Raw genomic sequence first — 51,659 nt, 5'->3', positions numbered from 1 at the left:
ACCTGCCGCTCAGCAATCAATCCCTACAAGGATTTGCCACGATAAACGTCCCTTTTTGTTACACAGCACCTCAGTTGTATTTCTAAAAAAGCTGTCCCTTGTACACAGCCTTGGGGCATCTTTTAACATAAGGGTCATCTTGAGGTGGTCACAAACATGCTGAGATGCCAGTCAGAGTGGCTGGATGTTTGGGATCGACAATACTGATCCTATACAGTGTCTGAGTACACTTTTTCTTAGGCTGGCCTGCCAGGGCTGACACAATGTTGGAGCTCTTAGCTATGTCTGTCAGGACAGAAGGGAGTGGGCACTTCTGGCTTTCCTTAAGCCATTGGAAAGCAGCTGGCTCCCAGACAGAGCCTCGACTGGGCCTACAGGGCAACATTACCAGGAAATTGGGTCTGACTCTCGGAACAATGCCTTGACCTAGGAGTGGCACCGTGGACAAGGGTGATAAGACGGGTCTGTTTATACTTCGGCACCAAGATGGGAGAGATTGAGCCAACGACAGAGTATTGTGTGCCATTGTACTCCTAGTCCAGGATGGGGTGAGGGGGAAGTGCTGGGAGATCTCTTTTCTGCCTGTGATATTGCCTTGGTGGGTTTGGGGCAGATTTATTGTGCATGGTATTTACCCAAATCAGAAAGCAGGTACTAAGCCATCTATAGACTGCAAGTGGAAAGCTCCCCTGCCCCATATCCCCATGCCCCATGGAAAGCTTATATCAAGGAAGGCTGTACTAGAGTCCTCCCTGGCAGGCTAGTTTTCTATATGCAGGGTACATTTTGTATGGAAGAGTATGGCACAATCCCAGCTACTTCATTAGCTGTTTGTGAAAAACAGGCTGCTGACATCGTTTGGACGGAAAACTAGCAGAGTTGCAGGACAGAAGGGGAGTGTGGGGTGAGTGACCTCAGAAGTGGTACTTTAAGTGACATGGAAAGGTGGGGGGGGGAACTGGGCCATTAAAATAGACCAGGAGCAAGCTGGGCTGAATGGCCCCCAGAGGGGTAGACTGACTCATAGCCAGGTTGTGTCGATTAAAGCAGTTGTCGAATTCCTCCTTGCCCATGATGCCAGGTCTAAGCATCAATGGGACTTGGATTCTAGGTTCCTGCCACGCTAAAGGGCCAATCCACTATGGAGGGCAGGGAGCTTGACTCTGGGATGAGACTCACAGATCCCCTCCCCCCCCCGGGAAAGTCATTTCCTTTATTCTGGATGAGATGTTACTTTTATCACTTTCTCCTCTGCTGCTGCCCGCTTACCCTGTTCACTGATGCTAGCCCTGCCCCCTAATATCAATATGGGGGCTACGCATTTAAATATGCACCTAACATACATATCGCCAAGTTGATTTCTGGGTTTTATTAGGAAATTTTCCATGCAGTCTTTGTGTGTATACATCTGATTTGGACATTAAATCCTTGCTTGGATGCTCAGACACAAAGGCTACCATACTGGCAGAGAGTGGGCTAGGGCGCTTGCCATTCCCACTGCTCACGGGGGAACAACTGGCAAAAATATTGTCTAATCTAGCCCAGGATTGCACTTAGAAAAATGAGGCCTCTGTTACTGAGTATTTTAATACGGTGCACAAAACTTCCTACTAAGACTTGTCCCTAAATCAGACACTTCTTGCGGTCTGATTGTGCCAGGTCAAGCAGATACACCCATCTAGACAGATAAACCATTACTGATTCAGTCCTGACTAGAATGAAAAGCAACATTAAAAGTGGTCCAGCGTTTAGCATCCTGAGGTTGGCTCATGGTGGACAGTAGGAACCAGCTGGCTGTAAATCCTGGAATGGATGCCCTTTAGTTTCAATTGAAATCTGAGAATTGATTCTGGAATCTGGCATCAGTTTGCTATGGGTCTTTGCTTAGACACAGCCTTCTGGGACGCATTCGCACTCGATACAGAAACAGTTTCTAGTGGGCAGACAACTTGGGGATTTGAATCTTCACACAATGGGTTTTTTTGCTTGTGTATCCCCCACCAGCACGGACCAGCTGCCGTCCCACTCTCTCTTCCTCCTCCGGTAACGCCGGCACCAGCAGCTAGTGGCCATCCCCAGCACGCCAACCCCAAGCAAGGTGAACCCAATTATAGCCAATACAGAGCCTGGAGGATCGTGGGCACACGCTACACTGGTGGCTGCCAGCCCAATGACGCCCAGCACCAGTCCGAAGGGCAGCAGGCAGTCCTGCCACGAAGCCTCTGTGCCTCCTGTGGTGGTGCTCAGGAGACGGGGATCAAGGCGTGGCAGGCAAACCTCTTCCCTCTCCATGTTCACTGTCACAATATCGTAAGACATGGTGGCCAGGAGGGTCAAGCCAGTTTTCAATCTGGAAAGACAGGAAATAGGAGCAGAGTAAGTGTAAGGTAAATGAAGTCAATGGTGTGGTGGGAACAGCAGACATGGCTTGAAGCACAACTGCCCATGATTAAGGAGCTGTGTGTTTACAAAAAGTATTGGGAAGATCCACTTTGCTTTGTGCAATTCAACAACAAACACACTGGTCTTACCCCTGCTCGTCTTTTGGACCTCCTGTGTCCTTTCGATGACAAAGCAGCAACTGGTTACTCGTTCTGAAAACAGTGTATTTTGCTGACTCTCAGTGCTGCCAAAAAAGCAGAAAGACATAGCACAAGAACCCAATCTAGGACCCATTATATTTGATAAATAGGGATCAAAAAACAAGGTACATATAAGTCAACCTTGTTTTTTTATTCCTATTTATCAAATATAATTGGGCTGCAAATATATTTTGCAGCCCAAGGTGGGACAGTACACCAGCAAAGCAAGGACAATACCTATCTGTGCATACTCTGGACGGGCTCATACACATGAATATTTATCATTTGTTGAGTATAACACCAAGTGCTAAGTAGCACATGTGAATGAGTTACTGCAAATTAATCATCCCATCTTAATTTTGCCTGATGTCATTTTAAGCATAACTTCTTGATGGAAGGAGGTCACTGATTTGGCCATCCATCATCAGTGGCTAAGTAAGCTAGTATTGTACATGCATGTGTGAACAGATGCTGAGAGTGCACCCCAGAACCTGGGGCAATTCTAGGACAGAGTTTCAGTTTGCAGAAGAACTGACTTCAAGGCACCCCTTTAATCATGCCTCCCAACTTGGGACTCCCTGCCCTTAATCTGACACTCTAACCATTACACCACCCAAAATGGTATTTTGAAGGGAAGGGCATAGAATGCTAAGGAGTGTGAGAAAGGCTTTTAAATCCTTTCTTCCTATTCCATTTTCCAGATGGAAAATGCCACTACTAAACCATTCTTATTTTTAATTTATATCCTACTTTTCTCCCTAATCAGAACCCAAGGTGGCCTGTCACATTGTTCTTTCTTCCTCCATTTTATCCCTACAACCACCACCTTGTGAGGTAGGTTAGGCTGAGAGATTGTGACAGGTCACCCAGTGGGCTTCCGTGGCAGAGTGAGGAGTCACACTTGATTGTCTCAGGTCATAGAGCAGAACCACAAGTGACAAAAGGCACAGATTGGACACTTGTCTGCTTCCCTCAAGTTTTGATGGGAAATGTAGGCAGCTTGGCGGAATGTTGGACAAGTGACAGTTGAAAAGTCCATTGGACAGCAGTCGGAGAGCCAAGCTGCAAGACTAGGATGCCTACATTTCCCATCAAAACTTGAGGGAAGCTGACAAGTGTCCAATCTGTGCCTTTTGTCACTTGTGGTTCTGCTCATAGTCTGACATTCTAATCACTACGCCACACTAGCTCTTTAATTTCATTGGGTGGGGGGTGGGGAACATTAGTATCTGGCACAATACAGGTACCTGCCTTTGTTTCTCTTCCAGGATGTTTCTGATCAGGGAAAAGCCACAGGAAGGGAGGAAGAGTTAACCTTGCTCAGGGATGTGTACCTTTAAAAAAAAACAACTTTGAGCTGTGTGCACGTTTTTGCAACTTTGCTACATGTCTGAACATAAACCTCATGTGCTCTGTCTGGTCTGGCTTTTACCCAATGCTGCCTAGGGCATTTTGTCTTTGCCAAAAGGCATGTAGGACATTTCCTAACAAGCCAAGGTGATACAGACCATCTTTAAGGCCCAAGTCTGCTTGAAAAAGAAGAGGGAGAATAACTATTCTCGGAGACGGAAAGGAGGGGAGTGGATCAAAGAGGGTGTAATTATTGCCTCACCAGGAAGGGAGCATTAGATTACATACAGAGATAATCTTTTGAGCAGAGGGAATAGTTGAGTAGGGGAAGCTTGTTCCCAGGGGAAAGTGTGGATTCCCTGAGCCCTTGTTTGAAAAAGGAAGAGAAGGAAAGTGAGCTTGGGTTGGGTTACTTCAGCAGCTGTGGGAGAAGGGGGAGGGGGAATCCTTGAGGAGACTTAAAAGAGTCAAGACTGGGATTGCTGGTTGCCAACTTTTCAGCCAGCTTCGTCTTGATGCTCAGGCCTCACCAGGTAAGAATGCTGATGTCCATGTCTTAGAAAGTGTCACCTGTTGACTTCTCAACATCAAGTTTCTATTAAAGGTATAAGAGCAGGCCTGGACTTTTTTTTTTTTAACCTGGTGCCTTAATTGTGTAGACAAGTTCATAGATGACAGGTTGATCAATGATTATCAGCCATGATGGCTAAGTGGAACCTCCATATCCAGAGACAGTATACCCCTGAATAGCTGTCGCTGGGGTGTTTTGGCCTCCATGCCTTGTGTTTAGGTTTTCTGGAGACATTTGGTTGGCCACTGAAGGAAACAAAGAGGCTGGACCTTTGGTCTGATCCAGCAGGGCTCTTTTTATGTCAAGATGTCCACCTTTTCCAAGTACAATACCCAGATGCCTTTAGCAAGCAAATTGAGTCAATAGGTGACACTTTTTCCAGCAAGGAGATGAAGTGATTGGAAATATTACTTCTGTCAAATGTATGCCTGCATGAGGAAGGTTGCAGGTTGAATCCATGATAGTTTGTTAAAGGACCTCATGATGAAGCCGGGCAGGGACAGACTTCCACCTGAGGGTCAAAGTATATGCTAAGTGGGAGGTCCACAACTGGATCTTCCAACCCTTTGAACATATGAAGTTATCTTCTACAGAGCCAGACCATCGGTCTATCAAGGTCTACACTGTCAACTCTGGCGGGCAGCAACTCTCCGTTTTCTTTAGTTAGAGATCTGAGCACTGATTTCCCACCTAACACATCCCTTGACTCTGGAGCATTGCTGCTAGTTGAAATAGACAGGTTTGGACCAAGAGACAGCAATCACCTGACTCAGTATATGGCAGCATTGTATAAACACACCAAACAAGCAAAGTCCCCAAGAGTACTGCCATACGTGAGTGGGGGGTAGAGAATAGTTCTGCTTCATAGTGTAGCAGGAGTTACTTGTGTTGATTCTTTCCTTAATATGTTAGTGGGACAACAACCTGTATCAAGAAAAACTGAATCCCACCTTTCTTTGCACAAAATTGACAAGTCAAACATATACAAATTAACACCTTGAATGTGCACAATCACACACTTTTGTGTGATGTACACAGCTTCCATGAACGGGACCTCAAAAACAAGGTCTCTTCTATGTCATATCAATCTGTCTGATCTATCAATCTCCCTCTAGTCTGTATAGATCAGTTTTACTACACTGATGGCCCAACTACTGCCAAAAAACTCAAGAAGAGAGTTTTCATAAGTCCCCTATAACATTAAAATACGTTAACAGATTACTAGCTGTAACACTGACCAAGAATAAGGGGATAAACGCGCAGATAAAATAACAAAACTCTTTAACAACAGGATCATAAAAAGTAATTAAAGGCACGATGAAACTTAAGTACCTCTTTCTACAAACAAATCGGAGTGGGGCATGGGCAGACGTATGATTGCCAACTGACCAGAAAAGCAGAACCGCCTGGCCTGTTCTTGTGGCTCAGACAGTAGCTTGCAGAAATGAACAGGCAAAGTGTAGAAACTTATTACTATAACCAGTTAATATCTGTACTCCAAACTGTTAAAGATGACAGCAAGTGGGATGGTTCAAAAGCCCGCAACCTGAGGTGGACTTCTTTGCGCTGCCCCATTTTGAACTGGGAATTGTAACTGGGCGTTCAGTGCAAAATTGGTGAAAAAATAACTAAATAACTGGAAAATACTGCTCTCGGTCACCCACCCACATTTTCCCCAGCAGGGCAAACAGGAGATTCAGGGAACCATTTGAGGTCTAAAAATTGGCATGAGGGTGTTAACCCCTCCACCCCTTGTTGTGCCACGGCCACGATCCAAATCTGATCGAGACACACATGCACTATGGGTGCTATTTACCAAGAAAATACACATCAGAGATTTGCAGTGTCATCCCAAGCAGAGTTAATAGCAGACTTAATATCCTTCTAAGTTTGTTGAAGTCCATAGAGGTGAATCTTTTTTCGGATGGCTCAGTCATTCACAGACATTCAGACACCTTGTCTAGTTTAACACGCACACACAATCATGTTAACAGTGAGTTGTTAACAGCTCACTTCCAAATGTACAATTTATACTTCTCCAGTCCAACATCCCTTACAAAACCCTCTCCAGTCAAGGTGTCTTGACTGAACCATCCATTCTGACCCTCATGAGGCAAGTTGCCCTCTACTTACCTCAAAAGAAGGTCCTGAGGTGAGGTGTTTTTTATTAGTTTATTCCTTCTGGGCCCCTGGCCATGTCAAAATTCTGGTTTCGGTCTTGCTCCTTCAGCACCGCTCAAGGTCTGTGATCTTGGGCTTATAGTGTCTCTCGTTCACTGCCAGTCTGGCTGGAGATCTTGACTTTGGTTTCCCCCACCCCACTTCAGTGTCAATCACTGCTAGGACACGGATGATGAAATGATAAGGAGGTCATTAGAGAGTTCCTGTGCCTTAGGAGGCACCAGAGAAACTTGGACACAATATATGGTGCGTGTGTGCACACACACACATTGTGTACCCTAGGTACACACCCAGCCAAACTGAAAGGGCTGTGAATAAACAGGCAGCCCCGACTCAATGCCTTGTAATGCACACAATATATGCATTTCTTGGTGTGCACACAATGCACATTGTCTCTCAATATGTGCAAGCCAGCTTGGAGCCCAAAGCTGGACTTAGCCCAGGAAACACTATTTTCAAATCCCCACTCAGCAATGAAGTTTGCTGGGCGACCTTGGGCTATGCACAGTTTCTCTCCGCTTCATCTCCTCACAGGGTTGCTGTGAGGGTAATAGGGGAAAGGATATTATTATGCCCTTGAGGGAAGATGGGATAAAATATTATAAATAAATGTTACATATGTACATACATAAAGTGTGTACATCCCACACAATATGCTGTCTGCTCATCTATTCCCCAAGACTTCATATGTAAGTTACATTGCAAAGAATTATAGTGATGACCTCTAGCTGAGTTGGCTTTTGTAGAGATAAAATTGGAAATTTTGACATTCCCTTATTTTTTACAATGATAAAGAACTGGTAATTGGTGGACTTGCCCTAACATCATAACCTTTGTTCTAGAGCAAGGCTTAACGACTACTGTACAAGATGGTTGTTGTGGGTTTTCCGGGCTGTATTGCTGTGGTCTTGGCATTGTAGTTCCTGACGTTTCGCCAGCAGCTGTGGCTGGCATCTTCAGAGGTGTAGCACCAAAAGACAGAGATCTCTCAGTGTCACAGTGTGGAAAGGATGTTGGCAGGTCATTTATATCTACTCAGGAGGGGTGGGGTTGAGCTGAGTCATCCTGTAAGAGTTTCCCAGGGTGTGGAATGCTAATGGCGGGAGGCTTCACTGTATCCTGAGGAGGTTCTTTTGCATATGGATTGGTGCTTGATGTGCTAATCTTCTCTGCAGGGTTATTGTCGGGTGTAGAGTGTTTTGTTAGCCTGGTGTTTTTCAGAACTGGAAACCATGCTCTGTTCATTCTTAAGGTTTCTTCTTTCCTGTTGAAGTTTTGCTTATGCTTGTGAATTTCAATGGCTTCCCTGTGCAGTCTGACAAAGTAGTTGGAAGTGTTGTCCAGTATTTTGGTGTCCTGGAATAAGATACTGTGCCCTGTTTGAGTTAGGCTATGTTCAGCCACTGCTGATTTTTCAGGTTGTCCAAGTCTGCAGTGTCTTTCATGTTCTTTTATTCTTGTCTGGGTGCTACGCTTTGTGGTCCCGATGTAAACTTGTCCACAGCTGCAGGGTATATGGTATACTCCTGCAGAGGTGAGGGGGTCTCTACTGTCTTTTGCTGATCGTAACATCTGTTGTATTTTTCGGGTGGGTCTGAATACTGCTTGAAGGTTATGCTTTTTCATAAGCTTTCCCATCTGATCAGTAATTCCTTTGATATATGGCAAAAACACTTTTCCTGTAGGAGACTGTTTTTCCTTGGTTGTTTGATTCATCCTGGGTTTGATTGCTCTTCGGATTTCATTTCTGGAGTAGCCATTTGCCTGAAGTGCATGGTTTAGATGATTAATTTCCTCATTGAGAAAGTGCGGCTCACATATCCGTCTTGCACGATCCACTAATGTTTTCATTATGCCTCTTTTCTGTCGGGAGTGGTGATTGGAGTTTTTGTGTAAGTACCGATCAGTGTGAGTTGGTTTCCTGTAGACCTTGTGACCTAACTGAAAGTTTGCTTTGCGGATGACCAAGGTATCCAGAAATGGGAGTTTTCCCTGTTTACCAAGGTTCCAGTAAAAGACACTATTGCACTTATTAATCAGATTTTCCCAGAGGATGTAACAGCCTTATTCCATCATTGTCTGACAAACAGTTACTTCCAATGGGATAACGAATTCTATGAACAGATGGATGGGGTGGCCATGGGGGGCCTTCTCAGCCCAGTTATAGCAAACTTCTACATGGAACATTTTGAAAAAACAGCTCTAGAATCAGCACCCCACAAACCTAGTGTATGGTTCCGGTTTGTGGATGATACATTTATCATTTGGAGCCATGGGGAGGAAGAATTGATGGGGTTCTTGAATCATCTCAACAACATCCACCTGAACATACAATTCACAATGGAGAAAGAAATCGAGGGAATAGATATAAATGACCTGCCAACATCCTTTCCACACTGTGACACTGAGAGATCTCTGTCTTTTGGTGCTACACCTCTGAATATGCCAGCCACAGCTGCTGGCGAAACATCAGGAGCTACAATGCCAAGACCACGGCAATACAGCCCGGAAAACCCACAACAAACATCGTTCTCCGGCCATGAAAGCCTTCGACAATACACTGTACAAGATGTTTGCTATACAAGATGTTTTTGTTGTGCTTCATATTAGAGTTGTTTTAAACCAGTCCTCATTCTGGTACTCCTTCATCTGTGGACCCAGATGTTTTACAGGTTTAAAAGGGGATTAGACACAATCAAGGTCCTTTAATGGCTATTAGCTATATTGACTAAATGGAACTGCCAAGTTCAAAGGCAGTATATCTCTGAATAACACTTCCCACAGTGCAGTAATAAGAAGAGTAGATCACTCAGGGCAGCTGGCTTGGTCACAGTGAGAAATGGGATTCTGGATTAAATAAAATCCTGGTCTGATCCCACAGGGCTCTTACATAATTAATTCCATAAATGATGCTAGTCCTACAGATACTTGCTACTAGCCTTCTGCCGCAACATTCCTGCGCTTGTCATCTGTGTCATATTGACAGCCTACAGTGGGACAGAGGGAGGGCTGACTCACTTCCCATTGAGAAGAGCTTCCTCACCTGTTTGCCTAGAAGTGGTTCTGCTCAGGCAGTCAGGCAGGCAGCTGCTACCAAGTCTGTTCACTACCATTTGCTTTTGCACCAGCACAGAGTTTCTTAAAAAATAAAATGCCCTGGGGGGGCCCAGGCCTACTTGGAAGCTATGCCATGTCTTCTAATCTGGGAGTCCACCTTTTTAAATCTACATTTCTGGAGCATGGTCACAGCTACACAATTATGTGTATTTTCTACCAGAATGAGGGCTACTACCACCGCAGGCCCCCATATGAAGTCTCCAACTGGGCCTCACCTCACACACCTCAGATTCAACCTCGCCATCCTATGAAAAAGCTCATGCCTTGTTTTTAGAATGAATGAGCTGATGATCGGTTCTCTGTACAGGTGCTGTACATACTTTTTTTTAAAGGCAGTTCCTCACATTTATATTCCATTCATTCTCCAAGGAGTTCAGGACAGTGGATATGATATCCTCCCCCTCCCCCCTCCCCCCACATTTTATCCCCATAGGTAGGTCTGACAGGTCTGGCTGAGAGTGATCGGCCTAAGCTGACGTGGCTTCCTTCCCACTCCCTCAGTAAAGGGGCCATGGAATTTATTGTTGCAAGCTCCACGAGCCTGCCAGGTTACTTGTCCTTCAAAATCTTGTCCCTCCTTCTTAGGGTTGCCAGCTCTAAGTTGGGAAATTCCTGGAGATCTAGGGGGTGAAACCTGGAGAAAGTGGGGTTTGGAGAGGGGAAGGATCTTGGCATGGCATAATTCCATAGAGTTCACCCCCAAAAGTTGCCATTTTCTCCAGGTGGACTGATCACTGTGGCCTGGAGACCAGTTGTAATTCCGGGAGATCTCCAGCTGCTACCTGGAGGCTGGCAACCCTACTCCTCCTTGATGGTCCTGATCAGAACATGTCCCAGAGTCCTCTACAACAGGCAGAGGCGCCATCCTCAGCAGACTGGTTTGAAAAGTCACCATTGTAGAGTCAAGGATACAGGGTTCTACTAATCACAGCAAGTCTTTACTAGTCTTAGAGAAGTTCCAGTCACTGCTGTTTGGCAGGAGAGTTGTCAGCCATGGAATCCTTTCATGTCATGCTGCATTCCTTTAACCTCCTCCCCCCACATATACACACCATTCACTGGGGGTAAAATTTGGGGTGGTTATCTCTTATACACACACACACACATCCAGAGAACAAGTGAATCCTGATAGATTGCTTTTGACACTAATACTGCTTTACTGACAGATCTGGCTGGACAAAGCGGATTGAGCATATGGCCAAGGGCAGCAGGGGACAGCCAAATTAGCAGTAGCCCATTGCCATTAGCTATCAGACCAGGGGTTATGGGGCACTGGATGCTGGTATCAGAAAGGTAGTACTTTCTGCTGGTCAGGTAAAAAGTAGGAAAAACTGGAAACCAGAATTCCTGGGTCCTCTGGAGAAGTAAATAATTGAAATTAGGGAAATAAACATGAGTGAGTCAGGATTCCTCTAGAAGAAGGGATAGGAGGATAGGACAGAGAGTAGGCCAGTCTCCCAGGAGGGACACTTTGTGATTCAGTGCAAGAAGAGGCTGGAGTAAGCCATTGTGCGCTGCTAGTTTTTCCTGGAGATTTTAATTTTGCTGCCCAAGCTTTCTGGATATAGTCTCTCTTTCACTCATTTTATTCTCATCATGACAGCCTACTAAAACAGATTAGCTCCATGCAAGCCAGGGCAGCATGATGGGCTAGACAGGCCTGGGTTCAAGTTCCTCCTCGGCCATACTGGTAACATGGTACCCTTGGGCCATTTACTGAGAGCCAGTGTGGTGTAGTGGTTAAGAGCATGGGACTCTAATCTGGAGAACTGTGTTTGATTCCTCACTTGAAGCCAGCTGGGTGACCTTGGGTCAGTCACAGCTTCTAGGAGCTCTCTCAGCCCCACCCATCTCACGGGGTGATGGTTGTGGGGATAACAACATATTTGTAAACCACTCCGAGTGGGCATTAAGTTGTCCTGAAGGGCAGTATATAAATTGAATGTTATTATTGTTGTTATTATATTACTGTCAGTCTAATCCTACCTCATTGATTTGTCCTGAGGTCCTCAAATGAAAGGCAAGAAACAGCAAAGAACTAGTGGCTGGTGTGGTCTAAAATCTCCCCAGAGCATTTTTTTGGCAAAGCATGGCGTCCATCTTGATTCTTTCATGGCCACACCTAATAGTTTGTCTTTTGCACTGGCATCTGGGAAAGCCCGAGTTTATGCTTGTACATTCAGGGTTAAGTCACACTGATCCTAGTGTTGCCAACTCCAGAGTGCAAAATTCCTGGAGATTTGGGGGTGGAGCCTTGGGGAAGAGAGGGCGCTTGGCAGGGTATAATGCTGTACAGTCCACCGCCATTTTTTTCTAGGGGAATGATTCTCTGTTGTCTGGAGATCAGTGGTAATTCTGGAGATCTCCAGGCTCCAGATGGAGGTTGCTAGACCTATAAGTAAGTGTGTGTAGGTCGCAGGCTGGAAAGTTGTGCATAGTTACATGGGGGTAAAACCTATTGAATACAGTGGGCTTTCCCTGTTCATCTGTCACAGGGGTCTCCAATCTTGTTGAACTTAAAGGAGTTTTTAAATTCTGAGACCAAGCAATGTGAGTGCCACCAAAAAATGACTGCCCTGGGAGAGCAGAATCTGATCTTTAAAGCTGGTGGTAGCTGGAGCAGAGCCTCATTGGCTGACAGAAAAGACGAGGGAGGGAGGAAGGGGAGAATGAAAGGCGTCTCTGAATGCTCTGCACCCAGACCGGAATAAATGCATTATCATTCATCTCCAGTTCTGCCAGAGGCAACTTGTATCCCAAATCATCCATTCTTTTGCTTCTCTCTCTCTCTCACTTTTGACTGGATCATCATGAGCCATGCACCTGTCTATCTGTTTGGCTATTTATTGCTATTTATAAAGAGTCATCAATCTAAATTATGCTTTGCTGCATAAGGTGGGGAGGGGGGGTGGAATCTATTTCTGAGGTCAACACAGCATAACTCTCTGCCCATCCTCTCCATCCCCTTGTTTTCATCCAGACTTCCTTCCACCTTTCAATACATCATCTGTCCAGGCACCCTGCTCATGGCTGGAAGCAAAGGCTGAGCTTTGACATTAGGGGGAGGCCAAGAGGGCTGTAGAGAAGGAGGGTGGGAGGCCTGCGATGCTCAAATCCGATTTCCCTTGCTTTAAAGAGCTTGTGGCAAATGTGATCAGCACAACCAAAATAGCCTCTCTGTGTGCAAGTGTGAGTGTGTGTGTGTGCACGCGCGCAAGCACAGTTGCAGCTCTCAGGTGTGGCGAAGAGTAGGCGCCATAGTCCCAACCCCACTCCCCCATCCCAGGAAGTCTATATAAGAAGGTGCCCCAGCCAGCAGCCATTCCACTGGCTTGGAGGGAACACGAGAGGACGGGCTAGCTAGGCACATTGGCAAAGAAGTGGATACAGCCTCACAATGGGCAATAGTAAAAGTGGAGCCCTCTCCAAGGAGATTCTTGAAGACCTGAAGATGAACACAAAGTATACAGAGGATGAATTGTGTAAATGGTATGAAAGCTTCCAAAAGCAGTGCCCTGATGGGCGCATCACCCGGGCTGAATTTGAGAAGATCTATGCCAACTTCTTCCCTAACTCTGACCCTAAAGTGTATGCCCGGCACGTCTTCCGGAGCTTTGACACCAATGATGATGGGACCCTTGACTTCCGGGAGTACATAATTGCCCTCCACCTCACCTCATCTGGAAAGACTGACCTCAAGCTCGAGTGGGCCTTCTCGCTCTTCGATGTTGACCGCAATGGAGAGATCAGTAAGAATGAGGTTCTTGAGATCATCTCGGTGAGTGTACACATGAGGAAGTGGGGAGGTGCTACTTTATGGCAGGGACTTGGAAGGCATAAGGAATGTAGGGAAGAGCTGGGGCTGTGCACTCCACCACTGCAGTACCATCTGGGCTGAAGCTGGGCTTTCTTTCATTTCTCAGATTAATCCCCCATCCCCAAATACCTTTATGATAGACCTTTTCAAATATTTCCTTCTGGAAGCAAGGACATGGAGGCCTCATGGAAGCAGCCTCTACACTCAGATTTTTCTTGGATATTTTTACCCCCTGAAACTGCTTGGATCATTTGGGACCCATCTATCCTAACATCAGGAACCAATGGTCTCTTATACCCAGTGTTCTCCCTTCCTAATCGCTTTCAAAGTGGAAATCGAATGTCTGCCCCACTTTCAGGCCTTCCCTCAATTTTGTCCCGTGTCAGTGGGCCTGTGGTCGCATTGCCAATCTCCTCTTCCCTGGATTCTATCTAGCCATTTTACCAAGGAAACCATTCCTTCGTCAGTGGAAGGCAACAGTTCACATTCAAAGTCTACTAATTAAATGAGGGGAAGGGGGGAAGGTAACAGTTGGGGCATGTGGTTCTCTCTTGACCCACCTCGAGGTGATGAGATGACAACGGATTAACTTGGCTCCGAGGCTTTGTATTGTACCCAAATGGAATTAGCTTTGCCCAATGGGGAAAATCCTGTTATGCTCATTTAACAGGATGAGCTGGATTGACGGAGCAGTAAACAATTCTAAATCCCCTCCTAATTTTATCTCCTTGACCTTATCTGTCCCGAAGAAATTTCTTCTGGGAGCAAAAAAAAAGGGGGGGCAATTAAAAACAATACAAATAATCTCTGGAATCAATTCCTTAATTGACTAACATCCAATCAGCTCATCTCTGCACTGGGATAAATCTAAACTGATTTGAAGCATTAAATCAGTTCCCTGGAGAAAATGGCTGCTTTGGAATGTGGACTCCATGGCATTATACCCTGCTGAGGTTCCTCCCCTCCCCAAACACTTCCCTCCCCAGGCTGAACCCCCCCCCCCAATCTCCAGGAATTTCCCAACTGGGAGCTGGGAAGCCTAAATTTGCAGAATATAATGTTATAGGGTTCACCCTTCAAAGCAGCTATTTTCTCTGTTGCCTGGGGATCAGTTAGGATTTTAGGAGATCTCTAGGCCACACCAGAGGTCAGCAACCCACTTATATAGACAGACTTTGGCTGTTGATATTCCAAATGGGAGGAAATTCCTCCTCAAGAAGATTGTTGTTTGAAACAACCCAGCTGGAAAAGTGATAGCATTAGGCTGGAAGATGTCTGTGATGACTATCAATGTTGAGTCTTGCATCTCCACACAGAGCTGTGTGTATGTCATCCATAATTCCTTGCTACTCGCCTTCTGCAATTCTAGTTTCTAGTCTCCCCTCCCAATGAATTTGCCACAGGCCTTGGAAGAAGGACGCAGCAATCCGAGATTAAAGCAGGATTAGGCAAAGTTAAATCCCTGACCTCAGTACAGCATTTGCCTTGTTTCAACTGTAGACTTTTGGAGGAATAGCTTCCTCTGACCTTTGAAAAGGATGACGAGAAGCAGAAAAGCTTTCTCAGGATAGAGGTTTGGGCAAGGAATGAAGAATGCATCTATTCTCAATAGATGAGGAAGGCCTGTGGTGTAGAGACAAAAAACTCCTCCATCTTTATTCCTGTTGTCTGAAGAAGAGAGCTCTGACTCTCAGAATCTTATACTCTGACAATCTTGTTCGTCTCTAAGGTGCCACTGGATTCCAATCCTGCTGTTCTGTCACAGACCAATATGGCTACCCCACCTAAACCATCTTCAGTCATGGCTCTCAGGAGGAATACTTTCACCCTTGATATATAAGGCCTACTTATTTTTAGGATTCCTGCCTCTGGGAGTACCTGAAGGCCTGTTTCCTACTCAGCCTGCCCACCCCGCAATCCATTAGAGTTGCCACCTTCTTTCCTACCTTGTGTGTCTAACAGCTGTGTAACCAGTAAAAACGGAACTAGTTAATTTTTTCCTGTAGATGAAGAAACAGGGATACAGAAAGCCTTTCATTTTCAAATGGCCCAGAATGAAACCACTTCTACAGAGCCACCAAGTGACATATAGACAGCTCTCCAGAGTCCAGAATCTCCCTTTTTTCCTGCCCGTAAAGACTACAAGAAATCGCCTCTCCATTCCAAATTCTCTGACAGTCTCACTGCAAAACACCTCATTCTGAAACCAAGAGGCTGGTTGTAAGATGACAAAAGAAGCAGGTGTGCTGTACAAGGAGCCCACACAATAAATCTGGACCCACAAGCATCCCAGGAATCCAGGGGGAGCTGGGATTTGACCAGTCTCCTCGGGCTCTCAACGTTTTTCTTCATAATGCTAATCAAAGGAAATCACTTAAAATATCTCCAAGAAGAGATAAGCTCCACCATGTTAATAATTACCAAGACGGAGTCAATTGTAGCAAAAATAAACAGGAGCCTTGAGGTTCGTTAAAGACTAAGAAGAGATGTAACAAGATTCCTGTTCATTTTTGTTTCACCAGGTGTGCCTGATGCTTTCCAGGATGTATACTATAGTGGTGAAGTGGTTGGGTTGCAAATAAGCACTATGCTGACTTGAATCTCACGGCTGCCATGAGCTCAACAGGTGGCCTTGGGTAAGCCACTTTGCTCCGCCCCAGCTCTCCAACTGTATTGTGGGGATAGTCATAATACTGACTTTGTTCACCACTCTGTGTGGGACACTATTTCATCTAGAGGAGGAGTACATAAGCACGTTGTTATTATTACTATTACTGCTTCATATGGCAGGTGTGGAACTTTTTGAATGCTCACTGACTTAAAGCTCTCGCTCCAGGTATTTGAATGCTAGTTTTCTACTTGCAGGAAGATTGGGTGGGGAGGGTTGACAGATGGAGTATTTAACATTGAGGTCCTCATATGAAATGTGAAGTGGTCCAGTCTATTCATCTCTTTAGGATTTCACCATTTAATTCCACTGCATCTATCCAGCTAGACCGGAGCTTGAAACAGCATATTCTCAGGCACCACAGATGGTATCATTTCTTACCTTCAGATAATTGCTGGTTCTCATAAAGTTGTAATTTTTATCCTCTCTAGGTTTTAAGACTACAGGTAGGGCATGTTTTATTTTTAAATTGCATACAGTACCTTGCAGTTCAAGGAACTTTATTGATATATGTTTAAATAAATAGGCAAACAATCTTTGAACCTGGCAACTGTCAGATGGCCTCATCATCCTTTGCATCAGTAGCATGAGGCATGTAGGATAATCGAGAAAATTTCCCAGTTTGTGGAAGTTTGTACTCATATTTCCCTATACCAAGGGAGAGTTTCTTACCTGATTTGTTGAACTGAGATTACTACCAAATTAAAGTGTATAAAGGGCCCACTGCATTTTTTCTCATACACCTTGCATTTAGTTTTCCCCGACATTTGCAATCCATTCAACAAACTTACTAGTCACCATCAGATCAAACTTTGGTTTAGTACTCCCTTATTCTTAGCCCTCCTCCATGTTTCAGATGGACTGCCATTTTATCTTTAAAGTGTTCTATGAACATTTATTTAATTAGCTGTACATAAATTGTCCTAATTTAAGAGAAGAATCTATTTTAAATGTTTAAAAATTGTGTTAGGGCAATGGGTTAGTGACTGGTTCTAGGCAATCAGCACTGCCTAGTGGCTTCTACTAACAGCACTCTGTTACTATTATTATTATTACTGCAAACAGGAAAATGAATTTCCCCTGAGTTCACTCTGGAGGGGCAGGAAAATAACATGTATTTAACCAGAATACAATGACTGTACTTATCCAATGGGTTCACCTCTAAAATTATGTAAAACTGGGTTGATTGGTAGGTTGCACTATATTGATATTAATCAACACTGGATACATAATCCTTAGCTTTGACATTCATGTGAAATTTACTGCTGTCCATCAGAATTTAAATTTGTATGAAAAAATATGGGAAATTATTCGTAACGTTTTAAATGGACAAAACCGTTATACATCCCCATTCTGTTATATTACCAGCCCAGAAATATTACCCATCTTTCCCACAGGCAATTTGATTCTGTTGCTCATTAATACGTTCCCACCACCAAAGGACCTGTACATCTTGCCTCTCTCTGGTCAAGTTGCTCTCTTTAAGGCAGGCAGGCGGGCGGGCAGGCAGGCAGGCCCACACGGCTACAAGTAGTAAAGCCAGTTTTGATGTATTAAGAATGCACAAAGGCGGCAACTGACCTCCTCCTGAAAGATCTTCGGAGCTGCGAGAGGAGCCAGGAGGTGGTGAGTGACCACATCGCTCAGCAGGTGGAAAATGACACATTTGCCTCACTTAAGTATTAATAAGCAGCAGCCAAAAAGTGGTTTTTGTGGGCCATCCTGTAGGTTTCTCCAACCTGAGATCTCAAAATGTTGCTTGCCACATCTCTCCTGGAGTGCTTATTTACAACAACAACACCCTGTTAACATGCCCCACTAATCTTTCCTCAGAGCCTGAAGGAAAAGCTGCATTCTGGGGATACAGGTTAACATCCCAGTCTAGCTTCTCAGGGACTGCTGGATGATTCATTTTACCATTAGCCAGTAGTTTTTGGCCTTTGTACTCCAGTATGGGACAGTGCAGATAACAGCAACTGTCTGATCAATTTCACAGATCAGTTGGAGGCTGAACAAAACTAGAGAATTGAAAACCATAGATTAAATGAGGGGAACAAGATGCCCAGAAAAAGAACAGATGTCTTATTTTGCATAATCTAGTCCTCCCTCTGCTGATCAAGGGATTGGCATAGCAGATGGCACAGAAGGAGAAAAAGACAGGGAAGACCGGCAATAAGTTGGTTACAAGAGAAACTTTTGGGGAAAACATCCAGGGAAGAGACAGTAAGTTTTGCAAGGCAAATAAACCATGACCTCTAATGCCTGGAAATATCCTTCTCTGGCTCCACAGCTGAAATATTTTCTGCAACATGAGGGCTAGAAGCTTATATTTTTGTTCAATGAAAGAAGGGGTGGGGGGAGAGATGAGATTCTCACACATCCCCAGTTCCACATTGGATTAACTTTATATTCTCCTTCCTCCCTCACCCCCACCCCATCAACTCAGTTAAAATAACAGTAATTCCTGTAACTCATTCGGGATACAAAATTCATAACCATCTTCTTTGCACAGATATGTGATAACAGGTTCTTGGTAAGCCTATTTTACAGACAGGGGCAGGGGAGTGAGGCTGTGGACTTATCCATGAACCAGCAAGTGAAGCACAGAAAGTATTATTTAGCTACTAGAAATGGGTTCTCTAAAATATTGACCCCAAGTGGAAGAGGAGAGTGAGTGGCTCTGGCTGAGTGTGCCCCTTTAGCTTCAGGGTACCTCACCAGCAGAAAAAGTGAGGATGGAAGTGAAAATCTGTCCCATCACACGGAAGAGCAAACAAAATGGAAACTTCATTGGAAGAGGATGAACCCCAGTACCTTTTCCTCCCCTCCTATCAGCAAGCATTCATTGGCTTGGAACCAGGTCTATTTAATTGACTCATAAACAATTTGGAATTGGGGCAAAGTAGTGTAGTGGCCAGGTTTGCAGATGATACTAAATGATTCAGGCTGGTAAAAACCAAAGTGAATTGTGAAGAGGATCTTTCCGAATTGGGTGAGTGTAAGTCAATGTGCATGGGAATAAAAAAAATTTCCAAGTTTAAATATACACTGATAAGTTCTAAAGTTTCTGAGACCAAGATTGAAAGAGATCTTGGGGTCATAGTGGATAGCTGAATGAAAATGTTAACCCAGTGTGTGGCAGTGGCTAAGAACTCTATGTTGGGGATTATTAGGAAAGGGCTTGAGAATATGATGTCACATATTGTCATGCCCTTGTACAGAGCCATGGTGTGACTTCATTTGGAATCCTTAGTTCTAGCTTCTGTATGTCAAGATGAATATTGCAAAGCTAAAAAAAGTACAAAAGAGGATTATGAAGATGATCAGGGCATTAGAGTACATTTCTTATGACAAAAGAATGAAGAGTCTGGGATTTTTTAGTTTAGAAAAAAGCCTAGCAAAGGACATGTGATAGAGGTTTATAAATTTTTGCAAGGGGTAGAGAAAGTGCATACGGGGAGCCTTTTCTCTCTCCGATCGTTCCTTCTCATATAACACCAGAATTTGGGGGCACTCAATGAACTTGATGGGCAACAGGTACAGAACAGACAAAAAGAAACACTTCTTTATTTAAAAAGTAATTAAAATGTGAAATCCACTGCCAGACAGTGATTGTAGTGATGGCCTCAAGAGAAGATGGGTTAGACATATTAATGGCTTCTAGCCCTGGTGACTAAATAGGACCTCCCTTTTCAGAGGCACCTCAATATAATGGTGCTAGGAGGCAACATTGTGGGAAGGCCTTATCCTCTATAGTGGAGGTTGGCCACAGTGTGAGACACGATACTGGGCTCAATAGACTACTGAGCTGATTCAACAGGGCTTATCTTATGTTCATAGGTTTGTGTAGGATTTGGGCCCAAAGAGCACGATTTCCCTGCCACCCCACTCCTGCCGAAGCCAAAATGCCCTCCCATCCTGTTTGCATTTGGGAGCATTTTGGGCTGCTGCAGGAGAGAGGAACAGAGAAAAACACACTCCACAGGCAGAAGTCCTTGGACCCACAAGCCCTCATCTTCCTTCACTCCTCATTGCCCCTTCCCTGTCCCACTTCTGATGGTTCCTCAGCAACCATCCTTCCTCACCCTTTCCTAAAGTTGGTATCTGCAAACTAGCTTCAATTTTGTGCTAATATGTCCAAGAAAACAACATCAGGGCTTCAAAATCATTTTATCACCAGAGATTAGATGCCAGGTCTGGTGTACTCAGATGGGCCAGAGGGGAAGTGAGGGTGGGCAGAAAATAGCACTCATCCTTCTACAAGACTTTCCAATAAAACCAGTCAGGGCATGGAAATTCTCAGATATTATCCATGGGGGTAACGCATATTTGAAGAAAATATGAGCCAGGAGTTCTCTGGAAAGGGGACATGGCAAAGTTGAGAAGCAGAGAGTATGAGAAGCTGTATGTATTAAAATCTACTCTCAAGATACTATTCTCTGACTGCATGCTTGTTTTTCTTGATTCTGCCAGGCCATATTTAAGATGATTCCCCCGGAAGAGCAGAAGAGCCTGCCTGAAGATGAAAATACCCCTCAGAAACGGGCCGACAAGCTGTGGACATATTTCAAAAAGGGAGAGACTGGTAAATGTTCCCCTTTCTCCTGACACCACTCGTCTACATGCCCCTCAAATTCCTTTAATGCTGAGGCCACACATGAAAAATGGCATTTGGCCCCTAGAAATACACTAACTAGCAGAGAGCTATATTGCCCCCCCCCTCTGCCTTATCATTTCAGAGTATGATTGGAAGGCATCAGAAGCCAAGCAGGTTTGGTTAGTGCCTGTGGCGGAGACCTCCTACAAGTCCTTTGTCTGCCACCTTGAATGCCATTTTGGAAGAAAGGTGGCCTGTGTCACTATTTATTGATTCAACCTTGATTGGCATTAAAAAAAGGTAGGCCTCTGAGTCATACAAAACTCTTCTACCAGATAGAATGGGTAAGTGGAGCTTTACATGCTGTAAAGCTTTGTGGTACAAGCTTGCCTATTCTTCCATCTATTGACCTGATGTGGGGGAAAAGACATTTTTTGCATATCTTATTGATTCAGAGTTCATGACAAGTATCCACTATATACTATATTTATACATTCTATAACTATACATTCTCAAGTATGTGCCACCCTTTCTTGAACAAATGAGCGCCCAAAGGCATACTTAGATGGGGTTCTCCTCCTTTCCTTCTTACAACAACCTTGTGAGGCAGGTTAGACTCACTGGCCCAAGGTCACCCAGCGAGCTTCATGGCCCTACTGGAGATCAAACCAAGTCTCCCTGGCAAAAGTTCAGTACTGTAGTCCTGACACCTCTTTGATGGTGTGTACAAATTTCTTATGGTTTGCTGGCATTAGCATCTTGCAGTCAAGGGGCAGGTGGGTAGGAACTTCTCTTGCCAAAATGAAGGCTTAGATTATCATATTGAGGGGTATTTAATTCAACTTCTTTATTCTTCTTAGTTCAAAAATAATGGTGTTACCCTAGCCATGTGAACAGTTCCTTCCAGTACGCTTTCCCAGAAGGTGACTTGCCTCGTTTTCAGTTTTCCAGATGTGCATGTTCTTGTTTCCTAAACAGAAGAACCTTTCATTCCCTGCAGAATTAGAATGCTATTATTTTTAAGCAAGGGAAGAGTTTCTGGGATCCTCAAGGCCTGTGCCACTTGTCTCTTTTCCTCTGGGGAAGAACAATCAAGAAAGAATACATCAGAGTACAAAATCCTTTATCAGGAACACTACAAATTCAGCAGTGCCATAAACTAGCTTATACATGCAATCTCCCTTTCTAATTCACAGACATACTCAACAACCTGCTTTCTTTCTCATTCCAACCAACGAAGAGTCCTGTGAAGCTCTAAAGCTTGCACATTACGTTCGTGTAATAAAAGAATATTTTTACTTGATCAGTGCTGTACATAGAAATGGATTTTTTAAAAAATAATTACCATTCAGTGGGAGATTCAAGTGGTTAAGCAGAGAAGTACTGAAAACTGAAAGAGGGTTAAGTGAGGTTTGTTTCCCTCTTTTCAGGCCTTCAGTGGGCTACAAATCACTAGCACTCTTGTGCAATCAGTGGGCTAGTGGAAATTTGTATGGATTAATAGCTAGGGTTGGATCCCATGGATTCATCCTGCTAACAGAAGCACTTTTCCTCCAATGCAAGGAACCTTCCCCAGGTGCAAGACTGTTCCATGGGATCCAGCTGAAGGGACACATTGTTCAATCAGTTCATCAGCTAGGGTGAATTTATTAAGAATCAACTAAACAGCCCGCAACTAACGGAGGAACACATTTTTTTAAAAAAAGCATTTCTAAAAACTGCAGGTGGCAGGCTCCGTCTGGGAAGAGCCATTCCCCTCCTTTCTGCCACTTCCAGGAGGGAACACCTCTCTAGCACGATGCCTACATACATCTTGAAATGGAGAAAGTGTTCTCCCCTTCAAAACTATTGTTTCACTCAGATACAATTTCATGCCAGTTTAGTCAGTTAAAATCCAAATGATGAATCAGCCAAGATCCAGGCTTAATATGTGGAAATGGGCCCTGGAAGGTTTCCATCACAGGGGAATAAATAGCATCCCATTATGCCTCTGTATTAAAGGGGCAGGGCATTCATTATTTTTCTCCAAAAGGTTGGCAATCCTAATCTCACAGATAAAACGGGGGGGAAAGCAATATTGTAAGTCAATTTGTGTTACACTTCCCCTAGAGAGAAAAGTGAGGTGCAAAAAACCACATAAAAACTTGCTGGTCACAAGCAACTCAACTGTGTCCCCTCTTCAGATCTCCTGCTCTACAATACAAGGACACTTCAACCCTATGTTAAAGGGTTGCTGTAAGAAATGTGACACTCAGTTCAGATTTCACAGCAAATTGTGGTATAATTAACTACAGTTAGCGTAACCTCCTAAACACAGGCCACTCTACTGACTACATTTAGGTGGGTAGCCATGTTAGTCTGCAGCACAACAGCAGGACTTGAGTTCAGTGTCACCTTAGAGACCAACAAGATATTCCACGGTATGAGCTTTCAAGAGTCAGAGCTCCCTTCTTCAGATACAATGTTGTTCTGAAGAAAAGAGTCTGCCTCTCAAAATCTCATACCATGAAAATCTTCTTGTTGGTCTCTAATCCTGGATTCAAATCCTGCTGTTCCACTAACTATGGTTACAGGGGGGCAGCTGTGTTGCAAGATTCAGGTCCAGTAGCACCTTTGAGACTAGTTTTCCAGGGTATGAGTGTTCAAGAGTCAAACCAACCTTATCTGATAAGGGAGCTTCGACTCTTGACAGCTCTAACCCTGAAAATCTAGTTGGTCTCAAAGGTGTTACCGGACTTGCTCTTCTAACTATGGCTAGTGACGGCCTGTCAAAATTGAAATTGTGAAGCTTGAAACTGATTTACTAACCACAGTTAAGTCTTAACGATAATTTCACATCACACCCCCAATCCCAATCTCACATCACACCTCCAATTTCTTGTTCTCAGGCACAGTCCTAACCCAAATGCCTGCCAAGATAGCAGCTGAGTCTCTGCCAAGAAAAGCGAAGATGATGAAACTAGTATTAGCTGATGCAAACCAGAATCTGAGCAATTTCTGAAAGCTCACTGTGGCTTTGCATTATGCCTGAACTGAGCCAATATATGTCTGTTCTGAATACTCCGAAGTGCTGTCCTACTGCTAAACATCATCACAGCAAGTTCTTTGTATTTTGCAAAATTGGTCAAACTACACAGACTTGGCCTCAGCCAGAGGGAGTGAATGCCATTTCTCTCACTTGCCCATACATATACTCAGCAGTCTCCTCTTCCCCCAGGAATCAAACACCCAGTTTTGACAGATCCTACCCTCAAGGCTCAGGGGGTTGTCAAACTGCTTCTTTAGTCTGTTTAGCTACCTGCTCCCATTAATTGTTTTCATTTTTGTTGCAGATAAAATTGCCGAACAGGAATTTATTTCAGGGGTGATGAAGAACGATGCAATAATGAAGCTCATCCAGTACGAGCCCAGGAAAAAATAGGGGAAGTGGAGGAGAAAGCAGAGAGATGGAGAGAATGTATGCATGGGTGGTTTGATGGAAAGGGGGGATTCTGACACCCCAACCATCTGTGTATGTGCATGCGTGCATGCCTTTTAAGTGTGCAAATTTTAAAAAGTACAACCATAAAACAAGTGTGTGCCCCTCTTTGCAAGCCCCACTGCACACTGTTTGCAGTAGCTCCCTTTCCAATCCAGGACTTTTCAGTGGGTGTACAGGCTATATAGACTTGGCAGCTATAAAGCTGGCATGTATGCAAACAGGAAACGGCAGCAGACACACAAAGAAACAAGAGACAGAAGGGAAAAGATAGTCAAGATGGAGTGGTGAATTTTGTCCAGGGAGAACCAGGTTTGTAGCCTCATAAAACTCACCTTCAGCCACTTCTCTCAGCACATAACCTTGCTGAGTTGAAATGGGGGAACACCCTGCATGCCACCCCCGCCCCCGACATTCATTGGAAAGATGGTTACTTACCAAAGAAGCCAGGAGTCCTGGCTCCTAACCCATTCCTATTTTAATGTATCCCCCTGCATGAACTCAGGTGTCCACTCCCCTGTAATATTTCCCCTCTCCCAGGCCACCTAGGAATCCTTGCGCCTGCTAACTCTCCAAGCTCCCACTTTCTGAATCACAGACTAATGGCAACTTGGAGCCCGTCTGGGCTACATTACAGAGAATTTTCAGCACACTACAAAGTTGTCCCAAGATCCTTTGGGAGAAGCCATGACACCTAAAATAGTATAAAGTCCATAGGTGCAGGTGCACTCTTAGCCAACAACAGGACCTTGGGTGAACTTGACATCTAACCTTAAACAGGTTTCCTTAGGAGTCAGTCCCATGCAAGCAAAAGGTCCAGCTTTCCGGTAACCAACTTTAGGACTGTAGCTGAATAGTCGAGGATGAAGGCTGTGAGTTCCAAGATCTACACGTACAGGTTCAATGTTACTGTAACATCAGTGGCACATATGGCTGTTTTCTGGTTGTACTTCTTGGAGAAGAGCTGATTCTTTCAGCAGTTCTTACCCCAAGAATGCTTTTAAAATTTACCTGGCAAATTCTTCCACTTTTTGTTTTTTTGGAGGGGTGGGCAGGGTTAACAGGTAGGAAGCTGACACAACTTCTAGAGGTGGTTTTTATGCATTTCCATTACACTCTTCCTCTCTCACTCTAGGTTTCTTGTTTAAGGAGAGGGTTAACTTACTAGGGAGCGGGTGGCAGGGGTTAATTTATTAAAAGGGGGACATTGTTTAAAATTTATGTACTGTGTTTATTTTTCAATAAAGGGCATTGTGTGTAACAAACTGCACAGGGAAGTTATGTTCCAAGCAGCTTCCATCAGTGGATACCAAGGCAACTTTAGTGACCCAGGGAGGTGTTAAAATATGTGTATCATGCCATCTACCAGTAAAGGGGAAACATGGCAAAAAAGTGCTATAATAATCTCCCCATCAGAGTGTGGTGCACATCACAATGTCCCATAGAGCTGCAATGTTTATAGCCATACTGTGACCACTTTGAAACTCCCTTCCTAGTAGCCCATCATGATTTGTGGCAGATTCTCACCAGAGTGGTGAGCATGACATATTACACACCCCTTTACCACCGTACCACTCCCATACCACAAAAGGCACTACTCTTCACCATCCATTTTGATCATGGGGGCTTTCCTTCACTCTTCATTACTCTAATTAAAAGAAGTGGAGTTGTCCCAAGCGATTCTCGAGGCAAATGTTTTTTTTTTTTTTACTTCTTGCTGGGGCATTTCCTCTTCTGAACTCAGCTGATAAAGGTATTGCCACTTCAACAAAACAGAAATTTGACAGCATCTGTCCAGGGCTGCTGCCTCCGATATGGCTTGCCAACTTTCAAACTGGTCCCTCTAGTTGTCCCTTTAATATCAATTTGATCTACAGGCAATTATCAGGTGATGTTATTCAGCACCATGCCATGAAAAGCTGTAATTGCCCATTTCTTCATATTTAGCCTCTATTAAAGGAAAATGGCATCCCTTCCCAGGCAGCTGGCAACTTTAACTCAGATCTGTAAAAAGCAGCTCGGTACAAAATACAAGGTTCTCCATGGCTTGCATGCAGTCACTGCCCTGTAGCTCAGCTCCCAACAGATGGGCCCATTTCTCTAGCGACTCAGAAAAAAACAGGCGACTTCCAGCTCTTCACTGACCACTTAGAAAATCCAGCTCTCCTTTCCCTGAAGGCTGCCTGTTTCTTTCTACGTACTGGCCTCAACCCATGCTCCCAGCCCACAGCGGAGGATGCTTTTCCTTGCAGAGAGGGAAAAACCCCATGTTTAAATAGGTTCATTATATTCAATCTGTATGCCTGTTGGGTGGCTTCACCTGCTGAGTTTCCGTCTTATTCCAGTTGTAGATCCTGGCTGAATATGACACAAGGAACAGAATCAGGTGGTAGAATCCTAAAATAGCTGAATGAACTGTACTTCTTTAAGGGGGGAAAGGATGCAAGATCTTTAGAGTACACTCCTCTAAGGTAGGTAAGTCCAGATAGGTTTTTATTCTGAAGCAACAACAGGAACCAGGGGTCTTCAGAGGCTAAGAAAAGCCTCTAAATTTTGTCCTTAAGGTACCACTGGACTTTCCCTTTATTTAGTCCCTCATGTAGAAAAGCTGAAATTTGCAAGGAGGAATTTGGCAGTGCTAGGATCTCTCTCCCTTTGTTCATTTTCTTCTGGGGGAAAGTACTGAAAAATGGTACTACACCCCCAGGAGGAAAGAACAGCCCATTCTACTCCTGCAGAGCGTCACCACCTCCTTCTGCTGCATGTATGAACCAGGTTTCCAGTCAGAAACAAAGGTGATAATCTTGGCTTTACAAGCCAGAGTTCTGATTTCTTTCCCCTTCCAGCTTCTAACCCAATTTTGCACCCCACAAAGCTGACATATGACTAGGACTGAAAAGAGGGGAGGAGGAGGAGAAGGGAGGGTTATATAACTGCTCTCCCGCCTTCTTGCTTCATAGAGTTTTAACCACAAGCCAGTTAGTGTTGATCTGCCCCTAATCCCCCTGCAGAAAGGATGCTGTAAATATGGTTGTAAGGAGCTTGTGATAATCAGCAGGGATAGTGAGGGGAGGGGACACACAAAGGGCCCATCACCTCATTTTGAAATCTTGCTCTATATCTTGCCTTCGTCCTCTCTACACCCAGCAACATTTGCGAAATGCATGAGAGGGCAGCAAAGACAATTACTGAAAGCTACCAAGAATCCTCTCTATTTCCAAAGGAAGGGATCAAACAGAAAGCATCCCTCTCCTATCTCTGGCTTTGAATATGGTAAGTGACCACCATCTGGTGGACAGAGTGAAAAATTGCAGCAGCATTCAGTGTCTGGATGGAGCAGGAAGAGGAGGATTTGGCATTTTAATTTGCTTGCAACTTATACCAATCCACTCTAGATTTTTTTCTCCTACTCTAATAATACGTGTTAGTGCCTAATTGATAATGGAACACCCTTTGCACATGTCCAGAGAAATTTCAGCTTCTCACATTTAAAGGCTGGCATTGAAACCATGTTTCTTTGCTTCAAGTCTAAGCTTGGCAGAGGAGAAGAGAATATCGGTTTTTGAAGGAAGAGATAGCGAAGGTGGAAGGAAGAGAGGCTGTAATCCAGAACTTGGCTTCTCTGCTATGGGAGTCAGATTTATGGGGGAAAGAGACAGCCCCATTCTTACTTACTGTCAGAGGTAGATTCAGGAGGTTGTTCAGATTCGACCTCTACTCCCTGCGCCCAACACTTTTCAATCCACAGAATTGGATGAACACATAAGGATCCACACCAAAAGGCCCCCAAAAAAGCACAACACCTTCTAAAACAAGGAGTGCAACACCTTCTGAAGCGCAACACCTTCTGAATCAAGGAGAGCTTAAACACAAGACATGCTCTTTTTGAAGGGCGCACTCCACCTTAGGTGGCTTCTTTCCTGCCCTATCTCTGGAAGTCCCAGCACACAGCAAGTAGCACACACAGCAATCACAAGGCATTTGCACAAAAATCTCTCTGGTCTTTTTTTCTCCAAATTTGTTTAAGTGATGAGGCGCTAGAATGAGAACGAAGTGCAGCACTGCCCCCTGCTGGCTACAGACACTCCTGAAATCGGCCCCATCACCAGCAAATTCAACATGAATCACGAAGTGGCCCGCAAATCTCACCCTAAGCTCCAGCTTTTTTTTTCCCCCTATGGAACCAGGTGCAAAAGGAAGCACACAACAAATGTACTACAGTCCACGCATGCAGTCAAAGAAATGCGCACAGACCCCAAGCCGGACAAGACGTGTTGCCTACATGCTGTCTCACAACAGATATTTAAAAGTCACAGTACGCAGGCAACACTTGGCTATTTGGTGGGGCTGCACAGCCTGTACAAGCTGTGGAACAGACTGACTTCAGCACTGTTCTAAGCTGCCTCTGTTCTTTTTATTACCCAGAATTGTGTTCACATGTGCATAAATGGGCTGAAAGCAAGCTCATGCATTATGTAAACCATTTTAGCAAATTGCCAAGCTACTCATCTGCAAAACCACTGGCACGTCACTCACCTCTTTAGACTCCACCTCGGATCCTTGCCTCTTTCCACCTCTGGCAAGACAATCTAAACTGAGGGGTACAAGAAACACCCCACCCAACACACCTTGAACACACCACAGTGGCTGTGCACCAGCATTTTAAAATGTGTGAACTCAGCTGCATAGTAAGCAGTCAAGTCGGCTTTGCATCGTTAGATCTCCAGTGGAAATTGGCCTGGTGACCTTCAAGAGCTCACATGCAGGACATAAAACTGATGGCTATCCAGTCTCGCCCCAGCTTCTGATAACCGGGTATATTCCTCCTCACCATGGAGGCTCCATTTAACATTCATGGCTAATACACAAACAGACTTCCATATATTTGCTTAACCTTGCAGGAAGTTTTCTAAAATAGTGGCCACATCCCATGGCAACGAATCCCTGAATCATGTCTTCTTAAACACATAATTCTATGTTTGTTTATCAACAAACTGCTGAGCTACTCTGAGGTCTCATGGTAAGAATCCTCTTTTCACCCTGCTTGGCGCAGTCCATGATTTGATAAGCCTCTACCAACTTCCCTCAAACACAGTCCACCCCCCTCCAAAACACATCATTAAATCCCCCACCTTTTCAATCTTCATCCCACCCCTTGTCTGGCTCTATGACATCCTTTTCAAGATGCAGCATTATGTCCTCCATGGGAGGACTGCCCTAAATTCATATGAGGGCACCACTGTACATTAAGAGCCACCCTTAGAAAAAAAGGCATTTAATAGATTTTTCTGCTTTTATAATTTAAATAACTTAAAGATTGAAAAGAAAAATCCAACAAGGGTGAGACAGAGTTGGACTGCAGCTTCAAATGTCAGACAGGAGAGGAACAGAGAGGAGAAATGGAGGATGTACTGTGAAAGCCCGATACCCGCCACCCACCCCGTGTACCAGACCCCGCCCACCCCCACCCCCCTCGGTCCCCTAGAGCCGCCGAAGTGCTCGTTTCTTGTCGGTTTTCTTCTTGGAGGCCAGCTTCTTGTCCCTGTCGCCTGCGTGTTTCTTGGCCATGGGGCCCTCTCCGGAGGCGCCAGCCGAAGAGGAGCAAGGCTCAGCGGGGTCCTTGGCACGCAGGCCGGCTGAAGGCTGAGCGTGGATCTCAGTCAGGAGGCGGGCCCTGGAAGCGTACTCCTCATAGTTCTCTAGCAGGAGGCGCCCTGCTTCTTCATTCAGGGCTGACTCCGGATTGGGGTGGATGAGCAAACACTTGATAGTCTGTGGCAGGAATGAGAAAGGGGGAAAAAGTCAAATTTGCCACCAGAAGCAGAACTCAAGTCAAAAGAGTTCTGGCTCCTACAGTCCAAGGCAATTCAGGGCGCCACAATTAACCTGAGTCCAAATTTCCAGTTGGCCACAAAGTTCACTAAATGGCCTCGGGCTGGTCAATCCTCTCAGCCTAAACTACCTCACATGGCTGTTGCGAGGATGAAACAGAAGGAAAGGGAGCTATATGTACTACCCAGAGACACCTTGGGGGAAGAGCAGCCTAAAAATTTGACAATACTTATCTTAAGTAGAGGAAGTGCTGCCCTCCATCAGAATCTCACAGCCCCTGCAAAGCCCATGCTTCAGGGAGGCAGCTACCTAAACAACAAGACTTCTTCCTGATAGGCAAGCTTTCTACAGTGCAGAGAGATTCAGGAAAAGGGGTGACTGTCAAACAAGCATCCCCCATACAGGTTTTCTGAGGTGACCCAGCCCCAAGAGCTGTCTCGCGCCCTGGAACTGGCTTTCCAAAGGCAGTCATGCTACAAACAAACAAACAAACAGATACTGCAGCCTTGTCCCACACTCCTGATGTGTCGAAATCTTATACAGGCTATCACATCATCACTTAAACAATTTTGGGGGAGACCAGAGAGGGAGAGAGTAGGACAGTCACACTGTAGGGACGGGGGACGGGACGGGACATGCAGACACCCTAGCCTGGCAGATCTCTTCTTGGTAGCTAATGCAAAGTGAAGTATGCCAAATGCATAGAGAGGGTTTTTTTCAATTAAATCAGTCACCGGCCTTTTAACCAATTATATTTAAATATATTTGCATATCATCAGAATATCAGTTCAGGAACCTTTTGAATGTACCTGTATCCTAGCCAGAGGGCAGTTTAAAGGACAGACGAATATGAAACTGTGAAAGAGAGACCAGGGATACTGTTTACACAAACCTTGAACTGAACGACAGAAGATGTGGGACGTTGTCCCACGGCTGAGGAAAGCCCTGCCTCTAGATCCTGCAGAAGGACTCCCATCAGGACACCCTCCACCTCCCATCACCTTTTTTATTTAGCAAGATCTCAAAAATAAACTAGCAGGCCTTTAATTGATTAAAACGTGCTCTCATCTCTCAGCTAAAGCTTCAGCCCATCAATCTTCCCATTACACATTCCTTCTAAACGCTTCCAGGAAAATTTCTCCTGCTGCCATGATCCCATCTCTCTCTTCAAACTCTTTGTTTGGCTCCAAGCTCATGCTATGTTTCTATTTTATACAAAGGCCTGCCAAGCCACCTCTTAACACAGCTTGATGGGTGCTGGTTAAGCTTATACTCTCCCAGGATTTTTTTTTTAAAAAACAACTTTGACAAAGCAAAAGGGTGGTGTGTGTTACCAGGAAGGAGACACAGCGTAGGGATCCAGCACCTCCTTTGCAGGCCCCAGGATCTGGGTTAGTTACATTAGTCAAAGATCAATCCAGGTCAAATAGCCAAAAATAAGTCAGTCAGAAAAATAATGGAGCAACAAGCGGAGGTCCTTCTCCAAGTGGCGGCAAGAAGAGAACTGAGGGAAGGTCACGTGACCATTTGGGCGGGAAACGGTTATTGTGAGGCTCGTGAGCAACAGCCCCTCAGGAGCTCTACAAAGCGATGAAGAATTCTCCAGTGGCAGGCCTGTGCGTGCGCAGTCCCATGTGTGGATGCACAGAAGAACAACAATGAACAACAATATAGTAATAATAACATTTGATGTATATACCGCCCTTCAAGATGACTTAACACCCACTCAGAGTGGTTTACAAAGTATGTCATTATTATCCCCACAACAACAATCATCCTATGAGGTGGGTGGGGCTGAGAGAGCTAGTGTCAGGTCCAGTGTATATGTAAACTGTACTGACTCCATTTTCTAATGCTTCTAGTGCTTAAGTGTTTTCCCCACAGGTGCACCGGCTCCCAGGCCGACTTCTCACCATGCGAGATTGTTATGTCTAACACCGTTCCACCAAGGATTGGCCTTGAGAGAGAGCAACTTTCCCGAGACTGAAAGATGTTGTTTTGAGAACTATGGGGGGAGGCTGGTGCAGCTGGGAATTGTTACTTTGTACCTCATGTTCTGCTCTTCATTGGTAACAATGATCTTGTACCATCCTGAGTCTCCTATTCAGGACAGTGGACTATAATGAACCATTTCTCCAGTAAAGTTTCCTTATTCAAACAACGGACTCTTGTTTGCTTGCAAAGGGGAACCTGTGAGAAGGACATTATTTAGCCACAGTCTGACAGTTTGTTACCAATCATGCCTGAGTCGGGCCCAGCGGAATCCAAGGCAGTCCCAGACAGGGATCCTTTGTTTGATCCGTATGCGCCTCCCGACGAACAACCAGTGCAACCCCAGGAGCCTGTACCAACGGGGAACGGAGCTTCAACTACTACCCCTCCTCTCATCGATCTCGGCCGTGGAGGGGAAAGGCCGACAGCCGCCACCCTCCCCTTGTTCTCGTTACCCACACCGTCGGAGTGGGGACCCAGACCCCGAGAAACGAGGGAGCGCAGGGCCAGTGGGGTGCACCAACAATTATCCATGGACGGGCGCCGGAGCCTAGAGACAGTCCCTGAATTTGACAGCAGCCAACCGTGGCTGTTTTGGAATAGAACGACCGAGCACACGGAATGGGATACGTCCCGCCGTGGCATCCTAAGTTGGGATTATTCGGAACTTGCCCAGTGGAAGGAGCCACAGGAGGTTCCTGAATCAAGTTGGGTGCAGATGCAAAATCGCACCCTTGCTGTGGATTCCGGCATTTCGGCAGTGACGGGCCTAGCCAAAGGAATTCTAGCAGCGAGATCGCAAGACGATCAGGGAGACCCCACCCTGGGGGCCGTTTTCCCCGGTAGCCGCCGCCGCAGGAGGTGCTACGATGGGACAATCGGGTCCCAGTCGAGTCCAACAGCTGGAAGCTAGATTGATCGACATGGAGGACAGCCTAGCTCATGCCATACATCTGCTCTCGGTGATGGTAGCAGGCGAGAGACCATCACCTGAAGAGATGGCCGTACAAATAGCAACACTACAAAGCGTTATTCCCCATATGAGGGATATCGTCCCGTGGCAGCCGCCGCATTCAAGTTACCCTGCTGAGAGTGAAGAAGGATCCCGCCTGACTGGCGAAGGCCCGATCGACCCTCCCAGATTGGAAGGAGAGGAGGAAACCTACCCTGGAGACCCGGGAAAACCTCCCTCGGAACCACCTAGACTGGATGAAATTCCGCCTCCCGGGGATACTCCAGTTGAGGTGCATGGAGAAGCCCCAACGGAACCCCCTAGACCGGACGGAGATCCACCTCCCGGAGATACTCCAGCTGAGGTGCCTAGAGACGTTGAGGAAGGGCCAACCCGTCCGACCACGTCGCCGGTGATACCCCCTCCAGCTTCCCCAATAACGGTCCGGCCGGATCAGTCAGAAGAGCCTCCGGCTCCTCCAAGGGAGGGATCGCCTCACCGACCGCCAGAAGTTGTTCCCATTCAGCAAATCCCAAGGGAAGGTCTACCAGTGCCACAGGAACAGCCCCTGCTTCCCAGAGTAACGACGCCGGGAGGGGCAAGCCCGCGCGGCCCAGCACCCATCAGGCCTTCGCCGCTGCGGCCCCTCCCGCTTCGACCGCAACTAATACCTCTACAGCAACCGGTACGTTTGCCTCTAGACCAACCAATATTACCACCTCCTAATCAACCGGTGGGGCCTATACCCCTACGACCCCGCCGACCCGCCCCTCAGCGGCCGATCATGGCCCAACCTCTACGGCCACCTCCACCTCAACCGCTACTGCCAACGCCTCCGGTGTTGCCACCACCAGCCCGGCCGCGGTTGCCGCTTCCAGCCCAGCCGTTACTACCGCCACCAACCCAACCAAGACCACCGCCGCCAGCCCAGCCGGTGTTACCGCCGCCAGCACAGCCGGTGCCGCCACCACCAGCCCAGCCGGGGCTACCGCCGCCAGCACAGCCAGCACCGCTGCCACAACCATGGCCCCAACAACCCCTCCTCGTGCCGCAAGGGCCATTGATGGTTCCGATGGACTTTTACCCAGCACCAGCTCCAAGACAAGACCTCCCCATGGGCTGGGTGAAACTAGAAGCTACTTTTGACGGGGATCCCTCCAAACTGGGATTTTTCCTAGTGCAGGTAGTACAATTCTTCAACCGGTGGGGACACCTCTTTGGTTCCGAGGCCAGCCAAATTGAGCATCTCGGTTCTCGTTTGCAAGGCAAAGCAGCAGACTGGTATGTAGGACTATACAATATTGGGGCCCCGGAACTTAATACCCTCCAGGGGTTGGTGGATGCTATTCGAGCACAATACGAAGACCCCTTAGAGGAAACTAGGGCCCGAACAGAATTGCAAGCCATTAGACAAGGCAGCATGTCGGCAAGAGACTATGTTACGAAATTCCGGCAACTAGCTGCTAAATGCCCTAGGTGTGAGGAATCCACCAAAATTATTCTGTTCAAACAAGGGCTGAACCCGAGACTTCTAGATAGAGCCCTTATGCAGGACAACCCTCCTACTCTATTGGGGTGGATCCAACTCGCGTGCGAAGTTGAAAATCGCATTTTGGAAGTCCGCTTGGTTGAACAACAACAGCAAACGGGACAAAGACGCCCTCTGACTTTACAGAAGGGAGGACGGGGTGTTGGGTACGCAACTCGCAGAGCGAGAGATGCTAGATGGCAGCAAGGGTTGTGTTTGCAATGCGGACAAGCCGGTCACTTTGCAGCACAATGCCCCTACCGGCCTGTGCAAAGACCTCCACTCCAACTACGGCGTTGCTACATTAATTTCCAACAAGATAACTGGGTGGACCTTCTCCCTCTAGCTGAGTTCTCATACAACAACAGTGTACATGCTTCCACTGGGGAGGCTCCTTTCAGGGTTGTATATGGAACTCATTTCAACCCTTTCCCGCTGGACGCTCCCCCTCTTCATTCCCCTAGTTCGCCGGATGTATCCTCATGGTGGGGGGAGGCCGCTCACCAATGGACTCTTATAAAACAACACCTCGAGAAAGCCAAGCAGGATTACAAAAAATACGCAGATCGCCATCGTGCGGCCGGTTGGGATTTACATCCTGGAGATCATGTCTACATTTCTACCAAGAATTTGAAACTGGCCCAAACCAGCCGCAAACTAGCATTAAAGTTCCTTGGACCTTTTCCTGTGCGCAAAGTAATCAACAAAGTGACTGTTGCCGTAAATTTACCCAAAAATTTGCGCCATGTTCATGATACATTCCATGTCAGTCTCTTAAAAAGAGCCCCAACCGATGACAAATGGCACGTCAAGGCTCCACCCATCCCAACTCTAATAGATGACCAAATACACTATGAGGTACAACAAATTCTGGACTCTAAATTCAAACGTAACCAGCTTTTTTACCTCATTAGGTGGAAGGACTTTGATTCTGGTTATGATGAGTGGGTGAACTCTGTACATGTTCATGCTCCTAGATTAACTAAAGCTTTTCATACTCGCTACCCATACAAACCGGGGGGGAGTTTGTTTTAGGGGGGGCAGAATGTCAGGTCCAGTGTATATGTAAACTGTACTGACTCCATTTTCTAATGCTTCTAGTGCTTAAGTGTTTTCCCCACAGGTGCACCGGCTCCCAGGCCGACTTCTCACCATGCGAGATTGTTATGTCTAACACCGTTCCACCAAGGATTGGCCTTGAGAGAGAGCAACTTTCCCGAGACTGAAAGATGTTGTTTTGAGAACTATGGGGGGGGGGGCTGGTGCAGCTGGGAATTGTTACTTTGTACCTCATGTTCTGCTCTTCATTGGTAACAATGATCTTGTACCATCCTGAGTCTCCTATTCAGGACAGTGGACTATAATGAACCATTTCTCCAGTAAAGTTTCCTTATTCATACAATGGACTCTTGTTTGCTTGCAAAGGGGAACCTGTGAGAAGGACATTATTTAGCCACAGTCTGACAGCTAGAAGCTGTGACTGACCCAAGGTCCTCAGCTGGCTTCAAGTGGAGGAGTGAGGAATCAAACCCAGTTCTCCGGATTAGAGTCCCACACTCTTAACCACTACACCAAGCCACTACACCAAACTGAACAGGAGTCCAGCACCACCTATAAGACTAACAAAATTTGTGGTAGGGTATGAGCTTACATGAGCCAAAGCTCACTTCTTCAGATACCCTGAGGAGGTGAGCTATGGCTCACGTAAGCTCATACTCCACCACAAATTTTGTTAGTCTTATCGATACTACTGGACTCTTGCTCTTTTCTATTTTCACAGATCTGCAAAGCAACAGCCACCACCAGTCAGCAGAGAATACTGAGCTAGATGAACCAATGGCATAACTTTGCACATGTTCCTATGCAACTGGTAGCAGCTGCGGGCTAAAACCCCTCTCTATTGGGGCCCCACACAGCCCCTACTGTTGGTGGAGAGGGCCATGAAGTCACAGCTGACCCTGCTGGAGTTTTCAAGGCAAGAGACTTACAAAGGTGGCTTGCCACTGCCTGCCTCTGCATAGGAGGTCTCCCATCCAATTACTAACCAAGGCTGACCCTGCTTAGTTTTCGAGATCTGATGAAATCAGGCTTGTCTAGGCTATCCAGGTCAGGACTCAGCCCCTACCAGTCAGAATATACAATAGTGAGCTAGGGCAAAATTCAACAAACTTCAGGTGCCAAGTCACCATAGCACCTAGAAATTTCATTGTGGTGCGTAGTATTTTCAGCAATGATTTTATTGTTCAGCAATCCCTAGTGGAAGTAACAAAGCTTATTTATAGCTTCACGTCAGAATGTGTTGTAAGACGTAAGAAGAAATGTGCATGAAATTCTTGTCATTGCTTCTTTTTACATGTATACTTAACTTTACACTTGTCAGTGGGGGTGGATGAATTCCTTTCTTAACCAATTGCTTTCTCTACTAGCACCAATATCTAGTTAAACAAACTTTTAAAAGGAGCAATGAAATTATGATAACTTGGGAAGAAATTAGTTTAGGGTCATTGGTTGGCTTGTTGTATGACGTGATTTCAACCAAAACATTATGATGTAGCTTTACCCCTATAGATCCTATCCTGAGCAATGACCCTAGAATGCAGCATCTTTATATAAAAAAAAAATCATCGTTATGGGGCCATGCACAGACAGTGGCAGAAGTGGAAGGGAAAGCCTGTCTCAATCTAAGAATGAGCAGAATCTTATAGCAATTGATCTGCTGTTATAAAAGTGGACCAATTTAAGGTTATACGTGGAAGCATACTACCTGTCCTATTGGCAGTCTCATAGGTAAAATATAAATCAGTGCCCTATTGTTTTGAGTTACCGAGATACTTTATTACACAGTTCAAAGAAGTGGTTTGCAAACGTTTTTATCTTAGTTTTTAATTTCAAAATTTTTAAATCATTATGTAAGCCACCTTGAACTATGTGGAAAGGCACGGTATAAATGTCTAAATACATAAAACCCCTCACCAGCAGGTGAATGGAGATGGCAGCAGCAGGTTTTAAGCAGGAAGTATAGAGGATGCCACTTTCTGCTTCAACCTCCCCACCGATACTGATTAGGGGTGTGGTTGGCAGGTGGGCTGAGGAAGGAGAAGTGGAGGAGAGAAGGGAGAAACTTCAGGACAGGGTCCAATGGGATTTCCCTCCCTCACAAATTTTGTTTACTTATATACAACAGATTTGTCTTACCTTTAACACAATTACAAGAAACCGCAAAGGGGTTAGGGATTAGGTTTTGGGGCTGGAGTAATTAGTAAATAATATCTTCAAAATCCAGAAAGCTGAAAAACGAGTCCAGCTGAAGGTCCCAGGCTCAATCTCTGTAAGTCCAGGTAAAGAAGCAGGGCTGGGAAAGGCCCAGCTTGAATAAATGAGCTGTTGCTCATCTGGTTAGTTGGCAAGAAGGGCTAATGGTTTGCCTTAGGGAAGGACAGCTTTCACATGTTCAAGATGTGAAGACAGGAAGGAAAGGGGCACAAATATACTCCATCCCTTCTTAAAAATGAGATCCCACTCGATTAATACAGTGAACACATGAAACTGCCTTATACTGAGCCACACCCTTGGTCTATCAAGGGCAGTCTTGTCTATTCTCACTGGCAGCAGCTCTCCAGGGTCCCAGGTCAAGATCTTTCATATCATCTAGTACCTAATTCTTTTAACTGGAGATGCTGGGAATTCACCCAACAAAGCAGATGCTCTTCCTCTGAGCCTCAGCCCCACCCCTTTGATCTAGCACATCCCTGATTCAAGTCTCAGCCACAAACTCACAGGGTGTATATGGGCCAACTGCAAAACTCTCAGCCAGGAAAAACTCAGTGGTGGGTTATGTCTTAAACTGGTTTCTGAACTGCAAAAGGTTCAGGATGGAGTTGCCAGATTTCCAACAGGGACAGATCCACGGGAATGTACCTCATCAGTACTGGAAGAAGAATTGCTCTAGTTGCCAACCTGTTTCTGGGCACAAGTCAAAGTGCAGGTTCTTATCCTTCAAGTGTGAAACAGGCTGAGACCGGACCTTTGGCACTTACCATGAAGGGTCCTTTCTCCTCTGAGGAAAGGAGGACATCTTGGGTGTTTCCCACTGTCTAATCAGGGAGGCAGGAAGCTAAATTTACTTCCTCTTTCCTGTTGGTATGTGGGCCACCCCTTCTCTCATTTCGGTTGACTCCACACAGCAGTAATTCCCCCCTTTTTCGTCCCTAGATTTCTGTTTAGTCTCTGAGTTATTTGTCCTGAAACATGATTGATTAGTCTCTATGAGTTAGGAGAGATAGGATAGAATAAACATGCAGCACCAAGGAGGAAAAGGTAAGATAGTAAAGAAGACAAAAGACCTGGGAGGGCAAGATGTCCTCCTTTCTTCAGAGAAGGACCCTTCATGGTAAGTGTCCAAAGGTCTGTTCTCCCTCTGAGGCGGAGGACATCTTGAGTGCTCCCAAAGTAGTTACTCCTAATTGGGTGGGATATGGTCCTCGCCTTGAATTATGTGCTGCAGCACTCTCCTTCCAAATGCAGCATTCGCTGAATTATAGAGGTTTAGCCTGTAATGTCTCACCAAGTGGCAGTTTTGCAGACCTCTTCCACAGATACATTATTTCTGAATGCTGCATTAGTCGCTGCATTTCTCAAGGAGTGAGCTGTAATTCCCTTAGGTACCTCCTTGTTGGATGCCTTGTATGCTTCCGCAATGCAGAATCTAATGCTGTTGCCAACAGATGTTGCTGACATTTTCTTCCCTGTGTTAGGCTCTGATTCTCTGATAGCCTCGGTTCTGGTGAGGTACTCTGAGGGCTCTCCTGACATCCGGACAGTGCCACTCTTTCTCCTTGGCCTGTCTGGGGTCAGGGCAGAAGGGTGGAAGATTGATTTCCTGAGACCTGTGGAACTTACAGTACGCCTTGGGAATGAATGTTGGATCCGTGCCAGGACCCCCTTGTCCTTATGGAAAATGCACAGGTGAGGCTTCAGGGATAGCACGCTGAGTTCTGGTTGATATGATGGTCACGAGGAATCATGCCCAAGGGAGGATGTTCTTCCTTTTTGTCCAGCTGACAAAGGCCTTCCAGGTGGTATTATATATTTTGATGGTTGATCTCTTTCTAGAGGCTAGCATGGTGTTCACCACTTGTGGGAGGTATCCTAGCTTGGATAGGTAGTCCCTCTCAACCTCCGGATGGTCAGGCACAACCAGTCCGAGTGGAGGTGCCATATCAGGACCTGTTAAAGAAGGTCCAGGACAAACTGGAGGGGCAGTCAACATTCGGTGCAGTGTGGAAAACAAAGGGCATCTTGGCCACCAGGGGGCTATCACTATCATGTATGCCCCTTGCTCTGTGATTTATCTTAGTAGTTTGGGTATGATTGTTATGGGGGGAAAGGCGTACAACAGGCCCCTCGGCTATTGTGATGTGAGCGCATCTGATCCCTCCACCTGTGGGAGCTGGTACCGGGACAGGAACCGGGGTATCTGGTAATTCAGGTGAGATGTGAATAAATCCATTATGGGGTGGCTGAAGTGGTCTGTCACTGCTTGAAATACTTCCCTCTTGAGGGACCATTCTCCCAGCTGTATCGTCCGTCTGCTGAGCCAATCGGCTTCAACGCTGTCTGAGCCCCTAATGTGCTCTGCTTGTATAGATGACAGATGTGGCTCCACCCATGTGAGTATCTTGGTCGCTTCATTGAGTAGTCTGGTTGAACAGGTTCCTCTTTGTTTGTTGATATAGACTTTCTCTGACATGTTGTCCATGCGAATCAAGATATCCTTTCCAACTACGTGGTCAGAGAAATGTGTCAGGCCAGCCTGATTGCCCTCATCCCGAGGAGACTGATGGGGAGGTAGGATTCCTCCACGAACCATCGTCCCTGAATTGAGCAACCCTCCAAGGATGCTCCCCAGGCATCTGTGAAGAGTTGGATAACTCAAAGGACTGTGAGCTGATCTCCTGAGGGTTCTGGGCAGCGCCTTTTTCTTATCCCTTGTTTGCACCAGGATCCTTTCGAGTGTGTCCCCAAAAGAGACTGTCACCATGGAAGGGGTAGTCCATAAGAATGAACCTGCAGCAGAGGTCAGCTGGCCAGACTTGAAGCCACAATAACCTTCGGGCCACTGTTGCCGAGGCCATGGCTTGGGATGAAAAGTATATGGCATCCAATGTGGTATCCGCTGCAAAGGTGCTGGCTTTAAGGATTCTGTTGGCCCCTTCCGAGAGACGTCGGCTGTTTCCTGGAAGCAGCTGTAGTAACTTATGCACCCACACCACAGAAGCTCTGGCTACAATGGAGGCCATGACGGAGGCTCTAATAGCCATGGCCAAGGCTTTTGGACTCTCCTGAGGGCGCTCTCTGCTTTTCTGTCCAGGCTGTCCTTCACGGATCTCTGGCCTTCCTCTGATAGGAGGCCCTAGGACTGCAGAGCAGCCACCGGGGTGTCGATCCTCGGCACCTGCAATAACTCACTGGCAAAGGATGGTAAGGCATATAATTTCTTTGCTGCATTAGAACATTATTTGTTGGCCCATGGCATTTCCCATTTGGCTTTCATTTCTCTCTCAAAATACTCAGGGAATGAGAAGACCTTTTCTGGTGTGTCTGCCCTAGGGAAGAACTCCGTGTACCCTTTGGACTTTGCAGATGCTTTGCCTGATTTGGGATCCTCTTCCTCCCATTTTAGTACTTCTTGCAGGTCAAGAGCTGCCAGGGACTTTGAGAGGAGATACTGATTTTAAACAGCCTGTCTGCCTGCTCCGGAATGGTGACCGCCTCCTCCCCTCTTCTGAGGGGAACTCGCCCTCCTCCCTGTCATCACTGTCAGAGGACAGCTCTCCAGCCCAGGGGAAGCCCTTGTCCTTATCCTTGACTTGGGTGGACTTTTGGGCTAACTTGGTGGGCCATTTGGCTGCTGCCTTTCTGGGTTTGTCTTTTGGGCCTGGTAGATGGGAGTGGGGGAGGACAATTTGTTGCTGGCCCTGGAAAGAGGTTGACACAGCTTGGAGAGCTCATCTCTCATGGTCTACTTTATTAAGGAGAGGTCAGCTGAAAACGCAGGGCCAAAATCATCAGGCACATTGCCCATCCTGGTAGAGCCGCTCTCATTCAAAGACAGGTGCTGATTCAAGCAGGAAGGCCCTGCAGAAGTGTGTCCACGTGCGAGGTTGGCCAGCACATTGTCTGAGGCTGCATGGGGCTTAGCGCGCTTGATACCGCTTTTTCCCGCCTTTTTTGCGGCCTGCTGGCTAGTGCTGCAGTCAGCCTCCAGGCAGAGCTGTGCAGAAGATCCAGCCTCTGTCTGCTGCCGCCGGGCGCATCTGGCAAGGATACACAGCTCTAAGGCTGGAAAGTTGCCGGGAGCTCGCTCCAGCCGTGAAGGCAAGACGGCACTGGGAGGCTCGGAATCTGACACTGCCGCCGCAGGGAAGCCTGTTTCCTTGTCTTCCTCTCCCATGATGCTTCCATTGGAGTCTGCTAGCTCCATAGTGGAGCCGCGTACACTCCCATAGAATAGATCACTGAAGGCATGTATAAAGAGGAGAGGAGAGAAGGAAGGATAAGAGTAAAGACTAAAGAAAAGGCAGTACAGAGAAGAATATGAATCAGATAGACTAAAGTGAAAGTGGAATAAAGGCCTAAGAATCAGCAGAGAGATCTGCTGCTGCTACTGCTCTCCCTGGAGGCAGGAAAGAACTGGGAGAAGGGGTGGTCCATGTGCCACCAGTAAAGAGGAAGAAAATTTAACTTCCTGCCTCCCTGATTGGACAGTGGGAAACACCCAAGATTGTCCTTCACCTCAAAGGGGAACTGGATATTTTTAAAGTTGCTTGTTTGTGGACAAACTTGCCCAACAGTTACATTTTGTGTGCCCCTCTACAGACATCAGGTCACATCTCATCTGTGGAACTCCCTCTCTGTTTTTTATCTGGTGACTATTGAGCATTATACTAGCAAGAGTTAGTAGTTACAGCCAGGAGAACTTGGTTCAAATTCACGTGTGCAAAGAAGGGAGCGGCCTTAGTTATCGTGATACATTTGGCAGTTTTTTTATATTTATTATTCATCATTTTTGTTTTTAAAAACGTGTTTTGTTGTAGATATTTTTATACTATGCAAGCTACCTCAAGTATTCCATTGAGAAGTAACCTAAAAATACTTTTCAAGCATCTCCCTACCAGGAAGTACAGGACTTCAGGATCAAGAAGAGAGACCCATGCACCACAGCCTAAACTGAGCTTCAAACACCCCATTCTGTGGCCCCATCATCTGAAACAGTCACTCACCAGCAGGACGTGCCGGATGCCCAGTTCTGCTTTCCAATCCTTTTTGAGGACATTTACGCAGATCTCACCATTGGCACCCACATTGGGGTGGAAGATTTTGGTCAGGAAGTAGCCTTTCGGCGGGCTGGCTGGGAAGTCCTTGCCAAGGATCAGCTTCATGCGGAAGAGGCCTCCAGAGTACGGCGTCCCCTCTGCAGCACAGTCAGTAGGAGAAAGGACTCTCAGCAACGTTTCAATGTGGACGTCCTCCTCACACCCCACACAGACAGCAACAAGGTTTGAACCACCCAAGATCCCCAGTGCTCAACAGACATGTGCGCATGACTACCTGTGGGCACTTCCAATTTTGCTTAACCCCAAGATCACACAGCTTGGAATTAAACCTACTTCAGAGACCAGTTTCTCCCTAATGACCACAACTACACCCTTCAAATGAAAACTTTTCACCTGGTGCATATACTGGCTTCATCTGCTTAGGAACTGCAAGAGATTGAAACCTCACTAGCCATAACAAAAACTACCACTGACCGATTCCCTGACTGCTGGAAGGCCTGTCCTGGCCAATTCCTAGATGAGGTTTCAGTGGCTCCATTCTTGCTTTAATATTTATTTCCAGAAAACGAGAAATATTTTAATAGCTCAGATAAAAAGCTGAAAATCTCAGCATACCAAATTCTACACTCCTTCCCATTACCAAATGCTGTTGCTGCCGCTATCTATGGTGTTTTCCACAGGGTGACAGGCTTGCAGCTAAAACTGCACAGCAGCCACAAGGCTTCCACACAGCCCATTTCCCTGGTAGTTCCCCCCCCCCAAATTGGTGATTTTATAGCATTATGTCAACGCCAATGATTTGAGGACCACTGCTTTGGACAGTTTTAAAAAGGGATTCCAGTTAGTAATGGAGAAGGCTAGCTATGATGGCTTAGTGGAATCTCCATGTTCAGAGGCAGTATACCTGAATACAGTTTGAGGTGTTGGTCTACAGTAGAGTCCAGTGGCACCTTAGAAATCAACAAGATTTTCAGGGTATGAGCTTTGGAGTCAGAGCTCCCTTCTTCAGTTATGAATACCCTACTCATATTTGAAGAAGGGAGCTCTAATTCTCAAAAGCTCATACACCAAAAATTTCATTGATCTCTAAGGCACCACTGGACCAGTTTGGTGTAGTGGTTAAGAGTGCAGGACTCTAATCTGGAGAGCCGGGTTCAATTCCCCACTCCTCCACTTGAAGCCAGCTGGGTGACCTTGGGCTAGTCACGGCTCTCTGGAGCTCTCTCAGCCCCACCCACCTCACAGGGTGTTGTGTTGTGGGGATAAAAATGACATACTTTGTAAACTGCTCTGAGTGAGCATTAAGTTGTCCTGAAGGGCGGTATACAAATCGAATGTTATTGAATCAAATGTTGTTGTTATCTAATTTTGCTAGTATATTTGAATGCAAGCTACTGGGTGGGCAGACAAAAGCTGTTGCCTTCAAACTGTGATTATTTATTAGCTCTTGGGAATGATCTGACCAGCAGGGGCCATTCTGATGAATACCTTTAGCCTAGGTCCACAGGTTCTTTTGATGCACTTTTATGCTCCCTGTGGAAGACACACAACACAAAACATCTCCCCCCCCCCCAATATCTACTAATGAGGCCCTTTTCCATTCTTGCTGAACAGAATCCTCTAAGCCTAGTTTTCGTATTGAGCCACAAGGGGGAGCTCCCCCACAAATGAGAGGAGCCCTTGCACATAGAACCCTCTCATTCCTGCAGCATTTAAACAGAGAAAACCCGAAATGTCCCTTCTTACCTGGTCCCTCAATGGTGACCTGCACGTCTGTAATATCTTCCTCGTTGGGGAATACCTTAATGCCCTCAGGTGGGTCTGACGTCAGGGCAGAGACTTCCTTGTACACAAGCCGAATCACATGGGGAGGCAGATTTTCCACATTGGAATTCTGAAGAAAAGAGAGCAAGGAGGGGAAAACGTGGTTCTCAACTGAACGGACTGCTGCTTAGAGTTGTCAAAAGACCACAACAGCTCTCCAGGAAGCAGGCAGGGCAGAACTCAGCTGACATCCCGCCCCCCAGGCAAACACCATCAGAAGAGAGCCCAACCCTTTCAAGTGGGACCAACAAATGTCTACTTTTTGGTTTTCCACTTGATCTTGCCTCTGCAATTGTTTAATAAGAAATATTAAAGAAATGTGACTAACATTGGTGTCAGATCTAGCATTGTCAACAACCTAGAGAAAGCGTCCTATCCCTTGAACAACAGTTTAGCATTTAAAAATGGACAGGTGAAGTTTTTCATGGCATGGAGGTAAGTAACATCAACCTGCTTAATAGGCAAGAGCGGCATCATACAAAAGGGAGGCCTTTCTGAAGAACAACCAGTGCCAACCTGTATATGTAGAGAGCCCAAAATTATTTTCCATTCAGACCTCCTTAGCCATGAGGAGTAAACAGCAAAGGGCAAAGCGTGGATTCTACTTTGAGTTAGCCAAAGGCATGTCCTGGATCTGTCCTGACCCTTGATGCAGTGGCACCCCGAGTTAGGACATAATTTCCTAGGTTTAATCTAGGAAAGCTAAAGCCTTTTAAAAAGAGGTGCCAGCTTCCCAAAGACTTGACATGAAATGTTGCCCCTGCAAGACAGCTGCTTGAAAACAAATTGGAGGGCTTAGAAGTTCTGACCCCGCCTCTCCTCTTCCACCAGTACATTTACATGCAAGTATGCTCTGCCATCATGCTCTTTCAAGCAGTTATGCTACAACAGAAGTGGGCATTTGTTTCTAAATTGTACACAATTCCATTGCATTTTTTCCCTTCGGTCAACATCCAAAGTCAAGAACTGTGCAAGAAAAACTTATTTTAAAAAGATAACAACCTTGGTCTCTGACCACTATTTAAGTGGACTCCTCCACTGAGCTCATCACATGCCCCCCCCCAATAAAGCCATGCAACTTTTGTTTTAAAAGCATAACAGTGCATATACCCCACGCTAGAGAAACATCCAGAAAGACACAGTGTGTGGAGGTGGGGAGAAAGTTGACTAAAATAGGCTTGCAAAAAGTAAATCACCTGGTTGCTCGTGGCAAGCAAGAACCAGGCCAGCATTTCTATAGAGTCTGCCTCCCATCCCCAGTCATGTATCACTGTGCATGAATTGAGAGCAGGAGCTGCAAGGCCGAAATAAAGCTCTAAATGGGACAGGTCCTCAAACAGGATTCACTAGTTTGTATATGTGACAAAGAAAAAGAAATAATGGAGACAATTCCTGCTGAAAATGTAGAAACAGGGAGTTAGCTAAACCTCTAAGGATCAAGGAGCAACCCCCCCCCCATTTCTGTTCCCTACTTTTCCTGTACACAAACTCTCACTGTGGCTAGCATTTTACTCTCCTAATTGCCATGTGTATGCCAAGAAACAAGCCATGTAAGCTTCACAGCTTCCAGCCTTCAAAAGTATTATTTCTGAGGCTCAGCTTCAAATGCTACCATACTTTTTCCTCTTTCTGAGTGATGGGGGAGCAAGCTTTTATGGAAAGGCATGTATATTACTATTATGTTGCAAAAGCTGCCAAACCCAGTGCAGTGGTTTATGTGCCAATCTCACAATATAGCATTTAAACATGCTAGTTCAAAAGCAATTCTGGAGGAATCGTCTTGTCATACCTTGAGTGAGAAATCCATTAGATTTCCCACAAAACCTCACAGCATTTTCTGAAAGAACACACACAAACAAGCAGAGAAAATTGTAAAATGCAGCTGAAAGGCCCTTCTCTCTGGGGCTATCCAGACATTAACCCGTTTTACCCTCGCACATTTCCAGAGGGAATGACCTTTTAGCAGTTGATTTACAGCTCACATAAGTCTCTTCCAGAGCTGAAAAAGAACTGCCCACTTCCCCACTTAAAAAGAGAGATCAGGATCGTAACCTGCCCCCTACCTTGCAGCCACTGTCTCATTGCCCGAGTCAATGGCTCAAACCAAAAGGTTCCATGCTTACTTGAACATGCAGTTCCCCCAAGCTCTGAAAGATAAAACCTTCTTAAAAACCAGAAAATTCATTCTCACAGCTGAAGGGAGATCCCACATACCAACAGTTACTTATTTACGTTTTTTATAGTCTACCTTTCTCACCAAGATGCGAGACATATTACAGACTATACAATCGACTGCTGGGACATTCCATGAACAATGGAATAGGGTAGGCAAATGCAAAAGTAGACGATATCTAAAAACAAGCAGAAATCTGATGTGGAGCTGAAGCAAAGCATAATTAATCATGACGTATTAAGCAGTGTAGAAACTACACAATAGGAACATACTTGGAACAACAGAGAGTACACAGTATTATAATCTACGGTTGCTATCCCTTTACCAACACATCTCTTTGAATCATAACCCTCCTACCTGTGGGGGAAAAAACCGCCTTGAACAATTCAGTTTTGCACAGTTCACAGAAAGCCAGGAGAGTGGGAGACCTCCTAACTCATGCACACTCAAGAATACACCAGGAGATAGAGGAGGGGGTAGGCCTGGCTGAAGCCCATTCCCACTCTCCCCTAAGGATTCTCTTTGGAAAAGGAGATATCACACACCACACTATTTACTAGCTGATGGACACCTGTCAATACTCATCTGCATCCTTTCAGAAGGAATCAATTGACTGGCAAGGATAACCAATGTTGGCACACAAGCCAAATCAAGCTCTGCTGAAGGAAGCTCCGCGCACTTTGGGAGGCCCAAATCTAAAAGCCCTGAGCAACATGCAACTCTTTAACTTTACATGTATGGGGAAGGGGGACTGTTTGCCACCACTTTGCTGTCATTTCACTGAAATGTAATCTTCATTAAATATCGTTAAAAAGCCATTTTCAGCCTCCCTCCAATTTTAGACCAATTCTGTGGGGATTCTTTAAAAAAGCTCACTAGAAAGAAGCAGTTGCCTTTTGCCAGTTGATTTTCTGACTGCACAAGTCTCTTTCAGAGCTGCACTCCCCTCTCCCCCACCCCTGGAAAGCAGCAATCTGGTCTGGCCTTTCCTTACTACATCTCTTCTACTTTAGCCGTGTTAATTGCTTTGATTCTATAAAATCTGTAACAGCAAGTTTTAATACATTCACCAAAGCTAACTTAGCTTGATTTCCCTTCCCCCCCCCACTAGCCCACTTAGCCACTGCAAAATTCAAAATGGCCAATAACTAGTCCTGGAAAAAAGAACAAATTCTCCTTCCTGTTTACAGACCCTTCCCCTGCCTATCCACCCACTAGGTGGAGAGCCTGTTTTAAAATACTCCTAATTTGTCCCTAGTGAAGATTTTGTACATAAAACACTGCAACCATCCCAGGATCTTCTGCAGTGACCACTAAAGGACTTTCCATTTAGAAAAATTTCTGTTCAGGACAAAAAAGAATTCCTTGGGAGACACAGACCACACTGCACACTGCCCCCATATGGCTTCTTTTCTTGGGATCATCAAACACCAATGCAAACCAGATTCCATCACAAAATTCTTCCCACAAGCCCCCCCCCCCCGGCAAATATCTCAAATCCCACCAACAGTATAGAACTGCTTCTGATAAATGTTCCAGTAGTAAAGCATTATTATGGACACAGAATAGCAACAACATACCATGTTGGCCTCTGATCAGTGGATGCAGGTCTATTCTGGCATCTGAGCAGAAGAAAGCTGAAACATGGGACACCAAACCCAATGGCCAAACTGACAAAGATCCATGGCTTCTTCTGTGAAAACATTAACCTTTCCCTTTGGTCCCAAACTGTGCTCCACAAAGGGTGAAAAAGCAACCGATGGATTTGGAATTATCGTGGAACCACCTTTTTCACACACATAACTGCTGCCTGCATGAAAAAAATCTGCTGCACAAGCCCCTCCGCCCGCTTGTAAAAGATCTGTCCTTACAATTAAACACATCTGAAAGCATGCAAAGGTCAAACTTTGTGCAAGTCTCAGTATAGAAAGGACCGTTTTTAAAAGGCACTGGCCAAGGCATAATTTTTTATTCCTGTTTAGGCCACGGGCTTCCAATCAGAGTAAAAGGGTGGGTTTTTAATGTCTTGCTGGATTCATATATTTTACATTAATACTGTTTTAGGATGGGAATACCTCACAGCACCCCAAAATCTGCAGACAATAAAAAAAACCCTTCAAAACTGATTAGTGAAATAGTTTACCAGGAGGAAAGGTTTCACATTGAGGGGGGGGGGGGGGCGGGTGCACTTTTCAATGAGAGCATTAAGCAAATAAAGTTGTCCAGACACCAATGCTTCTTAACTAGAGATCCTTAACTAAAAGAAATCTGCCCTCCTGTCCAATGTAGGACTTGAGAAACAATACATCAGAATATTCAAGAGCTCTTTACAAGGCAATGGTGTATTGTTTAAATGAGAGGATAAGAACAGAAAGGCCTAAAGAAAATGTCTTGTACTAAGAAATCAAAGAAAAGTTGGCAGGGAGGGGAAGATATGCACAGAGCAACTAACTGACAGAAAGAAATGTCACAACTTTTATGCTCAAAGACTTTAAAAAATATACCTTAACAAATGTGATCTAAATCAAGCATCTAACAAAGAATCGAACATTTAGAAAAACTAATCTGACCACTATTAGAAGCAATGACTTTCTCCATTTGCAGCACAGAATGTAGAACCCCCAAGTAAGTATATCAGGACTTCAAAAAATTGTATACTGATGGCATGCCACATATCTAGGGATGAAGGGTTAACAAAGGAATGATGGGATATTGGATAAAATGGGGGTAAAGTTAAACTTCTTCCAAATATCCAATTCTTTTGGACATTCCTCATTCCCTTTTACACTTATTAAAACCCAAACGAAGTTTTAAGTGTGTGTGTTTTTAATGCTCAAAGAGTTAAAGGCCAGCCTCCAGAACAGAATACTTTTTTCCCCTTTGCACCATCTCAGGCCGAGTTACACTGACTCTTCAATTTTAAAAGAAAGTAGTTACTTTGTGGTAGAAAGTCAAAATTCCTTTCATCATCAAAAGCAATCTCCTCGGGGATTTCAGGGATCCTCTTGAAAAGGGAGGAGATTCCCCTCCACAGACCCTTCTAAAAACCTACTCCATGTCTCTCATTATTAAATTCCATATATGAAACTTTTAAGAGTGGGCCAAAACCAGAGCCCTACCTGGATCACGAGATCCCATGTCATGACAGCACAGGAGATCTCAGTCCTCTGTGCCATCCAGCCCCAAAAGCCTAACACACTAGGATCATATCACAACTTAGCAGACCCCCATGCCAGTTCCTAGATCCCACCCCCATTCTGTGCTGGAGTTTTAACAAGAAAGTTCTTTTCTTCCTTCTCCACTCCATTTCACACACACATGTACATACAAAGATGAAAGATCCCCTAAATCTTTGTACCAAGGAACTCAGGGTTCCAAGCTACCCATCTCTACAGAACCAGCTAGCAGCCACAATATCATACCGCCCCCCTCCTCCCAATTCCAGTGGGTCCCACTGAAAGAAAGGAGATCAAACAGGTGGATTTGAGTCCAGTGGCACCTTAAAGGCCAACCAGATTTTCAGGATACGAACAGGGTATGAGAGTCAGAACTCCCTTCTTCAGATACAAATATCTGACGTGGTAACTGAGAAAGGGAGCTCTGCTTCTCGAAAGCTCATACCCTGAAGATCTGGTTGGTCTCTTAAGATGCCACTGGACTCAACTCCTGTTGTTCCATTGCAGACCAACACGGGTACCCACACCCGAAACTACATTCAAACAGGTGGGCATACGGAACCAAAAGCCACTCACCATTCTGCTGGTTCTGCGTAAAGGGCTGTAGAGTAACTCAGTCTACCCCTGATCTTTGGAGGGATCACATATGCGCGTTGATCTACAGTCGATCACTTCTGGTCGAACACCTTACTTAACTACCTCCCCCCAGCACCTCGTCCCCTTGATGTGTGGCCAGGGAGCCCCAATCCTTATTGGGAAAGCCCCAAATCCCCTTCTTTAAGAAGTTCTTCCTTCCCCATGTATTTGGGGGGGGGCAATTGGAGATCGTCTTTCCTTCCTTCCCCCCCGCCAGGCTATTGTCCACTCACTTCTGCCACCCTCAGTATAAGGAGGGTGGCCGGTGGCCAGCAAACGCTTTTATAACCCTCGGTCACGGCCGGCCACACCCCTTTCGAACCCAGGCCGCCCAATCAGGCCCGTTAGAACGGAGGGGGTCCGTTCCTCCCCCCTCCCTTCTCGGGTCCTCTCCTTACGGAGGGCCGTTGACAACCAATGTCCGCGACGACCGGCAGCCAATGGGGAGAGGCGTAGTGGAGAGGCGGTGCCATGGAGCCTGATTGGAAGGATTTGAATATGAACGTTGGGGAGAGCGGCGTTTTAAAGAGAAGGAGGTTTGTTTATCCGCTAACGGTTGCGGGAAGGAACTGGGCGGAGCGAGTTTCAAAATATTCGACGGACGCGATTACTGGCCAATAGGAGTGACCATAGTGAGAGGAAGCTGATTGGGGGGGGAAGGAAAATTGACGTCGCCTAGTAGCCAATTGGCCATGAAAAAGCTGCTGGTCGGGAAAACCTCCTTGCTCTGTTTTTCCTCAGTCAAACAAGGCGGGCAGGTCTCTAATTGGATGGATGAGGAACGTAAACCCGCCCAACTGACAAATGAGGCGGCTAATTAGAGTTGATGGGACTCAAATTAATCTGCAG

The 51,659-nt window shown here is 45.7% G+C and overlaps 3 protein-coding genes across 3 annotated transcripts; 1 reads left to right on the top strand and 2 right to left on the bottom strand.

Moving 5' to 3' along the window:
* Nucleotides 1-1,451: 1,451 nt before the first annotated feature.
* LOC129340508 (transmembrane protein 100-like) lies at nucleotides 1,452-3,840 on the bottom strand. The gene is made up of 2 exons (XM_054995343.1): nucleotides 3,830-3,840; nucleotides 1,452-2,350 (listed from the first exon to the last, which is right to left on the bottom strand). The coding sequence occupies exon 2, from the start codon at nucleotides 2,317-2,319 to the stop codon at nucleotides 1,966-1,968; it is 354 nt and encodes a 117-aa protein (XP_054851318.1). The 5' UTR covers nucleotides 2,320-2,350; nucleotides 3,830-3,840; the 3' UTR covers nucleotides 1,452-1,965.
* A 9,358-nt stretch (nucleotides 3,841-13,198) lies between these two features.
* On the top strand, nucleotides 13,199-24,304 carry RCVRN (recoverin). Its single transcript, XM_054993455.1, has 3 exons — nucleotides 13,199-13,579; nucleotides 20,760-20,871; nucleotides 24,216-24,304. The coding sequence occupies exons 1-3, from the start codon at nucleotides 13,199-13,201 to the stop codon at nucleotides 24,302-24,304; spliced, it is 582 nt and encodes a 193-aa protein (XP_054849430.1).
* A 4,221-nt stretch (nucleotides 24,305-28,525) lies between these two features.
* UBE2S (ubiquitin conjugating enzyme E2 S) lies at nucleotides 28,526-51,188 on the bottom strand. The gene is made up of 4 exons (XM_054993453.1): nucleotides 50,751-51,188; nucleotides 44,748-44,895; nucleotides 42,948-43,138; nucleotides 28,526-30,133 (listed from the first exon to the last, which is right to left on the bottom strand). Exons 1-4 carry the CDS (start codon nucleotides 50,751-50,753, stop codon nucleotides 29,843-29,845), a joined length of 633 nt encoding a protein of 210 aa, XP_054849428.1. The 5' UTR covers nucleotides 50,754-51,188; the 3' UTR covers nucleotides 28,526-29,842.
* Nucleotides 51,189-51,659: the final 471 nt, after the last annotated feature.

Source organism: Eublepharis macularius, chromosome 12, assembly GCF_028583425.1.
Source record: "Eublepharis macularius isolate TG4126 chromosome 12, MPM_Emac_v1.0, whole genome shotgun sequence".
Classification (NCBI taxonomy): Eukaryota; Metazoa; Chordata; class Lepidosauria; order Squamata; family Eublepharidae; genus Eublepharis; species Eublepharis macularius.
This window is presented reverse-complemented; position numbering and strand designations above follow the sequence as displayed.

Excerpts from the sequence above, each read along its gene's own strand:
- RCVRN (XM_054993455.1), top strand. The coding sequence starts at position 13,199 with ATGGGCAATAGTAAAAGTGGAGCCCTCTCCAAGGAGATTCTTGAAGAC. Across the intron at positions 13,580-20,759 it reads AGGTTCTTGAGATCATCTCG|GCCATATTTAAGATGATTCC; the intron begins GTGAGTGTACAC and ends TGATTCTGCCAG. Across the intron at positions 20,872-24,215 it reads TTTCAAAAAGGGAGAGACTG|ATAAAATTGCCGAACAGGAA; the intron begins GTAAATGTTCCC and ends TTTTTGTTGCAG.
- LOC129340508 (XM_054995343.1), bottom strand. The coding sequence starts at position 2,319 with ATGTCTTACGATATTGTGACAGTGAACATGGAGAGGGAAGAGGTTTGC.
- UBE2S (XM_054993453.1), bottom strand. Across the intron at positions 43,139-44,747 it reads GGTCACCATTGAGGGACCAG|AGGGGACGCCGTACTCTGGA; the intron begins GTAAGAAGGGAC and ends ACTGTGCTGCAG. Across the intron at positions 30,134-42,947 it reads GCATCCGGCACGTCCTGCTG|ACTATCAAGTGTTTGCTCAT; the intron begins GTGAGTGACTGT and ends TTCCTGCCACAG.